The sequence below is a fragment of the Chionomys nivalis genome, chromosome 16 (assembly GCF_950005125.1).
Source record: "Chionomys nivalis chromosome 16, mChiNiv1.1, whole genome shotgun sequence".
In the NCBI taxonomy this organism is placed as follows: Eukaryota; Metazoa; Chordata; class Mammalia; order Rodentia; family Cricetidae; genus Chionomys; species Chionomys nivalis.
The window spans coordinates 9527717-9599805 of NC_080101.1; the positions used below are offsets into that span (position 1 = coordinate 9527717).

General features: G+C 41.4%; 1 protein-coding gene across 2 annotated transcripts; it reads right to left on the reverse strand.

Annotated features, from left to right (window-relative positions):
* Positions 1-15061: 15061 nt before the first annotated feature.
* On the reverse strand, positions 15062-45442 carry Ubxn2b (UBX domain protein 2B). Of its 2 annotated transcripts, none has more exons than XM_057791126.1 (8): positions 45210-45442; positions 41889-41992; positions 35899-36049; positions 34440-34523; positions 33459-33568; positions 23957-24094; positions 20199-20360; positions 15062-18621 (listed from the first exon to the last, which is right to left on the reverse strand). In XM_057791126.1, exons 1-8 carry the CDS (start codon positions 45321-45323, stop codon positions 18459-18461), a joined length of 1026 nt encoding a protein of 341 aa, XP_057647109.1. In that variant the 5' UTR covers positions 45324-45442; the 3' UTR covers positions 15062-18458. The 2 variants fall into 2 exon arrangements, with proteins under 2 accessions (XP_057647109.1, XP_057647110.1); XM_057791127.1 differs by lacking the exon at positions 45210-45442 and adding an exon at positions 44941-45066.
* Between the last annotated feature and the right edge of the window lie 26647 nt (positions 45443-72089).

The window sequence follows — 72089 nt, forward strand, 5'->3', positions numbered from 1 at the left end:
TGACTGAAATGTTAATCTCTACTTTTGAATTGCTAAAGAAAGAAGTAGGAATTACTTTGGCTGTATTATTTATTTTCTATTAAAATTGGTTCTTGATCAGAATTAATTTCCTTAGATGAGTTTGGATATTAGTTACTTTTTTTAGTGCTATGGTAAAATAGCATAACCAAAATCAACTCATAGAAGAAAAAATTACTTTGAATTACAGTTTGAGAGGAGGAGTCCTGATGGCAGGGGAGAGATGACAGTGGGTAGCTAGAGCAGAAGGCTGAGAATCCACATCTGCACCACACACAGGAAGCAGAATGAGAGAAGGATGTGGGGTATGGCTATAAAACCTTAAATCCTGTCACAGATAGTAACATCTCCTCCAAGAAGATACCTTCTAAAGGTTCCATAACCTCTCCAAACAGCACCCCGAGGGACCAAGGTTCACATACACAATCCTATAAAGAGCATTGCTCGCTCAAGCCATAAATTTGTTAAACAAAACAATTTTTGTATTTTTTTTAGTGAAAACTGGAGAAATCTGAAATAAATTGCAATGGAATATGGAGAAATATCTATGATTAATAAGAGAATAGTGAGGCAGAGAGAGACACAACTATGCAAGTTCCAGAGCTCAGTTATTTGGAAACAAAGCCAATTAGATGTCAGTTACTCCCAAAGACTAAGTTTTTCTTTAACAGAAGAAGGAGTTTATTCAGGGATTATGGTTACAGAGAGATAAGAGTCTCATAACAGGGGGACAAGTGGCAGGCATGGTGACATAAGAACAGATATTTTAAAAAACATTGTTATTTCATATATTACACTCTAACTGCAATTTCCCCTCCTTCCCCTCCCCCAATCTCTCCCCCAACTTCCCTTCTCCCACAGACCCAGCCCCTCTGTCTTCCTCACATAAGCACAGGCCTCCCACGGACACCCACAAACATGGCGGAGCAAGCTACAATAAGACCACCACAATAAGGCTGGACAGGCAACCTAGTAGAAGGATCACACAAGTAGGCAAAAGAGTCAGAGAGATCCCCGGCTCCCACTGTCAGGAATCCCACAAGAACACCAAACTACTCATCTAGAATATGCAGAGGACATAGGTCAGACCTCTACAGGCTCCCTGATTTCTATAAGTCCCCAGGTCAGTTGAATTCTGTGTGCTGTATTCTTGTGGTGTCCCTGACGCCTCTGATTCCTCTGACCTAGAAATAAACTCAAGACAGGGTTTCTCTGTAGCTTTGGAGCCTGTGTTGGAATCTGCTCTGTAGACCAGGCTAGCCTTGAACTCACAGAGATCGCCCTGCCTCTGCCTCTCGAGTGCTGGGATTGAAGACATGCACCTGGCTGAGAAGACCAGATCTTAACTGCACCACACATTACTGAAATATTTGAAGATTAAAGATAACAATAATTTCAGATTTGATAATAATCATTTTAAAGACGTTGCTATGGCTGTTTCTGACAATGCATGACAGGAGTGGAACCCTAGTGCCCAACCTGGAGTGCTGAGCGACTCATGTGCTTATCCACAGCACCTTCAGGGAAAACTGGAGTTTATCCATTCCAGGCACCTCAATACCCAGAAGGCATTGAGGAGCAAGAGAAAGAAAAGGTGAAGATGTCAGAGAGTCATGGAAGTGCAAGGGTGTATTACATATTTATATTTAAGAAGTCAAGAGCCAGGGGGTTATGAAGTCAGTGAGAAAAAAATATAGTATCTTAAGGAGTTACAAAGTGGAAAAGTGTTAGGGATCATTGAATTTTTCATGCTTATGAGAAATGTATACTTATATAATAGGAATTATGTCATAGGGATATTTAATATCACAAACAGATAAAGGATAATTTGCCAGTTTGCAGAGAGGGAGAGAGAAAAGGAACACAAGAACCAAAAGTGAAAATAAAAATGGAATAAACGGAAACTTTAGAATATGAAGGAACAAATTAGCAGAAGCAATAACAGGGGAACGTAGATGAGTAGATGAGTTCAGGGGCAGCGTGCCAGTGGAACAGGCCAGCAGTCACTAGTTCTTACTTCTTAGAAGGCTTACCTTTCTGCAAGGTGGGACAGTAAGACAAGGTACCAAAGGGTCTGCATGTCCTGCAGAGGTCTCCAGCTAGTAAAGGAGCTACAGTAGGTATCAGGGCCATGCCTGTGTCCAAAGCTTAGACTCTACTATTGCTATTTTGTATTAATAGAAGTTAACTTTTTTTGCTTGTTTTTTTTTGTTTTTGTTTTTGTTGTTTTTTTCTTTTTGTTATATTGTCCTTCAGAGCTCATCCATTTAAGTCTGGGCAGATGAACTCATCTTCCTGTCACATCCTGCCCTGTAATAACCGTCCTATTGTTACATTGAGCTCATGTTCTTTATCCCCACACATATAACATGTGCAGTGTTTGTCTTTGGCTTATTTCCCTTAGCATAGCATCTCCCAGTTTTGACCAAGTTATCACCAGTGCCAAGGGATTTTCTTTCTAAAGGCTAATAGTCCATCTCACATGTACATCAGCTTATGGTCGTCTCTCGTAGGACACTTAGGTTTATCCTCCATCTCAGCCATTAGAAACATACTGTATTAAATGCAGGGATTACAATAAGGTACTGCCCTATTTCCTTTAGCCACATACTGGGTAATGGCAGCTGAGGAGCCCCAGCACTCTTTTCTACAATGGCTGAACGAAACAACAGTGTTGATAGTCTCCTTCTGAAGAAAAGGAAATTGGAACCTAAGAGTTAAGGACAGTAGTTAATCTTGGTTATTAACTTCACCAGGATGAGATATCCAGGAAACTGGCAAAGCAGTCCTGAGAGTGTCTGTGAGAGGATTTACAGACAACTGCTGTGTGGGTTAGTGAAGTGACCCGCCCTAAAGGCACCAGCCAATAAGCTTCTAGAAGGCTGGATGGAATAGATAGGCACTTAATTCTTCCCAAGTGGGCCTAGTTTCTCTCCTGCCACTGCCCACAGACGTCCGTCTAGAGTTATCCTTTGAAAGTAGACTTACACTGACTCCGCAGGAGGCTTCCAGACTTTCAGACTGGTCTATGGCTGCATCCCTGGCTTCTCTTGTTCTGAGAATTCCTGATGCCCTGAGTGAGCATCTACCTACTAGGTTCACGGGCTTTCCAGGCCAAGGAAAACACCAGTAGTACTATTCAGCTTATGATTTTATAAACCAATTTAATAATCATAGTGTGTCTGTGCACACTGTGTTAGACCCGTTTCTCTGGAGGACACTAATAGTTGGTGGTATGAGGAATCGAGGATGTTTGACTCCTGTGCCAATCCCCACTGATTATGCAGTTCTGCCACTCAAGTCTGCTACTGGACTTGGTGATCACAAATTTGCATCATTATCTAGTTTTGAGAGATGCAGATCAAAGTAGTGAAAATTGATGGCTATAAGAGAACCAAGAACTGAAATCCAGGAAACAGAATACAGACAAACTGGAAGCGATCTAATAGGACTTTTAAAAAGAAAAGAATACGACATTTTATGACAGTTCATTTAAATGGATAACGCGGAGATTGAACACAGAGAGGCAGTTACATGGTTTCCAGGGAGAATGATCTGCAAGCAATTCACTCAAGTGATGTTCGCACTGAAAAGAGCCCAGGGCATACGGCCGTGACACAGTGATGTTTTTATAAATTATTCTTACATTACTGACATGTTCATCACATCATTAGGGAGAACAAAGACAACACAGGTCACAGACAGCATTGCTAAACGATTCTGTGGCTGGGTTCATCCTAGGAACTAACAAGCACTTTTGATCCCATCTGTATAACACAGCAGCTAAGGCAATGAGACCGATGAAATCCTTTCTTAGTGTCGGCACACCCCCTGGTGGAGAAAGTAAGCAACCACATACCCGTAATGCTTTTCTCTCAGCAGTGCCTCAACAAGGGCCTGGAATACAGGACCTTGGTCCTAAGGAGTAGCTGCCAGATGATGTTGAAAACTGCGACCATTGCCTCACTCGCTGTCACCTCACGTCACCCTCTCCTACACATATTGGTAGTAGAAATGCAGTTTTTGTCACATGTCCCGTGTTGTCATTCTCTGAAAAAGAGAAACAAAAAATAGTCTGTCTTAAAAAACTCTGTGTGTGTGTGTGTGGTGTGTTTCATATGTGTGTGTTGGCATGCCTGATGTGGAGATCAGAGGACAAACTCAATGTTGGTCCCATCTTGCTAGCGCCTGGTTCTCTTTGTTGCTCATGGCTATGTTGTCCAGGCTAGCTGGCCCATGAGCTTCAGGAATTCTCCATCTTGGCTATCTGCTCTCGTCAGAGGAGTTCCAAGATCAGACACAAGAGACCTTGCTCGTGTATAAGTAGGTTTTGGAGATCTTAACTCCTCATAGTTGTGTGGCAAGCACTTGACCAACTGAGCTATCTTTACCACCTAGGTCTTCTTTTCAACTCCTCAATCACAACTTTTTTTGATATAAAGAAATTGCAACGTTAGAAAGAAAAGAACCAAAACTAATAAACACTGAGGGAAATACAACAAAAACTTGAAAAGACCAGAATAACACACACAAATGAACAGAACCAAATTACAGCGAATCAGCAGTTATCATATTTGCTCAAACAGTACTATAACATACAAAATGAAAGTTTGGCATTTTTACTAGGTAGACTATAGACTAGTCCTAAGAAATCAAAGCCAAGCACGGGAGCACACACCTGTCATCCTAGAAGTAGAGGCTAGTCTGGGCTATTAACATTTCAAAAAGAAAAAGATGGGGGCTCTGAACACAAGGCTTGGCACTTCGGTGTGCAAAGGACCTCAAAGGAAGCTGGAAGGTCCAAGAAGCATGTTCAAGCTAAGTAGCTGGCTCCTGACCCACCTGTCCTCCAGATGTGTCATTGGACCTCCCACAGGGCAGAGAAACCTGCTTGCTCTTTGGGCTGAGGAGGAAAACTTGATTGGGGGAGGGGGAGGGAATGGGAGGTGGTGGCGGGGAAGAGGCAGAAATCTTTAATAATTAAATAAATTAATTAATAATTAAAAAAAAGACTGGAATTCTTCTTCCTCAAGATGGGTGATAAAATTTGAAGTCTTCTCAGAAGCAAGTCAGAAAGCATAGTCTCTGCCTTCTTTCATCTGGTTCCAGAGGGGCACTTGCATTTACAGAGAGAGGCACCTGAACCCTTAGTCCTGACTGAGGGGCGCTGGCTACACAGGGAGAGCCAACTGAACCCTTAGGCCTGGCTGAGGGGCTCTGGCTACACAGGGAGAGTCACCTGACTCCTCAGACCTGGCTGAGGGGCGCTGGCTACACAGGGAGAGCCACCTGACTCCTCAAGCCTTGCTGAACTTCCTGCTTCTGGTGTGATCATTTGTCCAGACCTGTTAGCACAGCTGTCCACTCCTCCTGGAACCAAAGCACAAGGCTCTCTGTGAGAGACTGGGTCTTTGCAATTACAAGCTTCTGTTATATAAAACTTCCAGGAAGCACGGTCTGTCTTTGCTTCAGGAGTCAGCTATGAGCCTTGTGTTGGGGCTATCTCATCTTTCCACCTCCAAACTGTAGAGCAAAAGAATAGAACCCACACTCAGGATGGGGCGATGGCTGGCATCTCACTTAGTGCTTCTGGACGTCAGTTAGCTTTCCTCCCATGACAACTTTAGGGGTATTTATCCCTCTAACCTTTCAGGGTTCTTAGAAAGGCTATATGAAATAATGTATAGAGACGAGATTTTAAGTTACTATTATTTGAAGATACATCTCCAATTAAAAATTAGATGCTCTTTGTGCTTTTAGCATCAACTGATTTGCATGACTGAGCCATTCAGAAGGTACTTACTGGTAATCTCCAGAGACTCACCCAGGTAACACATAACAGCTGGACTGGCTCCAGTGTGAGTCTAATTTTATATGTGGAACTGTTCTTGACAGAGGGCTTTGTGACCCTTAGTGAATGGCATATCAGAGTCGTGCCCCTGCCTTGTTCCTGTTGTGACCCTTAGTGAATGGCACATAGAGCCATGCCCCTGCCTTGTTCCTGTGGCAGGCACAGCTCTGCCCACACCTGGCTCCGTCCTTTACTCATTTCAGGATGGAGAACTTACTGTTCCAAGCAGAGTTTCCGGGAATCTAAAAGCCTAGGGAAGCCAGATTTAGAAGTATATAAAGAGCTTGTGATACAGTTCGGTGACAACACATAGTCAACATATACTAGGTTTAATTCCCAGTTCTGAAAAGAACAGGGCATGCAGAATGCTTATAATAGGCAGGAAAAAGGGTTAGTGGAACTGAAAGTTTCTAAGCTGAGATTTAAAGAGTTATATGATCAAAATAAAGCACCCCAACTTCCACATCAATGGGGGTTGGGTGTTTAGGTATGTACAGAGTAAAGGCGGGCATCTGATATTATTTGCAGTATAAAGAATGAACATACTACCCCACAAGTTTAAAAGTCACTAAGTAAAACTTAGCTTTGAAGAATTGTTCACAAAAGTGAAGTTGGGACTTATTTGCACACATGAAATAAAAATTCATAAACTAACAGACTTGTAGGAATGTAAACATCTCTCATCATTGTTACCGAGAGATTAACATGGGTTCTCTCAACTCAAACATTAATTTAGGAGAAGCAAAACCCAATCTGACTTGTCTGGTAGTCTCCTACAACTGAGTGCAAGTCCAGTGACCTTGGAGCAAGCGCTCACTGAGGAGGCACAGGCCCTACCTGGTTCTGCATTAGCACACTGCCATTTTCATTAGACCCAAAGGAGATTACAACAAAAATAGAAACAAAAAGAGATCCTGGTGTCTGTGGCTATAGCTGTGTTAAAATTGATTTATTTCAAGGACTGTAGAGAGAATATTTCTTGCATTTAGGAGCTTTAGTGCTAGTTTCTTTTTTTTAATCAAATATACTTAAAATGTATGCCTATAAATAAAAAGGAACCCATGGAGATTATTAATCTACATTGGGATATCAAAGCAGACTTGTGCATCATCTTTCTCCAAATAATTCCAGGAACACCGAAGTGTGTGCCTGTTTGCAGAGTTCACTATCTGGTTATAAAGGGTACTTGGAAATGAGTTAACTCCAGGTCATTTCTGCTGCCTCTGCTTGCGTGGGAGCTTGCGCAATGGAGAGAATTTAGAGAACAAAAACAGTACCTAGTGAGTGTGAGAAGACTCTGTAAGCGCAGCCAGTTAAGAGTGGAGCCAAAGTCAATTGCTCCTCAAGCTGGATTATCCAAGAGGACTGGGTTCCACCTGATTAAGCTTCTACTATCGTCCGATTTTCTGCAGCTTTTTAATTTAAAACATTATTACATATATGTTAATGCACATTCAATCCACTACACTTAAATTTTCTTAACCCCTCTTTCGTATTTCAGGGGAGTCAATGGTTACGTGAAATTAAGAAAAGAAAGTGAATAGGTATTATTACCTTAGCACTGAGGTCTGTATGGAGATATAAACTTACAAGGATCAGACGACATGCCAGTGACTAGTGCCCCTTTGGTGGCTTTTGAGTAAACAAATACAAGCCATTAAACAGGCTGAGGAATTTCCACCAGAGCTGGCTGCAGAGAGCAGAGCTCAGTTTACGAACAGAAGGTTTTAAATAACAGATCACCAGGGAGAACAAAGACAAGGAAGTAGAGACAAGGAATCCACCGAACCTCCAAGTATCACATTCCTGTACCCTTGAAGGAGAATGCGCTGTACAGACCATCTCCCTCCGTCCCTTGTGTATCTCAGGTCAGAGTTACTCTTAGACACAAGGCCTTTTCCAGATGAGGGGTTGACAGGATCTTCCTTATCTCCACATTTCTGGAATCATAGCACACACCGACTGGGACTAAGAAATACTCAGGCTGCCCATGAAGGCATTCGCTAGGTGTTTCCACCCACTACCATGGAGGACTATTGGGAACTGTACTTAAACCATTGTATAAACACAGCTAGTCCTGGAAATGAACCAAGATGGCATTTCCAGCATCTTTTTTCCTTTCAAAACCTAATAAAACTACAAACATAGGCTATTACTGGTATCAGTTCTTGGTAGATTCTGAATCTGTTTAGAAACATAAGTGCATCATTCTTCCAGTGTCCAGAGACTCACTGATTACTACTCAGCCATTTGGAGCCGCTCTTGTGTGAGGTACTGTCATAGGATCTAGGGATCTAGTGGGTAGAAGTCCCTGCACCCTCTGAAATGCTGGGGAATGACAGCAGAGTTAGCAGATGAGAACAGAAGTTAAGTTACTAGATTATTGTGAACAGCTCCTGTAAACAGGGTAAGCGGGCTATGGAGACAGGGATGGAAAGCTGAGGCATGAAAGGAGGATTCTCAGAGGAAAATATTTATTAAGTAAGCTGAAGCCAGGACAAGCCGTACAATACAATGACATTAACTGTAACATGCCTGTAGAGAACCCTGATCTCAGCAAGCCCTCAATAACTGATAAACCGAAACATCTCTAAGATGTGTACTCCTCACTGAAAATGAATGGTATCATTCTTAATATTAAAGAATATAAGATCAGATTAGCTTGAGTTGCTATAGAGTACTTATGTGCATGATATTTCAAACACCACCATTTCACTGTATTGGTTGTGAAGGGGTATTCCTAGATTCAGTATTATTATGCATTTTTATAAACATGAAAACACTGTAGCTGCATACAAATTTATTATATGAATAAAGATACCTTATGCCATAGGATGTTGAATTTAGCATGAATCTACGGAAAACATTTAAGAATTGCTTCTCTCACAACTGTCAGCTTCAGCAAGAATTCAAGCCACTGAAAGCAGCTTGTCCACTTGCTCTCAACCATGTTCACAACATGATGTTCAAGTCAACCATTTCCTGAAAATCTGTCTACATTTGCCACTTTTTAACTACATAGATTGTCATAGAACACTAAAAATGAGTCATTCTAAATCCTAAAATAAAAGTGGCAAAGTTAGCCGGGCGGTGGTGGCGCACGCCTTTAATCCCAGCACTCGGGAGGCAGAGGCAGGCGGATCTCTGTGAGTTCAAGACCAGCCTGGTCTACAGAGCTAGTTCCAGGACAGGCTCCAAAGCCACAGGGAAACCCTGTCTCGAAAAACGAAAAAAAAAAAAAAAAGTGGCAAAGTTAGCAAGGGAATAAGTCTTTGTCATAGAGGTAAAAATCAAAAGTGAAATGAGGAAGATGATGCTAAATATGAAAACCACACCAAGGAACCTTTTGTAATACGAGTGCTAAAAGATATGTCTGAATGTACACTATATGGAGAAGGAGATTACAAACCAAAGTCAGAGGCACAAAATCAAAAGGGCATTTAGTAGTCTTTTTGAATGCTCCAGTACCAGAAACACCAGCAGGCCAATGCAAACCGCAGGGAGAAAGGGAGGATGGCAGAGATGGTTTAACAAGGGGCAGGTGCCACCCACTGCTGGAGGAATTCCTAGTGCCAGTAGCCTTTAAGTTACCTGCCCACTTGGGCACGGCCTTTTATACTATAAATGTCTATGTAAAGCATGCATCTGGCCTCTCTTCCAGCTGCTGAATTCAGTTGCTGTTCCTCAATCGAGCAGAGGACTGTGATCTGTGAGTCTACCCCTAAATAAATAACCCTTTACTACACTCAATTCTGAGCTAGTGTGGGATTTCTTTTTAGCATCCGTCTTCATCTGGCGCACTTGTGGATCCAAACTCCACACCTGCCAGATGGACCACAGTTCAGAAAGTCTCTCACCCCTGCCTGCTTGACTTGCTTTTACCTATTAAACGTTTTTTGTTTGTTTGTTTTTTGTTTTTTGTAAAACCCTCACCATAGCAAAGCTAAGTGCATGTGGTAACTTGAAAATTTCCCAAGCTCGTGCAACCCTTCCATCCCACTGCTGCGGTTCAGTTTGTGTTACCTGCTCATGAGTTCTGGGCCTCTTGCCTCATGTATAGAATTGATTTAATTACTTTTAATTGGTCAAGAAAAGCATATTTCTCAGTATTTAACCAGCACCAGGGTGAAAAACCAAAGTGGTGCTGGACTGTACCTGCTTATTATATTAAGCATATTACAGGTATACCACACAATACTACAGGTCAGACAGTTATAGAAAGATCAAATCGAACTATAAAGGATGTGTTAAACAAACAGAAAGGGATGGAAAATACCCCCAGAAATAGATTACATAATGCTTTATTAACCTTGAATTTTCTTAGTGCTGAGAAAGGGACAACAGCAGCAGAGAGACATTGGATAACAGAAAAGTCTTCTGAATTAAATCAGCCAGTGTATTTCAAGGATGTCTTGACCTCACAATGGAAGCCAGGAGATGTGCTACGTTGGTGAAGGGGTTTTGCTCTTGTTTCTACAGAAGAAAAGTTATGGATACCATCAAAATTAATAAAGATTCAGTTTGAAAAAGAGAAATCTCTTGAGAAAGAGAAATGATGGATCATCCACAGAGTTGACAACCAATCAGGTGGTAAGGAAGCCTCATAAGGGTGGGGGCAGGGTTCTGTTCTCGTCTTTGCAGGAAAAATACTCATCTTCAAAAAGTCAAGAGACCCTAGACATCTAGATGCCTAAAGAGGAAAAGATAACTATCCAGATAGGATCACCAAGCAAAGACAATGATCACTTATGAGGACATGAATCTCTGAACATAAACTAGAATAATAATCATGACTCACTTAAAAATCAAAGCTGGCTTTGGAGTTGGACAATGGCTCTGTCCTCTAAATCCAAGCATGTTGTTAAAAGAAAAATTTAGAGTTTCTGTCTCATGTTAGGAGCCATCTGATATGGGACAGAAAGAATTTAGAAAAAAATTACTTTTCTTCAAACCTATGTTTGTCTCTATCATACTTTTCATTGAATATATGTCTGTATAAATAATGTTTAAGTCTTCCATAATGAACAATGAATTTTCCTGCAATAATCTTTGAAGTTTCCAGGAAGAAGACAGGGCCCCACAATAACAACTCCACCTGGTTGATAGAACATTATGACTATAAGACTAGTTTTGAGTACCAGCTGCTCAAGATGATTCCAACTTAGTGTGCTGAAATTGTGCACCTTTTCACAGTGTTCTGGCCAGAACTCCAAATAGGAACCTCAGAAAAACCCTACCAAATACTCAGAGACTATTTGCAATTATACCAGACAGTAATCTTGAAACATAATCATCATTTTACTTTCAAAGGATCCCATAGAAAGAACATCACCCCATGACAGCTGGAAGTATTTCTAGAAGATGACGTCCCCTCTCCCAACAAAGTTTGTACTCAGTTAGGGACATAATTTAGGGGTTAATTATAATTGTTATAGGATTGGGGGTTGGGGGAAATTATTTAAGCTCAGGGGTCTCTTAAAAAAGGGGGGGAGAGGGGCTGGAGAGATGGCTCAGTGGTTAAGAGCATTGCCTGCTCTTCCAAAGGTCCTGAGTTCAATTCCCAGCAACCACATGGTGGCTCACAACCATCTGTAATGAGGTCTGGTGCCCTCTTCTGGCCTGCAGGCATACATGTAGACAGAATATTGTATACATAATAAATAAATAAATAAATAAATAAATAAATAAATATTTTTAAAAAAAAGGGGGGGGGAAATGGATGGGATAATAGATTAGCATGAGCTTACTCACAATAATAATAATAGTGAATACTTCTGAGCTATTATTTATAGGCAATTTACATTGGTATCGATACAAATTTAAATTATATTGAGTATGTTCCTATTTTCATCTATAGTATTTGTATACCTAGGCAAAGTTATTTTGTTATATTGTATGCATGCATTTTTCTACCTCTGCTTAAGACATTTTATATATTGATACAATTTTAGAATATATTTATCATATTGTAATATACATTTCTACCTCTGATCAAGATACTTATACATTGTTTACATTTTGAGGTCATTGTCCTCATTTGCTGCACAGCTGTTCAAAGATTGTTTAATATTCTAATATGAAGTCTTAGTCTTTAATTTATATAGGTATTAAGAATTATAGGTCAATAGTCATCCATGTTTGTCATACTTATAGTTAGACTAATCAAGTTATTCATATACATAGGGATTGTATTCTGCATAGATAAGTAATCTTCAACCACTTCAAAGAGCTTTAGAATATGGCATTTAAATAACTTAGGGTTCTGTCGATGTGAGACAGGATTGTTCCTGGCAGCATCCACCTATTCCCAAGAGAATGTTGAACACCGAAGACACTCCACTTGGAGCTTGTTTTCTTCTTGGCAAAACTGGCCTTTGAGCAAGGAACTTCCTATGCATTGGCCACTGACAAAATGCATGATGTTTGGACAGGACAAGCAGGATACAAAAAAAGACTGTCAAATCTTGCCAAGACAGGGTAAGACAGTTTTGAAAATTTTCCTACCTCTTAAAATGGTCTGTCAGTTACTCTAGACTTAGCCAAAGTTGGTTGCTTCAATGTTGCAAATGAGACTTTGAGTGATTGCCCAGGTAGCCAGTTGTCTCTGTCATTTGTTGCACATTTTGGAAGTTGCTTGATTGCACTTCCTGTTTATTCAAGTAATATTTCCCTTCTCAGATCTTTGATGGGGTTGAAGACTAGATAGTTGTAGTTATTTTCCTCTCATGACTTGGCCAAGTTATTTATAATACAAGACTTAAACTCCTCAGGATAGGATAATTATTGAAACATTTATCACGTTTCTTGCTTGATATTGTTTATGCTGGTTGTAATTCTTATTTTTATAACTGATACCTGTTCTTATTGTATATAATTTTGTATTAGACTTAGAACTCTTCTTTAAACAAAAGGGGGAGGTGCTGTAGGAATTCCTATAGCCAGCAGCCTTTAAGTTACCTGCCCACTTGGGTGTGGCCCCTTCTACTATATATGCCGATGTAAAATGTACCATCGCCTTCTCTTCTGGCTTTGGGATTTGGTTGCTGTTCCCTGCTCGAGCAGAGGACTGTGATTTGTGAGTCTACTCCTAAATAAATAACCCTTTATTATATTCAATTCTGAGCTAGTGTGAGATTTCTTTTTAGCATTAGTCTTTAACCCACCTTTAATCTCTTGGCCCTTTTTTGTGCTGCTTATTAGCATACAATCCTTAGCTTGCCAACAGAAAAAAGGATTGTGCTGCTGAAAAAAGGATTCTGTGCAAGGTCTTTAAGTCCACCCTACTGAATTACTAGTCATTTATTTGATCTTGCAATAAAAGGGAGTGTCATCTATCACACAATCAGTGGTGACTGCTAGCTTTCTTTCTGATGTTCTTCCTGTTAGGAGCTCCCTCTGAAGTCAACTGCAGCATTCAAGGAACTCTTTAGGTAGTTGTAGAGTCCTGAGTCTTCCTGCTTTCTTAGAAAAACATTTATCTAAAGGAAAAGAGGTCATTAAGTTTGAACTGTCTGAAGAGGACTCTCCCCATGGCCTCTACGTCACGGCCCTGTGGTCTTTAAGAGGGAAAACTGCGAAGCTACATGTTATTATGTGTAAGTCACATGGTCATTGTTCCGGGCTATATAAACACATGCATGCACACACACATGCACTTGCACACAGACTTGTGAACACACATTTACATATACAGCAGTTCTTTTATAAACTCTTTAATTGAAATTCAAGGAAACACTAAATATTTTACAGATTATAAAAATTTCTTCAACTTTTGGCACTACTGGCCAAAGATGTATGTATCAACACGGATACAAACTCTTACAGGGAAAACTGAATGCATCTTAATATAATACACTTTATGAGAATATTTTCAGAAATACACAGGGGCAAACAGTCAGGGGGTACCTGAATCTGTTTGTGTATTAGAATAAAAACAGAAACAAGCATGGAAAACTCAGGTGACAATGCCTTACCTCAGGCCCTTCTCTGCCCCCAAACAAGGGGCAATTAAGCCATACGAAAACTCAAGTTCAAAGCAACCCAGTAAACCACTGAAACCAAGCTGCACATAAAGGCTAATTTTAAAAAACATATTCAACGAGTTTGAATGAAAACGTTATTTGTAAGCAGATACTGCAAACTATTTTTTATTACATCATCATTTAAAACAGCCGTGCCCAGACAGTGGTCTGACCACTCAGTGTGCCATCTTGCTTTATGCTGATGATGCATTTAAAATGTTAGAGTCCCTCTGAAGTTGGCTGACAGCTGCATGGCTGGGGCAAACTGAGGGGCCACTGGCAGGGGTACCAGGATTTATTCCTACTACATGTATTGGCTTTTTGGGAACCCTTTCTGTTTGCATGGATACCTTGCTCAGTCTAGATATAGTAGGGAAGGTCTCGGACCTTCCACAAGGCAATGTGCCTTATCCTCCCTGAGGATTAGATGGGGGTGGGCTGAGAGGGTATGTGGAAGAAATGGGAGGGGTGAGAGTAGGAACTTGGATTGGTATTTTTTAAAAAATCTAATAAATAAAAAATAAAAATAAATAAAATGTTACTGTACTATAATACAAACAGATTCTCAATAAAGCCTGTAATACCTGTGAAAGGACTGGTCATCCTCATGTGGGCCTTCACTTCTTGTCCTAACAGACACCTCTGTCTTTTGGACAGAAAGAACACAAAAATGGCAGTCATTTTTTTTTTTTTGCATTTGTAGGTACTTAATAAAACTGATTAAAAAAACTACAAGAAAAATTCAAATTATTTTACAAGGTTTGGACATTTTTTTTTCCTGTTTCAATACAGGTAATGCCCTATTATTTACAATGACTATGGTACTATTAGTCTGTGTGTGTGTGCGCGTGCGCGCGCGGGCGTGTGTGTGTGTGTTTGGGACACACACACGCACGCACGTACATTCTAGTTCGCAAGCCCATGTGTATGCTTAGAGGCCTGAAGTTGACAGTGTTCACCCTGTTCTTTATTGAAGGGGGGCTCTTCCTTAACCTGGTGCTATCCCATTCAGTTAGTCTAATTAGCCCTGTGGTGCAGAGATCACCTCTGCCTGTGAGATGCTGAGACTAGAGGAGGCCACCATGCCTGCCAGGCTTTCCATGGGTCTGGGCGCGAGGTCTCTTCACTCCTGCTCTATTGATCCCATCCCGCCCACCCTGATTTGCTCCACGTGAAAGTTTATCTGCTTTTGTTTGTTTTAGGAAAGTCTCACACTGTAACCCAGGCTGGCCCCTAGGTCACGGTGGTCTCTCCTTAGCTATGAAGTGGTGGTATCAGGTATTATCAGGTATAATCTTTTGAATTACAGCTGTTACCCACATTGTGTTTAACAAAGCCAAAGGAGCAGGGCTGGCCTGTATTGTTAGGGAAAATCTTTTTTCTCTACGTGATTGAGAAAAGTTCTGCATAGAAATGTTGTAGCCAAGCCGGGCATGCCTTTAATACCAGCACTTGGGAGGCAGAGGCAAGCGGATCTCTGTGAGTTCGAGACCAGCCTGGTCTACAAGAGCTAGTTCCAGGACAGGCTCCAAAACCACAGAGAAACCAAAAAAAAAAAAAAAAAAAAAAAAAAAAAAAAAAAGAAATGTTGTAGCCACAGTCTCAGTACTTGAAGTCTTCTCTGGTCACTCTGACCCTTTAATCCCAGCACTCAGGAAGCAGCGGCAGGCGGATTCCTGTGAGTTTAAGGCCAGCATGGTCTACAATCATTAGAGTGCCAGACCAGCCAGGAATATACAGTGAGACCCTGTCTTAAAAACAAAACAAAACAAACAACAAAACAAAACTCCCCAGCTCGCTTCCTTGCAATAACCAGAGACTTCTAGGTCCCTTACAACATATTCTAGTCAACCAGGAGGTGGCAACAATCCCAGTTTTGGATTACATACAGCCTCAGTGCAGAGGCTAAGGCAGTTTTGAGGATGGTGACAGAAGAGCCCAGTCTGCTTTATTCAGACTGTTAGCAGAACAGGCTAGTGCTGGAGAGAGCTTAGAAGGAGCTCAGACTTGGTAGAGAAAACCTACGTCCCCAGAGAATGTCTAGGCGGCTGAGCAGTCTTTAGAAAAGGTGATGTTAAAGGCTCTGCTGCTGAGGGATCAGAGCAGGAGGAAGCACTATTGGATACTCAAGCTTAGCCGAATTGTACAGTCATGTGCAAAGCAGGGCTGGACATGAGGAGCTTGAGACTAAGCTGGAATTCAAGAAAATTTTAACCTGCTTTCTTCTTTCTGGGTGAAGTAAAGTTTGATAGGAAATAGAAACACTGTGTGAAAAGGTGATACATAAAGAGAAACCAGGGCTGTGAAGCTCTCAGCCTACCTCATGACAGACACTTAAGAAGAAAGGTAATTTACAAATGACATCACCTTCAGGAAAGCCTGAAGCAGAAAAACGAGGGTGTGAGTGCACAACCCTCAGATAACACAAAGGGCTGGGATGGCTCAGTAGCTAAAGTACTTACCATGCTGGCTAGGTAGGATGGGCGCCCACAATCCAGTACTCAGAAGGTGGAGACAGCCTAGCCAGCAGCTGCTGTGGTGAGCTCTGGGTTTAACTAAGATCTGCCTCAATGAATAAGGCGGAAAAAGTCTGAGGAAGACTCCCAACGTCAATTCAGGCTTCTCCCAGACACACATCCAAATGTGCACACAAGCAGCACACCACACATGTAACGAAATGGTTTGCATATTCAGTCACACAAAAGGCTCTCAAGGGTATGACGCAGTTCTGCTTTCTCTGAAGAACTAAAAATTAGAGATGGGATTATTTCTGTTATAGAAAGATGCTTGGAAGAGCTTCCTGTTTAATGGAGCCAATCTCCATGACACACAGGCGATCCGTGAGTTTTTTCACAGATCACTGCTATTGTAAAATGAAAACCACACAGTACAATATAAAAAGAAAAAACAAGCTGTGTGTCTTCTGCGAAAGGAAGGTGATGTAGACAGTCCAAACTCAAAGGACTAAGTTACAAGAGCCATGTGTTAATGGTGGTGTTTCTTGGTAACAGTGGCTCTGCTTTTCACTGTTGCCTGCCTTTTACACATCAATGTTTATAGCTTATTCTATAGCTGACCTGACATTTATTTGTGAATAGATAGTTCATTTTTAGTGTCATAGGCAGAGATGAATCTCCACTTAATTTAGGTCATCTTAACAAGATTTGGGACTTTTGAAACCAATGAAATGCAGGTGAGTGAGTCAAAGTGATACACTGAGATTTCTGAGCACCTGTGGATGAATGGGGTGAGTTTATTTGGTAGATGAATCTCTGAGACAATGTGGGCCGTGGTAAGCAACTATATCAACTCCCCCACTCCCAAGAAGGTGTAACTGAAGTGGAAAAGAGCAGCCCTGAAGGATGATTAAGGTCACTATAAAGCTAACTCTAGGCAACGAGCATGGGTTCACCTGTGCATCCTGTCTTGTCTTTATGTCCTCGAAAGCAGAGCACACTGTAGTTACAGAAGGCTCAGGGAGGTGAAGTGCTGGCTGTCAGAGGAGTTTGAGCACCACGGGTAAGGAACACAGGTGGCCTCTGGAGGCTCAGCAGCCAGGCAATGATTCTCTGGAGTCTCCGTGCAGTCCCACTGACACCTTAATTCTAGCGCAGAGAAACTCGTTTTCAATATCCGATCTACATACTTTTAAGATAATAAATCTCTGCTACTTCAGTCACGAGCTCTGTATTTTCTTACATCAGCAACCGAAAAGTACACAGCCATGTTACTAAGGTCGGAATGGTGTCTGAGGGAAGCAAGCTTTCCCGCTGTCCGATACTGCCCACATCACTCAAGACGTGCCTGGACAAGGGAAACACTAACATCTTGCTGGCAGTTTTTGCTCCAGCCTCTCAGACTGAGTTCACATGCTGAAGAACACATTCTGTGTTACACACTGACAATAATGTTTCTAGTGTAACAGATCCCTGTTAAAATACTGGATGAAAGTGAATGTGATCAAGGCATGCTGGATGGGACTGCAATGTTTTTGACTTTAGAGTTCTGTTTATCCCATCTTCTCAAGAGTGGAGCGGATGACCTTTACAGCTACTAAAATTTAGTTGTAATTTTATAAAATACAAGGGCAAAATATACTTTGTGATACTAACATAGTTCAAACAATATGTAAAAATTGACAATATGCAAAATCTTAATTACTTTATGATCAAACAATTTCAAACTCAGAGCAGACACTGGTATATATTACAGAAAAGGGATCCTTACTGGTTACTGGTCATTGCTGCATTAAAAAACTTGATTTACCAAAAGAGGTTCTTTCCACTTCTGAAAACATTATTACATTAACACTGAACATGTAATAAATTGTTGACCTTGATGTTTATAGCTATCAACCACTATAAGCCTGACCTGCAACTAAAAGTTCAAACATTCAAAAATTCAAAGATCTATTCGTGGTTTAAATTTATCTAGACAAATACTGGAAGACAGATCAACAGCAAAAACAGGACTTATCTGGATAATAAAAATAATTTGGTTGTTTTTATGCTGGAAATATTTTACCAATATGTACAACATTACCTATTCCTACATGGGTTGGAACAATACTATTTTAGCTGTTGGAGTATCACAGTATTAAGAATATCTGCTTCTTGTAGTGTCTGACTTTCATCTGTTAGCTCTTTACTCGGAAACGAAGTCACAAGAATAAAGTCTGTTGTTGCAAACTCAGGACGTGACTGTATTATGAAGTCTCGGACATCCAGGACCCTGAAGGAATAAGTAAAACGTTCATTGTAGCAAGGGCACATTTCCATGTAAACTTTTAGCTAAAATCATCATCACAAAAAATTGTATAATCCCAACTTTTGTTTAAAGGCGCTATAATATAACTTTATCTAATTATTTTGATGGGAAAGTTCATCAGGTTATAAAAGAAAAATAATAATTTTGGAGTATACATTTGTAATAAAACAAAAACAATCTTTAAGTGAATTATGTATAAAATAAGGATTAGCAATATTGTTATATTAAAAGAAATCAAGTCTGATTGTTTTCAAAATAAAAACTGCTGGTAACCTATGCATCTAAGCCATCTGTGTGGACAGTGAGCAGGATAAGTCTAACACTATGAAAGACACACACATGTGCACACACACACACACATTCATACATATAAAAGTTAGGTGTGGTGGTACAAGCCTGTAATTCCATTTCTTGTATGGCTAAGTCAATATCACTAACTGAGGCTAGCCTAAGCTACATAGTCACACAGTAAAATCCTATCATTAAAAATAGTAACAAAGAATTTAAAAATTATTCTCGCATATACTTAGTAACTTAACTAAGACCATAAGTACATGTAGGGCCCACAGGTCTACCCCTCCCACCAGGGTTCATACTGAGGATTGCTTGCAGTTTCTAGCCAAGCTTCTTGTTGCAGTTTCCGGCTAAACATCCTGTTTGTTCCTGTGCTCCCTCTGCCCCCACTGGTGGTTAGCTTAGGGGTTTTGTTTACTTTTGAGCCTGGTAATTTCCCACCTGCCTTGGGGGGATTTCCATTGTGCTGCAGCTAGGTATATAAGGTTTTTTTTCTAAGCTTGAATAGACGGCATTTGGCATTCTCTCCTCACGAATGACCCGTGTCTCTTTTATGTTCCTTTAATCTCCAGGCCCTTGCCCGGCTCACACAGTACAGTAGCGCCAACTGTACCGCAGAGAGTAATGCAGGCATTACAAGTGCACATCAGGGTCTTATAACCAGTGAACAATGAAAGCACTATTATGTGCAGGGAAAATATTTATATTCAAGTGAGCATTAAAGAGAATGAGACAGCCTATTAGAGAATACTGTACCAACAACACAAATGACTTACACCATGCATTTACAAGATGGGGTTGCTAAACAGAAAGTTCTGATTAGAATTTCATAAACTTATTGCTTGTTTGAGATATACCTTATTATGTAGCTCAGATTTACTTCAAACTTGTACTTGCTTTGAGTTTCCAAACAGTGGAAACAGGTGTGTACCACCATCCTAGGCTATAATGACTAATATGTTAACAGAAAGTCCCAATAGATTCTTACTATCTTGAGTCTGAGTCCACTTGATGCAGTTTTAGTTACAATGCAAAACTACAGCTAATATATCTGGAGTTGTCTAACTTGGACTAATAGGATAATTTACCACGCATATCACCATCAATTTCATCTAGTTATAGGTCGTCACCATCCTTTTAACTATTCTTCTGTCAAAAGCTTACTGTGAAAGCGTAAAGAACATGGGCAGTTTCCTGTGATGAGCAACAGTAGATGAACAGAAGACCCTGGCTGGGGAGCAGCTCACCGGTGGGTGCTGTTGAATCGCTGGATCAGACGACTTCCATCTGCCAACCTAATCTGAACTTTTGTGGTGGGCACAGAATCATCAATAAGAACAGCTGCATTAAGTATTGATTTGTCCTCTTCTTCTGGAGAAGAAGGAGTACTGACAATTTCAGGTGTAAGGCTAAGAAAGAAGAATGTAAGAATCAGAACACACACTGAGGACACAGGACACACTGAAGGTGGCCGAGCCTCAGCTCTGCAGTCACTTGTGCCATGACTCCTCTGAGGACTTCCCTACCAAGACCACAGCTTCCTTCCAGTTTTCTCTACTTCTTTTGGCCTCTTTAATTCTACTTAATCCCAGATATCTCAGAAGCCTAGCTGTACTTTCTCCAACTCCATCTCTGAACTTTCCTTACACTGTTTAGCACACAGTTCAGGGACAAATGAGAAACCAGAGACTTAATGTCAGCATGCCCAAGGGTATAAAGAAAATAGACTTCAAATCCCAACTATGTTCTAACTAGATACACTGGAGGAAGAACATCAACCTTCTATATATTACAGTATAATTCTGTAAGACTGTATTCTTAATGCATTTACTATCCCATGAAGTATCCTTCAGGATGATGCCTAGGACAAAGAACTCAAAAGTTAATTTTGCTTACATAATCAGAACTGAACTGATACTTTAAAACACTGTTAAGGCAATTTTAAAAACATTTGACTTAAGTAGATACTGCTTTGTAAAAGAGAAATAGCTCCAAGCTATTAGTGAGAAATAAATTCATTACCCAGATGTCCTTTCTCCTCACCAGTGGCCATGCACAGACATGATCCATAGCATGGCACACTCACCTCACCCACCTGCCCCGTGACCCTGAGTCAGCCATCCCCACTGGCCTACATCCTTGTTTGGTGAGAGAATACCGCTCTGTTGTACAGATTAACCCCGTCAGGTACAAGGGTTCTTCAAGTGAGGTTGCTACACTACTTGAAGAAGGGACCTACTGAGAAAGGAGAAAGCTGCTGCATAATGGTGTTTCTATCATCTAGTATCTTCTAGGAAAAATTCTGAGCAGGCAGGCAAGCTTCTTCTGAAATAGAAAGTTAGTATATAGCGGGAAGGGAGCCTCAGTAGAAAGCACCTGAATGTGTCTCCTTGTAAGAACATGTGTGTGGAAATGAGTTATTGACAAACTGGAATGGATGGAGTAGGTGTGGCAGCCATATCAATGGAAAAGCTGAGCCAGAGGTCGACCAGAACGCCGTCCCATGCCAAGTTTGTTACTGGTGAACAGGCACTGTGGTTTTATTGCTACATTCAATGTTCACTTTCAAAGTCACTCTCCCTTCTTTGAAGGCAGTGTCTCACTCTGTAGCTCAGATTGGCCTGGGACTGATCCTGCTGCTATGGTCTCATGATTGCTGGGACAACATCAGTGCACAGCAAAGCTCCCCCTGAGTCGACCATCACACTACAGTGAGTTTTTAAACAAGATTTTTCTGTGTACAAGTGTTTTGCCTACATTTATATATATGCATAATGAGCATGCCTTGTGCCTGTGGAGGCCAGAGAAGGCATCATGTCCTTTGAATCTGGAGTAAGAGATGGCTGTACTCTGCCCCAAATGGATACTGGGAACCGAACCAGGTCCCTCTGTAAGAGTAGCACGAACTCTCAACCACTGAGTCATCTCTGCAGCCAGCTACATTTTCATAGACTCTTTATATTTTAAGGTTAATTAAAAACTTTTTAAAGAGAGAAACCAAGAGATACAAAAAGACTTTTAAGAAAGCAAAAAGAAAGGATCTGAGCTGAGCTTTCCTTAAACAGTTGGAAACTCACAGGAACGAACCAGGAATCTGAAAGTATCATGAAAACCATCATGAGAAACTCTCTGAGTCAAGCAAGGAAATGTGCTTAAGCATGCGATGTGGGAATAGACGAGGGGTTGAGGGAAGGGAGCAGGGAGCGCCTGGGATCAGCCCCATGGGATCCAGCCTGCTCCGCAAGGCTGCACGAGAAAGAAGATCCAGAGGCTGGAGCACTGAATGAGAAACAGGACTAGCAGGAAAGAGAAGGCAGGTCAGAGGGGCTGCTGCGCATCAGACAGGAGCATCCCTGAGGACTAGGGACCAACTCGAACCGACCTCAGATTCAGTGCTGCATGACCGAGTGGCATGCAGAATCTTCTCCACCCGGCAGCACGCAGACGGACACAGATTATCTATCCCAGCTGCATCACTTATCATCATACAGTTGAAAACCCTCGGCCAGGGTCACGTCTGGTTCTCCCTGACAGCAGAAGACAATCGGCTCAACTCCTGCTCAACTCAGGGTATGCTACCATTTGTAAACATACAGCTGCCATCCATGACTTCCTTATTTCTATTTACTTGTATATCACAAGAAAACTTGGCCAACTTCTGCCTGTACGCTCTTCGTAATTAGACTACTGCCAGTGGACAAAACTGGATTATTTTCCTTTTTGTACTTCAGTAGCTGACTGGAGCTCTTAGGAAATGAGAACTGTTAAGCTGCTGTCTTAATAGTTTTTTAGTTTCTTTCTTTCCTTTTTAATTAAGTTTTGGTTTCAGGGATCAAACCTTAATATAGTTCTTGATGTAAATGTCCAGTGTAAAATGTTATGTGCAATTCTTCGCTTTAGAACTGTATTATTTGATTAAATATGTGTTTATGTATACTGAGTCACATCACATTAACACACTAGTGGTAATTTTCTGTACATTAAAACTGAACAATTTCTATTTCCACTTTGAAGCAAGGTCAACCTCTCGTAGCCCAGGCTAGCAACAGAGTGAGTATACGCCTGAGACTGGCTGCAGACTGGGTAGAAGGTGGAGGGTGACCCTCTATCTCCTTAGTGCTAGGATTAGAGGTGTGGCCCAGCAGGCCAGGTTTGTGGTGCTGGAGCCGGAACCCAAGGGCTGCCTCCAAAGCACAGAGAACTGAGGCACACTCTCCTGCTGCAGCATCTCAGAGTTTATTTACGACAGACACACCACTAAAGTTGGGGGGTGATATGGTCATTGCTTTCTTCAGTCAGCAACACTTGCCAGGTTCTCTTTTGAAGCTGTGTGACTGGAAGCAGAAATGAAAGAACACACCCACAAAGAACAGAAAAACGCCTAGAACCAAATCTGGACAAGAGGGGCTCCTAGGAGAGGGAGGAGGGCAGTGTGTGCAGGGGATATGCTTAAAGCACTATAGACTTACATGAAAGCGGCAAAAACACACCAGGAGAACATGGCACAGTAGGGAAAGGTACGCACCCAGAGTGCTTGGGTTGGAACTTGGTTCTAGTCATTCTCTAGCTCAAGCATACCTTGGGCAAATTACTGTTATTTTAAAATAGAGTAATAAGTATCCATATGTTATAGGGCTGCTTTTAAAAATAGATTTATTTTCATTTCTAATTCTATGCATGTTAGTCTATATGGCAATGTGGGCATATGTGCAGGTACCAATGGTTACCTAGAGCTGGACTTTTACGGTAGCTGCAAGCTGCATGGATGGGTGTGGGGAACCAAACTCGGATCCTCTGCAAGAGCAGTGTGTATATCAAATGAGCTCATGGGTGTAAGGAGGACTGATTGCTACTAACATTATTAGCCAAGTTGTACACCTAATTCCAGCAGGAAAGTCTTTATAGCTTGTATTTCAAATTTTACTTCACAAGTCATTTTGATTTCTTATTTTCAACAAAATGTCATTTGAGCAAAAAAGTATTTTTCTCACTAGAGGAATTTTACCTTCCAAGTTTTTGTCCTTCTCCACTAAAAGCCTTGAAGCGCAATCTGGGTTTTATGTACTCTTGGTCTTGATGATCCTCCATATCCAGATTCACTTGGCTGCCATGGACCAGTCTCTGAAGCTCCAGGGGAATCTCTCTTAAAAGGAGGGAGAGAAAGTTTTAGTTAAGATTGTTAAAAAAACACACTCACTACTCCACTGAGATGACTGCAATTAAATCACGAGCTACATGCTAACAAAAATTTCCATGGTGATTGAGGGCCACGTAACTACTCTTTCTTCAGGTTATCTTATACTTTGAAAACTTTTATACTTTACTTTAAACATATGAGTGTTTTGTCTCTCTGTATGTACATGTACCATGTGCATGCCTGGTGCCCCTGGAGGATGAGGCCCCTGGGACTGGAGTTTCAGATGGCTGTGGATGCTGGTTCCCTGGGAAAGCAGCCAGTGTGGAGCCATCTCTTCTAGCTGGTCACGCTGCTCTTTAGTGACTCCTAGACAGCAATGTTTTGGGTATCACAACAATCTTGGAGTACATTTAGAAAGGCAGATTATAAGACAGCAATTGATACTTAAATTAGCAGAAGAAAATTCTTATATAGCTTAAAAGTTAATTTAAATATTTTTGAATATTTTTGGTTGTTTCTTTGAAATAGGGTCTCGCACTGTGGCTCAGGCTAGCCTGGAATTCTGTATATACATCAGGCTAACTGCAAACTCACAGCAATCCTCCTGTTTTAGACTCTCAAGTACTGGGAGTCTGCACATATTTATTTTAATGTCCCTGGGGGAAGTTGTGGAAACTGATGCTGAGGTATTTCTGAGTGTCAGGTAACTGGTGAGCATTGCCATGTTTAGCATGAGGGGCAGGGGCTGTGAGACACAGCATGGTGAAGTCAGCTTTTTTCCTTTTTTTAAATTAAAAATTGTTTTAGGTCACACACAAACAACAAACAAACAACAAAAACAAACAACAACAACAAAACCAGGTGAGTGACCCGTCTGCCAGCTAAACTGCCCCACTTCCTAGATTCTGTTCCCAAAGAGCCATCCCACAGTCCATGCCCGCCCAGCTCATCCCCTGCTCCTCTTCCAGGCCCAACCCCAGCAGACTTCTGCTCAGGCACAGGACACACCAGTCAGAACAGAGACCCCTGCTGCAACAAAAGCCAAGCTAGCCAAGAAGGCCTGTCCCCAACTTAGACTCCCTACTAGATCAGAGGTTACGCCAGCCACAAGAAATCCAGGTCACAATGACAGAAAAAAAACGCAAAGCAAAAGCAGAAGCCAGAAAATAAAACACCCATCTGACACAGACAAACATGGAAATCAGCACCTAGACCTATAATTACCCCAAACCCAGATGCCTAAATAGCCAAAGCAACACGGCACCATCAGAGCGCAGCTATCCAAAATGACTTTAAAAACAAATTTATGAAGATGATAGAGGTCCTTAAAAGAAAATTAAAAACATCCCTTAGAGAAATAAGAGGGAAAGACAACAAAAAATTGAAGAAAATCAATAAATCCCTTAAAGAATGCAAAAAAAAAAAAAAAAACCCAAAAGGTAAAGGAAACTATTCAAGACCTGAAAACAGAAATGAAAGCAATAAAACACAAATGAAGGGAATTCTGGAAATGGAAAAAATGGGTGAATGAAAAGGAACTACAAACACAAGCATAACTAAGAGAATACAAGAGAAGCTCAGGGGCAGGAGATATGGTAGAAAAAAATAGATTCATCAATCAAAGAAAATGTTATATCTAAAATACTAACACCAAACATCCAGGAAATCTGGGACAATCTGAAAAGACCAAATCCAAAAATAATAGAAATAGAAAAAAAAAAAAAAAAGAATCCCAGCTTGAAAACCTAGAAGATATATTTAACAAAATCATAGAAGAAAATTTTCCTAAGGAAGGACATGCTTATAAAAGTACAAGAAGCTTAAAGAACACAAAATAATTTGGGCCGGAAAAAAGTCCCATTGCCATATAAAAATCAAAACACTAAATATACAGAATAAAGAAAGAATATTAAAAGCTGCAAAGGAAAAAGACCAACTAACATATGAAGGCAGACCTACTGGAATTACACCTGATTTCTCAATGGAGACTCTGAAAGCCAGAAAAGCCTGAATTGATGACTCTAAGAGACCAGGAATGGCAGCCCAGACTACTATATCCAGCTAAACTTTCAATCACCATAGATAAACCAAAATATTTCATGACAAAGTCAAATTTAAACAATACCTATCCACAAATCCATCCCTACAGAAGGTACTAGAAGGAAAACTCCAACTCGATGAAGTTAACAACAACCACAAAAATACAGGCAATAGGGCTGGAGAGATGGCTCAGTGGTTAAGAGCATTGCCTGCTCTTCCAAAGGTCCTGAGTTCAATTCCTGGCAACCACATGGTGGCTCACAACCATCTGTAATGAGGTCTGGTGCCCTCTTCTGGCCTGCAGACATACACACAGACAGAATATTGTATACATAACAAATAAATAAATATTAAAAAAAAAACACACACACACAGGCAATAATCTTACATCAGCAAACCCCCAAAACAGGGAAACACACACACACACACACACACACACACACACACACTACTACTACTACTATTACCACTACTACCACCACCAACAACAATAAAATAACACAAATTAACAATCATTGGACATTAATATCTCTCAATATCAATGGACTCAATATCCCAATAAAAGACACAAGCTAACAGAATGGATATGAAAACAGGATCCATCCTGCTGCTGCATACAAGAAACACACCTTGGAACAAGGGGTTGGAATAAAAGATTTTCCAAACAAATGGACCAAGGAAGCAAGATGGTGTAGCTATCCTATTATCTAATAAAATAAATTTGAAATCAGAGTTAATCAAAAGAGATGGAGAGGGATTATTTCATACTTATCAAAGTATCCCCCAAGAAGATGCTTCAATTAATTATATCTATGTCCCAAACATAAGGGCACCTATATTTGTAAAAGAAACATTATGGGGGCTGGAGAGATGGCTCAGAGGTTAAGAGCATTGCCTGCTCTTCCAAAGATCCTGAGTTCAATTCCCAGCAACCACATGGTGGTTCACAACCATCTGTGATGGGGTCTGGTGCCCTCTTCTGGCCTTCAGGCACACACACAGACAGAATATTGTATACATAATAAATAAATAAATATATATAAAAAAAAGAAACATTATGAAAGCTTACATCACACATGGAACATCACACATTAATTATGGGAGACTTCAATATCCCACTCTCACAAATGGATAGGACATCCAGATGGAAAACTAAACAGAGAAATAATGGATCCAACAGAAATTATGATTCAAATGGACCAAACAGATATCTAGAGAACGTTTCACCCAAACACAAAAGAATATACCTTCTCAGCACCTCACAGAACATTCTCCAAAATGTGCCACATACTAGGTCACAAAGCAAGTCTCAAAGGATACAAGAAAATTGAAATAACACCCTGTACTCAATCAGACCACCAGGGATTAAAGCTGGATATCAACAGCAACAGAAACAACAGAAAGCCTACAATCGCAAGGAAACTGAAAAGCTCCTTATGAACAACTATTGTGTGAAGGCAGAAATAAAGAAAGAAATGAAAGACTTCCTAGAATTCACTGAAAATGAATCGTAACAAACCCAAGCTTATGGACACAGGGAAAACAGCGCTAAGAGGACAGCACACAGTACTAAGCGCCTATATAAAGAAACTGCAGAGATCTCATACTAGCAACTTAACAGCACACCTGAAAGCTCTAGAACAAAAACAAGCAGACATACCCAAGAGTAGACTACATGAAATAAACTCAGGGCTGAAATCAATAAAATAAAAACAAAAAGGACAAGACAAGGTTGTTCACTTTCTCAACATCTGTTCAATACAGTACTTAAAGTTTTAGCTAGAGCAATAAGACAACTAAAGGAGATTGTAGGGATGCAAATTGGAGAAGTCAGAGTATCATTACTCACAGATGTTTTGAAAGAACATATCAATTCTACCCCAAATTTTCTATCAAGGAACTGCTACAGCTGATCAACACTTTAGTGAAGTGACTGGATACAAGATTAACTTAAAAAAAAAAAAAAAACAGTAGCCCTCTGATATACAAATGTCAAATGGACTGAGAAGGAAATCAGGGAAACAACACCCTTTACAATAGTCACAAATAACATAAAGTATCTTGGGGTAACTCTAACCAAGCCAGTGAAAGACCTGACTTTCAAAAAAACTTCAAGTCTTTAAAGAAAGAAGTTGAAGAAGATATCAGTAGATGGAAAGATCTCCCATGCTCACGGATTGGTAGGATTAACACAGTAAAAATGACCATTTTACCAAAAGCAATCTACAGATTCAATGCAATCCCCATTAAAATCCCAACACAATTCTTTACAGACCTTAAAAGAACAATACTCAGTTTCATAAGGGGGAAAACAGGATAGGTAAAACTATCCTATACAATAAATAAACTTCTAAAGGTATCACCATCCCTGATTTCAAACTGTACTACAGAGCAGTAGTAATAAAAACAACAACATGGCCTGGATTAAAGCAGACATGTTGACCAACTGTCTGAATGAATGGTCCAGACATAAATCCACATAGCTATGCACATCTGATTTTTGATAAAGACAGAAATATACAATGGAAAAAACATGCATCTTCAACAAATGGTGCTAGTCTAACTGAATATTGGCATGTACAAAAGGCAAACAGATCCACATCTATCACCCTGCATAAAACTCTAGTCCAAGTGGATCAAAGACCTCATTTAAATCCAGATACATTGAATCTGATAGAAGAGAAAAAGGGGATTAGTCTTGAATGCACTGGCACAAGAGACTCTCTGAGCAGAACAGAAACAGGACAGGCACTAAGATCAATAATTGATAAATGGGATCTCCTGAAACTGAAAAACTTCTGTAAGGCAAAAGACACTGTCAATAGAAAAACAAAACAAAACAACAACAAAAAAAATGGCAGCCCACAGAATGGGAAAAGATCTTCAAGCCCCATATCTGACAGAGGGCTAATATCCAAAATATAAAAAGAACTCAATGAAAGGTTTCTGTACCCTCATATTAAGCCTCTCTGCTGATCAAACCAAGCCGGATTAATAATTAAAAGTCCAGGTTTAATGAATGTAATGCTCCTGGCCCCAAGAGAGAAGGGGAACTGCACGGAACTGGAAAACTACATGGTCTCTCCTTAGGAGGTCCTCTAAATACCCTACATGCGTGGTTCCAGAGGAGCCACTGTTTCGAGGGCTTTCTGAGACTGGGCAAAGATTAGAACCGGAGTAGGGGTGGGACGGGAGACTGGAGTTGGGGGCTGGTGAAGCAGAGCTCATCCAAACACTCAAGAAACTAAATAGGGCTGGAGAGATGGCTCAGTGGTTAAGAGCACTGCTTGCTCTTCCAAAGTTCCTGAGTTCAATTCCCAGCAACCACATGGTGGTTCATAACCACCTGTAATGAGATCTGGTGCCCTCTTCTGGCGTGCAGGCAAACATGCAGGCAGACGGCTGTATACTTAATGAATAAAAAACAAAACAACAACAACAAAAAAAAACAACTAAATAATCCAATTAAAAGATCTAAACAGAGAAGTCTCAACAGAGGAAACTCAAATGGCCAAGAAACAAAGAAATGTTCAACATCCTTAGCCATCAGGAAAATGCAAATCAAAATAATTTTGAGATTATCTTATATCTATCAGATGGCTAAGATAAAAAACACAAGAAACAGCTCATGCTGTTGAGGATCTGGAGCAAGATGAACTCCCCCACTGCTGGTAGAGTGCGAACTTGTACAGCCTCTTTGGAAATCACTATAATGGTTTCTCAGAAAATTGGGAACGGATCTACCTCAAGACCCAGTCCTACCACTCCTGGGCATGTACCCAAGGAATGCTCTATTCTACCTCAAGGACACTTGTTCAACTGTGTTCACAGCAGCTTTGTTTATAAAAGCCAGAAACTAGAAACTACCTAGATGCCTCCATCCAAAGAATGAAGAAAGAGGCTGTGGTACATTTATATACAATGGAGTATTACTCATCTGTTCCAAGTTCTATCCTGATGGAACAGAATGAGAAGCATGGTATGCACTCACTTACAAGTGTACACTGGCTGTAAAATAAAAGATAATGATGCTACAATCCAGAGACCCAGGGAGTCTAAGTAACAAGGAGGGCTCAAGAGGGGATACAAGGATCTCCCTGGAAAGGGAAAATAGAATAGATTTTGCTGGTAGATGGGGGACAGGTGGGAGTTGGGAACAGGAGTGATTACGAGGGGTGGGGGAATACTAGGAGAAATGACTGGAATTAGGGAACATTTTGGGAATAAGGTGGAAACCTAGTGAAATGGAAATTCCATGCAATCCACGAGAGTAACCCTAGTAATGGGGGACCTGGAGCTTGAACTGGCCATCTTCTGTTACCAGGTAAGGCCTCAAGTGGAGGGATTGGGACACCAACCCAGTCACCAAACTTCTAGCCTAGAGCTTGTCCTGCCTGCAGAGTGTTCTAGGACCAGAGCCAGCACAACTGTCATCAAACAAACCAGAGGGGCATCACCTAGCAACCAAATGGAGGCAGATGCAAAGACCCACAGCCAAAATTAGTCATAGTTTGGGGAGTCCTTTGGAGGAGGGGAAGGAAGGATAGGAGGAACCAGAAGGGTCAGGGACACCAAAAGAACATGGCCCACAGAATCAAGTGACCAGTATAACCAGTACTCATGGTGTCTCACTGAGATCAGGGAGCCTGTAGGGGTCTGGTCTAGGTCCCCTGCATATGTACTATGGCTGAGAAGCTTGGTATCCTTGTGAGACTCCTAACAGGGGACAGGGGCAGGAGCTGACTGTTTCACCTGCTCTTGGGACCCTTTTCCTCCTGCTGGGTTGCCCTGCCCAGCCTTGATGCTATGGTAAGTGCCTGGTCTTATGGTAGCATATTACGCCATGTTTGGTTGATGTCCCATGGACCTGCTTTTTTCTAAGGAGAGATTGTGGGGATGTGGATTTGGGGCAGAGGGGAGATGAGGAGAGGAGACTGGGGGAAGGAAAGGGAGGAAAAACTGTGGTTTGGGTGTAATATGTAAGAGAAGAATAATAAAAAAAAATGCTTTAGGTTAGTACAGAAAGTAACAGATTTCATTATGGCATCTGCATACACACGCCACTGTAGTTTGTTCTTACTGTTGTTCTATGCCCTTCACTTCTTTACTGAAAACAGGCTGTCTCCCTTCTACTTCCTTCCCACATGTACTGATCAATCTCTTTTTTATCTACTTTATGATCTCTTCTTCCCTTCTCATGATCCCCTTTCTATTCATGATCTATGTACTCATATATAGATACATGCATTTATATATCTATGCATATATTAAATCTAGATGATGTATATTAGAGAAAACACATGGTATTTGAGCCTGGCTGGTATTGCCTAACATTATTTCCAATTCATAGAAATGTATTATGTATCTTTATGTTTTCTTAACCCATTCATCAGTTGATGAATATCTAGGCTGGTTCAGTCCCTGAGCTATTGTGAACAGTGCTTTATACACACAGATGTAAGTAACTCCATGGTATGTTGCTTTAGAGTTCTTTAGGAAATTATTCAGGAATCCTAAATGTCAAATGGTAGGCAGATTTCTGTCTTTGGAGAACCTTCCATACAGATTTCCTTGGAGGCCATACAGGTTTACAGTTCCACCAACAGTGAGGAAGGGTCATTCTTCATATCTCTGCACTGCAAAGAGGTCTTTATCTACACAAGGACTTGCCATCGATACACAGAATCACCGTCCCTGGCTACAACCATTTGCTTTGAACTCCATCCTGGAGGCAGTCAGATACTGATAAAGGTATCTCTTATTATCAGGTAACTGGTGAGCAGCAGATGCTTCAGTGTCAAGGGACTGCATGGCTACAGGAGACGACTGGTCTACCCTGAGGACAGTATCACAGTTAACACAGAGTTAGAGCGTTCAGAGACTGTGGACTGCATGGCTACAGGAGACTGGTCCACCCCGAGGACAGCATCACAGTTAACACAGAGTCAGAGCGTGCAGAACTGACATGGGGAACAACTCTCTTCTTCAAGATGTCTTGGCCTACTTCTAGCATACAAGTAACCAAAAATCAACTAAGCATTTTTGGAGGATTTTATATTTTTATTTCTGAAGATCCCTTGCATTTCCAAGAATGTACCTCCCATATTAATTCCTTGAATGAAATGTGATTTATAGTAATTAGGCTGACAATGCCACATACTTCATCTATGGTAATTTTATGTTACATTTGCATAGAAAGTGTACAAATTAGGAATATATAATTTGAAATATAAACTTATATTAAAGAAATAATGTAAATATCACTGATAGGCATTTTTTACTTATAAAAATTACTTTCCTGTATTTAGTATACATAAGGTAAAATACATCAACTTTTGGAGAAATGATGTGTATAAGCAGATTTTATACTACCAAACAGTTGTTCTTATAGGACAACAAAGACAGTGTTACTAAATCTTTCAAGAAAGAGTTAATGGATCTCAGCTAGTCAGAACCTCTAACAGATATTCTCAGAAAGGAGACTTTGCTCATTACTGTTCTTGATGATATGGTGTGGGATATTTGCCAAAGAGAGCTGCAGACAGAGAGGAATGCGCCCACGAGAGAGAAGTATGCTGCAGTCAACAAAGCCGAAGGATTCACGTTTGAAAACTCAGTCCCTGGTTGGTAGGACTTTTGGGGAGGATCAGAGTGTGTGGCTTTGGAGGAGATGTGTCACTGGAGATGGGCTCAGAGGTTTAAAGCTCACGCCATTCCCAGATGTTAAGTTCTCAGCTACTGTTTGAGGGCTACGCAGGCCTGCCCACAGCCATGCTTTCAGTCCTCATGATCACGGACTCACCCCGAGACTGTATACCACCATTAAATGCTTTCTTTTATAAGTTGCCTTGGTCTTGGTGTTTTGTCATGGCACTTTGCCAAGAGTAAGCAGGACAGAGACTGAACGGATAGGTAGATAGATGCTATTCAATTCATTAAGGCATTTCTTCTTGGAGCAAAGCCCATAATGTCATCATATTTAAAAGAGGTACAATCACCCAATGTCCTTTCTCTACAAAGATCCATCTCCCCAAAGTCACTTATGTAATACGTCACAATAACTAATTCTTGAAAGCTAGTAGTGTATACAGAATAGTAAAAAAAGAAACAGGGCCTGGGAAGAGGAGCTACTTGGTCAGATAACTGCCACACAAGCATGCCACCTGAGCTACCTGGGGAGTTCTAGGCAAGGGAAAGAATACCACTGAGACCGACCTACGACCTCCACATCCATGTGTATACATGCATATGCAGTCACAGGAACATGCATGCACATACTCAAAACAGTTCCATTCCACATAATAAAGAGAACAAGAATAATTCATCTTACCCTCTCTTAACAGATTCCAAAAACTGAGCATTTGTTGGGTCACTGTAAGGTCTCAATTCTCCATCATCTAAACTGAAACCATTGCTCCACAGCTTCAGTAAAATCTGAACCTTTTGGAGACGGGAAAAGAAAAAGAATTTATCTCCAAACAATATTAGATTTCAATGTTATATCTCCTAACTTACTATCTGATTAATTTATCTTAAAATACAGAGGTATTTGTTTTAGTCAAGGCTAAACATGTGTGTCCACCATGTGTTTACTTAGTAGGTTTATTTTTAGCTTAGAACTCTGATAATAGCTGCAAACATCAAAGTCTCCCGGGTGGCACCTGGCTGCTGAGCAATCACTCAGAGTTCACGAGGGAGCACAGCAGCAGGAAGACAGACTCCACGTGGCACCTGTGACTCGGACCCCTCTTCGAGCCCCAAATATCTTTAATTCCACCACTTACAATTCAAGCCAAGGGGCAAGGGAATCCTTCCAAGAAACTGTTAATGTCTAAAATAAATTTATAATTTTAATATTTTCAAAGGCAACAGAAATAATGATTTCAAATGTTTTTATAATTTAATTCATGCTGTATTATAAATGCATACAATTTCTAAGAAGAAATTGTAAGAATTATATATTCTGCCTGGCGGTGGTGGTGCACGTCTTTAATCCCAGCATTCAAGAGGCAGAGGCAGGTGGATCTCGAGTTTGAGGTCAGTGTGGTCTACAGAGTGAGTTCCAGGACATCCAGAGCTACACAGAGAAACCCTGTCTCAAAAACAAAACAAAACAAAAGAAACAAACAAAAAAGTTATACATTCCAATGTAGCAGTAGAAATATTGCTAATAAAAGCACACAGGTTCTTTAACTCCTGCTTCAAAAACTAGTAAGAGATATCTGTATTTATAGTGCCAACTATTAATTCAAGAAGGAGAAAAAACAGGATCAACTAGGTGAATGCTTAACATTTTGATGACTGTACCTACATCTTGCAGCTGATTTTCTCCATAGATATACTCTGACCGCTTACAGAAGGAACTGCCCAATCTGTATCCTCCACCTGTAAATGACTGAACACAGGATAAGTGGGTTAAGAATTCACTATGGCTTACAGTCAGAATGTTATTTGGATACTTGATATTTCAAAACTAGACAAGAAATTATTGGTCAGATTCATAGTGACTAGGAAAATACATTGGAATGAAGCCCTTAAGTTACAAGCAAGTGTATGTGAGAAGTTAAATGTCTTTTCGTATAAACATTAGTAACTCGAAATGTGAAATAACTTAGTTTGATCCCCAGAAGCCACACGGTAGAAGGAGAACAGACTCCTGCAAAGTGTCCTCTGACCTCCACATGTGGGTTGTGGATTTGTGTGTACACGACTACACAAACAAAATAAATGTTACAAATTGTTAAAGAATTTTGTGTGTATTTTATAGGCTTTAAAATTTTTTTGTTTTAACTGAAATAGAAATTACATCGTTTTCTCCCTTCTAGCCCCTCCCACATCCCCCCTCCAAGTTGAGAGCCTCTTTTTTCTTATTGTTACATACATACATGTATGTAAATACATATCTCATTATTGTTACATAATACATGTATGTAAATACATGTTTTTATTGGTGGTGTGTATATAGTTTCTAGGCTGACCACTCTGCATTGGATAACCAACAAGGTGTCATCCCTGGGAGAGGGTAATCCTCCTTCTCCCAGCAGTCAAGGGTTGCCTGTAGTTCTTAGGGGTGTGACCACATGCGATCTCCCCCTCCCTTGAAACTGCCATTGTTCCAGTCTTGGTTATGCAGCCACTTCTAGGGGACTTTTACAGCTGACTTCCTGGTATTCTGGCTCTTACAACCTCCCTGCCCCCTCTTCCACAATATTCCCTGAGCCACAAAAGCAGGAGCCGGGATGCAGATGTATCTGTTGTGGCTGAGTTTCACCATGACCTGTTGATTTCTGCACTGCGTCCATGTGTCGTTTCCTGGGATGACCTCCATCTTAAGCTGTTTTGTTAGCTACCGGAAGTTAGCTATAGTCACAATTTGATCTTACCTGTATCAAGTAGGCTATGATCACACTTTTGATATTGCTGTACTGAACACATAGTCCTCAGGGAGGATACTGTGGGCAGAAATGGCTATTCTTTTAATTACCATTTGCATGACAAATGTGCTTTAGATTACAACCTTACTTTGTTCCACATATGAAATCAATTCCATACTTTGCTTACAGAATTGGAGAATGTGGAAATGTTAAAATGACTTCAAGGCTTAACAGGAGGAAGTTTCCCAGCTGCTGCCAAATAAAGCCTAACACTGAAGTTTCATGGAGGAGTCATTCTCAACCATGGGGCCAGAAAGATCAGAAAAGCATCACCATGACACATGACCAAGTACCTCACACCTTCCCAGAAACAGGACAGTCACAGACAGCACTGACCTTAGCTTTGTCGTCACTTGAAGATCTTGTGGCTTCACTTAGAGGGACAGCCCCATGCTCCCTTGCCTCTCTGAAAAGGTCATTCACAATGTTCCCAGGTGGAGGCTGAGCTATATGTACTCCACCACACTCCTGGTCACCTGAATAAAGCCTTTAAAAATCACAGCTCATGAATAAAAACTCAGAACAGACACAAACCACTCTAAAATAAGAAGCTACACAGCCACAGGAAATAACTTTTCTTTATAAAGCAGTACATTGAGCTCTTCAGGATATCTAACTGTACAACGGAACAGGGCAAACAGAAAACAGGGAGAGTCTGTATCCCTTCTGGGTTTGTGGAGCCTGACATTTCAGCACCAGCACAGTGACTGGGGTCCTGGTTTCCCACCTTGACCCTGGTTGACTGCTTAAAGATTCTTCTCCTGTTGGGGGGGCACTGGCAACAGGTGGAGGCTATTCTTGCCCCACATGGCTACACAAAGGTTTATTCTTCAGAAAGACCTAGTGCGTTACAATTCCCGGTGTAAATAACTTCATACATTCCCTTTGTACTAACTAAGATTTGCCCTGACTCTAATTTCAGAAAGGCTACAAAACACACATTTTCATTCACCTAAGATTATCCTAATCTTTCTCAAGGAGATAAGAAAATTTAACAATGAAGTAACACATAGAAACTTCCAGTATAAGGTGACAGAGTTCACTTTTTATTTCCCCACTTCTACTCCAGTTCCCACTAACTCACAGAGCAACGGCGGAAACCACAACAGCCCTGTACAGGGAACAGAGGCTCCCTTCAAGGTTTTCTCCTAAACTGGCAATCAAGTTACAGAGGAAGCGGCAGTTGGACATAGGTGTGTACACCAGCAGAACCCCACTACTGCTGTGGGGAGGGGCACCACCCCATCAGTGCCACTGAGTCCACTAGAACCCACAGAGTCTTCCCAGGCTGGCACTGCATACCTGTGGTGTGGGGGTGGGTACAGCACACACAAAGAAAGTCTGCCTGTCTCTGAAATAAGTGAGGGACCACATAGCACACGGCCTCAGGAACTGTGACAAACAAAGCCAGCACAGCTTCCTGCCATGTTTGTCCCCAAGTATAGCTTCTTTCCTCCCTGTCTCATGTCAACAAGCTGGCAGAGTGAATGACCCTGCCTCTTTGCCTTGTGACAAAGGCCTGGGAAAACTGGTCACAGGAAAAGATTTAGTGGTTATGGCCTTCCCTGAGATCATGCAGCCTCACTGATATTTATAGTCAGAGCTGCAAGCCGTCTGGAACTGACTGTGTGTTGCATAAGGGAAAGAGAGGCCAATGCTAATTTCTTCCCTTAGACAATATGAAATGCCCTCTCCTCGTTGCTCTGCAGTGGCATCTTTGTCGGAGCCAAACAGCCGTCTCCAAGGGTGGGAGATTCAGTGTCCCAGTTTTGACTCACTGGTCAGACTCTTAGGCCTCTGCAGCTTTGGAAAAAGTCTTCATATCGAGTACTTTGTGTCCTAAGCTCGAAGGGTGCTCCATGAATTCTCTAGTCGTTCTCTGTGGAGACAGAGGACCAAGGGTACCACAACTGGAGCAGTGACAACACTGTCCACTTTCATTTTCTCACTTCACATGGGAACTTCGTCTTTCCATGACTTTCTTGAGAGGCACCATTTGCCCCACTGTGCAGTTTCATGGGGTTCCAACCATGCTTTGGTTTTACTAAATTTCTTTTCTTCCCTTTTCCACAATAAGATGTTGATGCCCTTGCCTTCTGTTCTCCTCTTATTTGAAACTCATTTGATCAAAAAAGTATTTATCCACTCCCATTGCAACTTCCGATAAATGACTCAAAGGTAATATTTTACCTCCCTTTGAAAACATCTTTTCTTCCATTCTCTTGCCATGCAGCACAAGCTGTGGTCCTCCTGCCTGAGCCACACAAGTGCTGGTATTGCAAGCATACACGATCATGCCTAGCTCTCTCTTTGGCCGGTTGCCTGGGGCAGGAGTGAGACAGCCTCTGTACACGAGGCTGGCTTTGAACTTGTACACAGCTAACGTTGACCTTCAGCCCCTACCTGCCCAGTGTCGGGAGTAAAGCCATATGACACCACGCCTGGCCCTTATTGACATTTAAACTTTGTAAAGACCTTAAAAAATAAAGCGCCTACTGAGTAATCCTGCATGAATGAAGTCCACCAGTTCTAAGGCCAACCAAGTTCCATGATGCAAGCCTCTCGTCAGCAAGCACAGATCAACCACAGCTCCCCAAACTCTCTTTCCTACTCGTGCCCTGTATTCTGTGCCAGTAAGTTTCTATAACCAAGTTTTAGAAAACACTAGTGCAATTCCATCCTCTCCCTCATTCCAGTGTAACCACCTACTGTTGTCTTTTCCCTTAGGGTACCCAAATTGGGCTGCCTCTTCTTCTTCCATTGTTTTAACTTGACATTGATTTTTCTAAAAAAAATATGCTTTTTTCTATTTCCCCCAAAAGATTAACAGTTAATATTATCAAAGGGCAAATATATTTTCAAACAATTCTTATAACTAAGTGATCCCCATTTTCCAGATGAGAAAACAGGCTAGAGGTGGTTAATGAAGAGACCCCTACCCCAATACACATGGGGGCTGAGCTCTTGCACTCCAGCTCCTTTTCACTGAATGAACTTTTTGCACACAAGCATTTCAGTGACTTGAATGAATGTGGCAGAATAATGGAGCCAACTGCAAATGAACATCTAAGTCGCCTCACTCAAAATACACTAGGGAGTCAAGCGCTTAACTCACAACAGGGCCTTCCTAAGTGTAGACTTGTGTGACAGAAAGGTCACATACCCGTGAGGGTCACCCTGGCTGCACTTCCACTAATCTGTAATGTTCCGCAGCCTCTCCTTCTGTCCTCTCCTGTCCTTTCTTCACGTTTCCTTCTACGCCTCTCTGCCCCCGACCCCTGGGGCTCACTTGGATTTTAGTAACTGTTAAAGGTCCAAGCTAGGCATATCACAGCGTCCATCTCATTTAATTCTCAAGACAATGCTACGTAAGTGATGACCTGGAGAGGACGCGTCCTAAGTTCTGCTGCTGGCATACAGCCTTGCATGAGCGAATTTGTTAAAGCTGTCAAACTGCCCTGAAAGTTGGTCTAAAGATTACACACTTCCTATAAGCTAAAGGCATAGACCACATTATGTCTAATATTTTTGATAATGAAACTATATTCGTGTTATATTTAGCTTCTACTGACCAAGAGCAAATTGGGTGATGGAAGGGTTTATTACATCATACAGGTTATCATTACTGAGGGGAGCGATGGCAGGAGCCTAGAGGTGGAAACCGAAGCAGAGACATGGAGAAATGCTACTCACTAGATTGCTCTCCACGCTTTGCTCAACATACGTTCTTATACCTAGGACCACCTGCCCACAGTCATGCCTGTAGACCAGTCAGACAGAGGCAATCTCTCACCGGGGAGTGCTCTTCCCAGGAGACTCTAGCTTGTGTCAAGCTGACAGAAACTAACCAGTGCAGCTGGCTTAAAAAGCCAGGGGGCCAGGTGTGGTGGTGCTAGCAATCTCTGGAAATCTCAGCCTTGGGAGGCTGAGGCAGGGGGATTGTGGGTAGCATGACTAACAGTGAGTTCCAGGCCTGACTAGGCTGCATATGATACCCTGAAAACCACAAGAAGTGACAGGGAGCGTACAATCACTTTGATTTCTAACACCGCCCTAGGAGGACAGACAGTGAGCAGGGCAAACGTTCTCACTGAAGGTGAAGCAGGGAGCTGTGAACTGCTGCATGAAGTGAAAACTACCGGTATCATGCGCAGAAAAGACTGCCGATGATCTCTGTGCGCATGTACCTGAATTGATTAAACAGCCTCTGAAAATTTAAAGAAATTTATCCTTTTGAGTGGTAAACGGTTCTTGAGGTCAGCATTACTGGTTGGAGGGTACAGCTCAGCGGTAGGAGTACATGGTTAATGTGTGTGCCATATCGAGTTTAGTCCATGACACCCCCAAATGAACAAAGAGCACTACCAAATCAAACTAACAACAAATTCTTTTCTGATTGCATAAGTAAATGCATCCAATGGGGGGAAAGAAAGAGTTCTAGGGATTGAACCCAAGGCCTTGCACATGCTAGGCAAAACTCTACCATTGAGTCACATCCACAGATCTTAGTATTTTCAGGTTGCTCAAAATGGCCTGCACCTCTTGGCAGCCTAGGACAACCTTAGCTCATGATCACAGCTCATGAAACGCAAGGAAAATATCTACATGTCAGTCTTACAAAAACTCAAATCAGGTTTACTGCACTAAGAGCAAAGTTAAGTTCTCATGCGCTCAAGTTAGGGAATCTAAGGCTGAACAATGAACTACTGAGTGAGGAAAACTTAGGTAGAATCACATTAAATACTTTAAAAATAGGAGGGGGATATATACATTAAGGAGGTAATTAAAATATTACACACATCTATATATACTCATATATCTAACAATAAGAGCTAAGTCAAAGGATAGTATATTCAAACCAGGCCGAGATACCAACCTGCTGATTATAAGGACAGACTGTACCTGACAATGGAGTGGTGTGGTGGTCAGCTCCTTAACCAACTGAGCATATCACCAAGAGTGGGGAAACTTGTAACTATATGGCTCCTGATGTGATATAATAAAAAGCAGACAGTATCACTTATCTATACTCTTGACAAAAATGTTTAACAAGAATCTAATTATGAGGAAACAGGGATCTAGAATGTAGGATATTTTGAGACATCTGGTGTATACTTTTTAAAACAGTGAATGTAATAAATTTTAAAATATGGAGGTGAGCTAAATACAGGTAGAGAGAGAGAGAGAGAGAGAGAGAGAGAAAGAGAGAGAGAGAGAGAGCGCGAGAGAGCACATTTCTACATTTAAAACTCAACACAGGAAAGTCAAATGCAATGAGTAGTCTCTAGCTGGGTCCCCAAATCCCCAAAGTGGCTGCAGACATCATGGTGCCACTGTTAATTTGTAAGCTACACTTTATTTGGATTCTATACGTTCTTCTTAGGGGTACACAATGAAACGTCTAGAAGCAGGTGTCAAGAATGCTGTCGTTTGCTTTCAGATAGCTGCGTGAAAAGGGAGTGAGTGCATGTGTGAGTGAGAGCAGGGCTATATGAGTACACATTAACCCAGGTGAAGAAAGGGAAAGGCTCAGTCTTCATTCACCTGACTAACCTTCACACTTTCTATGGGCCTCAACATTTGTAAAGGAAAACACAGGAGAAAGAATAAGGACTTTTCTTATCATTCAAGTACAGGAAGATGTATCATTTTTGTCTCCCCTTCAAAAAAATATGTGAAGTGAAAAAACATAGTGTCCAGTGAATTTTTCTACTTCTGATGAAATTATACTTTTTGAGAATGAGAGGTAATAAGAAAATTCAAGCTTGCTCTCTAATGTAATACTAAAAAAACCAATAAAAATATTCACACTATAATAAATGTGATTCTTATCTTCTAAGCCTCTAGTCTGTTCTTTCTGTCATCCAGAGATTGTAAAAACAACAAATGCATCCGAGGAAATCATGTCAGACAAGGCATCGCAGTACAGAAGCACACACAGAGACTTCACAACTGACAGATTCGTCAGTGGGGACCAGGGACTTGCAGAGCCCCCGTGGGTGGTGGTGAGAGCCCTGCTGGCCCTCAGCGGACAAGGCTGCACATGAGTGCTGTTGAGAGGAGAGTCTGGACATGCCATCGAGCTCAATGAGCATCAGGACAAAAATATTAGAGCTCCAGGATTCAAGACAGAATCCATGTGGGGCTTAGGATAACAGCAGGCACCACGGGATTTCTTCAGAAGCTTTTTTCACTGACTATAAAAATTTTAGAATAGTACCTCCATATTTATTTTTAAAAAATTAACTTAGAAAATCCTCAAAGTGACTTAAAATCGGCTCAGTGCGCTAAGCTACTACAGGTAGCTGTCGGGAAGCAACACTCACCGTTGTGGCAGTGTCCGTGGGCTCTTAAAGACGGGAGCTGCAGATCTGGCAGGCCTGGAAGACTTGCATTTCACTTCCTCTTCGTACAGTCCTGCCAAGGCCAACTACACACAACAACAGGCTTGTTATCCAGCTAGCGATGGAAATACACTTGTAGACAGCTGAGGAACACCCATTAGTTTGGAACTGGGCATTAACAATTTCCCACTAAAAAATGAAGGCTGTTGCCTCAAAAGATGTTGCCTTTCCAAAAGAAACTAACTTGTGAGGTTTCATAGTATTCAATTAATTAAACTGCCTATGCCAGAGAAAATTTGTTACAATAATTCTTTTAATTAACTATTCAACAGTTTCAAAAACTGAGTTTGGCAAGACACTGTTTTCCCCTCTGGACCTGTGTAACTTTCCTCCAGGCTCTCAAGGCTTTCTGAAGACAGTTCATGCTATAGTTAATTTCTCTAAATCAATCTCACAATATAATTTTGCTTAGTAGTTTTCAAAATCCAGGAACATGAAACAAGTTCAAAAGTATCGCCTAAAAGTCTATCAGACATAAATTTCATCAAGTTCAGGGGAAAGCTGAAAAATAAGACAATGAATTAAATATAGGTTTCAACCACTTATAAAGCAATACTGCAAAATCACACACTGCAGATACATAGCTGCTTACTTTCGAAATAAAGTAAAAATATATTTGTCCTTGAAATTTAGAATGTAAAATGTTAATGTAATTATTACAGAGTTCTTTCCTCCCTCTCCTTCTGCTGTTTTGAGTAACAAATTAAATTTTTTTCATTCAGGCATGGTGTCACACCCCTTTATCTTAGCACTTGGGAGGCAGAAGCAGGAAGATGTCCGTGAGTTTGAGGCCAGCCTGGTGTCCACTGTGAGTTCCAGGATAGTCAGGGCTGTGTAGAGAGACCCTGTCTCAAAAAAACAGGCAGAACAAAAGAAATTTCCTTAATGTTCCTAGTGGGTATTCAATCCGTGTGATTATAATCTTTGGGCCCTACTCACTCTACAATCAAACAAGCCCTTTCCCCCACCAGGTAACTATCTCTGTGTATTTTTTCCTCAGAAGGAAAAGAAGAATAAATAACTGAGGCCAAATCATCCAGTGCTTATTTTTTTTTCCAGGCTGGGAACTGAAGCCAGGCAGAGCCTCATGCATATGAGACAAGCACCCTAACACTCAGGTACATCCCCTGGCCAATAGGTTCTGTGCACCTTTGGCCAAACACATTTAAAATACACACTCAGGGCACCTAGAGGCTCTCCCCCCCATTTCCTAACTGTTTTTATTCCTCCTTCTTCCAGTCTCTCACAGATGATGCAGCAACTCGTGAATTTCTGAAAAGGCAATTTCCCTAGAAATGCTAATGAATGGCTCTGACCTCTTAAGAACTGAATTAAAAGTTCTTACATAGATCATAATTCTTTTGATATTAAAATATAATTCCATCATCTGTCCCTTTCCTTCTCCTTCCCATGTTCACACAACCCCTTGTTCTCTCTCAGCTGGATCCAAACCTTAACTAAGGCACTAGTTACTGTGTAAGTCTGATGGATCACTGAACATCGTTGAGTTTAGTTTTTACGCCTTTAAATGCCTAACGAAATTTTTGTCAAGATCAATTGAAAGATTAGTGTACGTAAAGCACAGGCACAAATACCCATCACTACAAGGTCTTAGTTTTAAACTGTACCTGTCTTCACTGTCCCCCAGCAGACGTCTCCTTTGCGTCTCTTTGTCACCTTTACTATCCCTACTTAACAAAGTTAGAGTCATTAGGGAGGAGGGGGGCCTTAATGATTGATGGGGGAGGGTCCAGTGCATTGTGGGTAGTGCCATCCCTGGACTGGGGGGTCCTGGGTTCTCTAAGAAAGCAGGCTGGGCAAGCCACAGGGAGCAAGCAGGTAAGCAGCATCCTCCAAGGCTTATCTCCAGGTCCCTGCCCTGCTTGAGTTCCTAGCCTGACTGCCTTTTGAGGATGAACAGTGATGTGGGAGCCTAAGTCAAATAAACCCTCCTCCCCCCACCCCCCCGCCCCCAACGTTGCTTTCAGGTCGCGGTGGTGTTTCATCTCTGCGATAGTGACACTGACTAAGACAATTAGTTAAGTGGTTTCAGGGTCACCTTTAGCGAACCAATGCTCAATCAATACCATTGTAACTTTACATCGGTTTGGTCTATTAAGGCTAGCTTACAAGCTTGTTTCAAGTCTGTGGTCTTTCAAAATACTTAATACCATACCACAGTATCCTGTACTACTTATGGATTTGATAGTCTATTTATCTCCAAATTCCCCAAAGTTATAACAGCAAGTAGTCAGTTGTGTTTGGTTGAAGATGAAGACCAGCTACTAAAAGTGCTCTGCCAAGGTTGGAGAATTCAGGCTCATTTATTCTTAACCATAACCCCTTACACATGTTTAATTGCTGAGTGTTATCAATGATCTCACGAGGAGACAGAAAAATGCCCCCAAATGAGCAAGTTAGTGTTAGCATCTGATAAAGTAGCATTTAGTGGACAAGTGTTCAGCTGACTAACGTCGGCATAGTAACATTATCGAGTTTTATTTCTGTTACATTGTTTCATGGACTACCTCTTACAAGTGGGCTGCAACCACAGCCTGAACTGTTTTAAGCTCTCTCCTGTAAAAACGCCAAGCTTTTTGATAAGGAAAAAAAAAAAAGAAGAAGAAAAACAGCCTTTAATGTGTAAGTCTTTAAATCCCAAAGAGCATCCAAGAGAACGAATCAACACGCGTTATTTTTAAATTATTTTTCAAGCGATGGCCATAGGAACTCTCCAGCAGGCAGGTAACATCAGTCGGGAGGCACCCAGACCGCCCCGCAAAATGACATTGCCCACAGCTGCCCGGTGCGCCGCGCGCCCTGGGTTCCACGCCCACCACCCCGTCGCGCGCCTCCCTGAGAGACCCCAGCCATCATTCTCCTCCTCTGACAGGGTCCGGGCAAGGCTCAGGCGAGGTACCCAGTGGTTCTGTCCCGCGCCTCCCGCCCGCCGCCGCGCTCCCGGCCTCCGCACCTGTAGGTCCCGCGCACTCGGGGGCCGGGGCCTCGAGGACCCCCTCTCCGGCTCCTCGGGCTCCGCGCGCCCTCCCTCCGCCATCTTCCACCAGCTCTCCGCGCCCGCCCGCCCCGGACTCGCGACTTCCGGGGCTGGTTACTTAGCGACCGCAGGAGGGGGCGGAGCCACTCGGCGACCACCCTCTCGGGAGTGGGCGGAGTTGAGTTGCGTAAGGTTGGTCCTCGCTCCTTTTCCCCACCGGTCCTCACGACCCTCCAGCCTTTTACCTTCTGCACCTTGTGTGCAGTCACTCGGCGACTCCCTGGGAGATACTGTATAGGTCGTCCCAGAGTGCAGCCTTGACTTGCAGGTCCACGCAACTCAACAGATGAACGTTGCATCTTCACCTTTTAAGTCTTGGTCCAATCGTTCGTTTTCCCTTATCAAGGATCGGATGGTACATCCGTCCCTCCGCATCCGTTTTGAAGAAGAGAAACGCATTAAAGCTTTTGGCAGTGAAAATGGATACTCTTAAACCACCCCAGCCAGGATTGATTTAACCCTTTCCTGTCTTATCCAAGGCACTTAGACCTCCCAAAGATTGCCAAGGTAGAAAAAGAAGTCCAGACCTTTATGTAACCTGAAAGCTTGTGAGGGAAAGAAAGACGAAAATAGATAACAAAATAAATTTGTAATAAGCTTTGCAAAGAGTATTAAGCGAGGCCTGTATGTGAATTGAGAATATTCCATTGGTACCAACTGTGTGCACCAGGCTGGGTGCCAGCCTACAGTATGCTGCCTTGATGTGGTCTTTAAAAAAACAGCAAATTTGACCAGCTAAAAAAGGTGAAACTGAGAGGTTTGTACAGTGTGCTGCCTCAACCCCAAACCCACTTCTTTCTCCTCCAAACTGCTGCTTTTTCGTTCTGTTCCTTATGGTATCACCTAACTTATATTGGATATTAGTCATCTGGAGGTCACTGAGGCTATTCATGGGTGAGGTCAAATTTCCCAGTGCTGGTGTAGGCTGCAGCAGTTAAGCCTAGAAGAAGGGGTCTTGAATTAGTCGTTGTGGCCAACAGCAGAAATTTCAGGGTTTTTCCCACCTGAACTGTAGCTCCAGGCGGTGTTCTCAGCAGTGTGCTGATCAGGAAGAAGGTGTAGAGTTGATAGCTTCCCATGCAAGGTATCCAGGCAGCATGAAGGAGACAAACAGGTCTCAGTCAGAAGACGAGGTCTTAAGAATGTATAGGACTTGTGTGGAGAAGGGTGACTGCATGTAGCTTGAATGGGGGACCAAAGTATGGTGATATCTTGTTTGTACAAGTAAAGCTTACCTGCCGATCAGAGGGTGGAACTAGCTACTAGCTGACCATAGAGGTCTGGAGGTCTGTACAGACATACAGGAAATGATATGGCTGTGCAGAGAGAGAGGAAGTGATAAAGCAGGAGGAAGTTGAGTAGGTGACAGTGGTTTGGCTCCTTTGTCTCTCTGCCTCTCAGCATTTTACCCTGTATCTGACTCTGGACTTTTATTGTTAAGGCCTCTTAGAATTCCTGCTACATATTAGTGCCCAACTTAAAGGCAGTAATTCACAAAAACGCCACAGGCAAAGGCATAAGCAGGAGCTGAACGTGGGAGCTCCTGAACCTCCCGGATAGACTTTTTCCCCCCAAGCCTCTGACATTTTGCTATATGATTCAAATGTAGATACTTTAGAAAGAATGTTTGAAGAAATAAGGGAAATTTTGTCTTCTTGGGGATCGCAAACTGCTTCTGAAAAAAAAGGAGATTCTATTAATTATTTAGTCTATAAAATAGGTATACAAAATTTAGATCACAAAAGGTACAAATTAGGAGAGATCAATAGCAGACTCTTAATGACTTTCAAAGATTGCTAGGAGACATTTCCTATCTATGACTCACTATTGAGATAAAACATGATGAACCGATTAATTTAAAATTAAAACTTTAGATGGTGACAAGAGCTTAAATAGGCCTAGGAAATTATCAGCTGCAGCTGACAGAGAATTGGCTTTGGTAGAAGACAAATTACAGATTGCACATGTGTATCCTGTGGATCCAAAGCTTAACTGCTTTCTAGTCATATTTCTCCCTGTACCTGTAATGGTCTGTCCTGTTTCTTTAAGATAACCCCCCCACTCTCCCCACTGCTGAGGCAGGGAGATCTTCCTTCCTCTTCCAGTCTGACCTCCTTGCTGTCTGTCTCTGTGGCTCCTCTCCTCTCCCCCTTCTTCCCTCTCTCTCCCTCTCTGCTCTTCTCTCTTCTCCCCTTTCCCCTTCCCATCCATAACCCACTAAATAAATATCCAACCTCACTCTGCATGGCATACCTATCCATTCTGGTCTTTCACCTGCCACGTGGCTCCCTACCTGGGATGCAAATAAACCAGGAAAGGCAGGTTACAAATCAGAAAATTTAAAGTGGATCTAAGCTCTCATGATTTTGTCCAAAAGTCAGAATTATGTTATTCTCATGCTACTAATAGATTTTATGGAAACTTTCAACATAGTTAATGTTTTGCAATATGCAGAAAGAATTGTTTTGCATATTGAAACTGCTGAATTTATACTAGAGTATACATAATAAACTTTATTATTTATTTAATTACAAGAAATTATCAGGAATAGGAATCATCCCATATATATAACACACATTTGATTTCATACAGTTCTTCCAGGCCCTCTAGCACAAGGTAATGAATAAATTAATCAATTATTAATTGGAAACATGCTGGAGGCCTCAGAATTTCATTAAAAAATCATGTCAATAGCAAAGGTTTAAATAAAAGATGTTTTCATCATGTGGCAACAAGCCAAGGAAATTGTAAGGAAATGTTTTACTTGTTCTTTAAACAAAATACCACTACCTATGGGAAGTAACCCAAAGGGTACTCAAAGCAATGAAATCTGGCAAATAGATGTGTTCTGTTTTGTAGAATTTGGAAGACTAAAATATGTGCACCACACTATTGATACCTGTTCAGATTTTCAATGGGCAGCACTTTGAGTTCAGAAAATGCTGATTAGGTAATCACACATTTGCTAGAAGTTATGGCCACCATGTGTATTCCTGTACATGCTCCAGCATATGTCTCTAAGAAATTGAAACAGTTTTTGCTTATTATAATATAAAACATATTATAGGTATGCCACACAATTCTATAGGTCAGGCAGTTATTGAGAGATCAAATTGAACTCTAAAGGATATGTTAAATGAGCAGAAAGGGATGACAAAGACCACCATAAATGACTTGATAATGCCTTATTAACTTTGAATTTTCTAAATACTAATGAGAAAGGAACAACAACTGCAGAAACACACTGTATAGTAGGAAAAATACGGAATTAAATCAGCTGACATACATTAAACATTACTGTCCTTAGAATGTAATCCAGGACAAGGGTTATGTTGGGGTTTTGCTTTTGTTTTCACAGGAGAAGAAAAGCTACCTCTAAATTTCAGGGATTGAATTCTAGCTCTGCCTCCAAAGGGGAAAAGATGCCAATCTCTCACTCTACCTTTTGTTGGTTTCTGTCTGGTGTTTGGATGCTAGGGAACAGTTGAGGGTTTGAGAAATAGTCGTTTTTTTCCTACAGAATTTGGAACCCCTTCGTTTGCCTAGGATTTCTCTTAGGTTCCAGTCACCGTCAGTCCCAGACTCTCTACATCTGAATCCCGAGCTCACCAAGCATGCTGCTTTATCTCAGGCTCCTTCTCATGTGCAAGTCTGAGTGAGGGGAGCTGTTGCGTGGGACGCCAGTGAGTTAGATCTACCCAGTGCGTTCCCTTCCCTTGGGCTTCTGTTCCTCCAGATGCCCCTCTGCATATGGCTGTTCTTTGGTCCTGAGTTTCTAACTGTGGTTAGGAGATTGGTGTTGTGTAACCTCTTCTGATGTCACTGGATCTTCCAATTCAAATTTACCAATCCTGTTCGCTTTTGAATTTATGTTCATGAATAATAGTAGCCCACCTTTATGCTTTCTTATTTTGTTTTAGTTTTAATACCAGGTTTATTCTGGCTTTGTTAGATATGTGGGGAAAAAACTTCTCGTTTTTTTTAATCCCTAGAAAATATTAAGTTATATTTTCTTTTTTGTTGTAGTTTTTGGTTCAAATTTTTTAACAGATTATTTTTATCTTATGTGTGTGTGTGTGTGTGTGTGTGTGTGATTTGCCTGAATACATCCATCTGTATGTACTCTGTGTGTGACTTGCCTGAATATATCCATCTGTATGTACTCTGTGTGCCTCTGGAGGCATGAAGAGCGTGCGATCCTGTGGAAGTGGAGGTACAGACTGCTGTGAGTCACCTTGAGAGCGGATAATGATAGATCCCAGGTCCCCGAGAGGAGTGTGCTGTCTTAACCACTAAATCTCTCCCATCACCTTATATTATGTTTTCATTATTTTTCCCTTAAATATGGAACTAGAATTTATTGGAAAATGTGTTCAAGCCTAGATTTTTCCCTGTGGGGGAGGGAAATTGAAATTATAGACGTTTATTTAATAGTTATAAATTTATTTGAATTATCTGGTTTTAGGTAAAGTTTTTCTTCTCCTTTTAAATTTATATTTTGTTGACCTTAAATTCTATGTTAGTGAGTTCTCTATCATCATAATAAATACCCACGATAAAAGCAAAAATAAGCAAAAAAATAAAAAGACTTAGGTGGGTGAGATAGCTCAGCAGTGGATAAAATCATTTGCTGCTAATCCTGAGAAGCTGAGTTTTATCCTCAGGACCCACACAGTGGAACAATAGAACCAGCTCCTACAAATTATCCTCTGACATCCAGAGGGGCTCAGTGACAAGTACCCCATTCCCACAGAAATAAATCAATGCACGTGATCTCACGGTTTTGGAGATTTATAACCTGTGACTATTTGGACATTGTTGCTTTGGGCTGTGGCAGCACATCATAGCTGAAGAACGCAGTGGAACAGTGAGGTCAGGAGGCAAATGAGAACAAGGGCAGGGGCCTTCGTTTCAGGTCCCTTCCTGTTACCTGTTCCATATTTCTGATCAGCACCGCCTGGAGCAATAAGCCTTTTAACACATGGGCTTTTAGAGTCATCCAGATACAAATTGTATTAAGTGGGCAGCCTGCTTTATGATCATATGTTTACATGTATGACAAAGAATTGCTTCAAACTAAATTTGTTTATGATTTGTTATCAATAGAATGATTTGTATACCTATTTTATCTACCTGTTTCCTGAATCATGTTAATATTCTGCAGACAAAAGGGTTATGAGCAGAAAACATTGAAGTTGCCCGAGAATAGCACATACCGTGGTCTAAGATCACTGATGTCTTCCCTGTCAGGCTGGTGTCCGCAGGCAGAACTGTTGTCAGTGGTTTCAGAGTTGTGTGGGCGTTGAGCCAATCCTGTACAGGGACTTTGCATCACCTCTTTTGGTTGTTTCGGAGGCATACCCCCTTATATCTTACTTTTCAGGTCAGCTGTGCAATGTATCACCTTCTTTGTCTTTGGTAGGAAAGTGTTTAGACCCAGAAAAGTGAGAAGTAAGAAGTAAAGGAAGGCTACCAGCAACTACAATGTGAGCTATAGTAGTGTATTGCTGCTCATTGTTTGGTTGGAAGTGGTACCCCAGCCCCTGACACCCCTTTATTCAAGGCGTCTGGGACATTTGGTTGGAAGTGTCATTCCCCCCCCCCTCGTCCCCTTGGCATCAATTCTAAAAAGTTCTGGGTGAACCTTCCACCCCAAGTCCCCTCCCTCCCCTAGGAGTTGCCACAGTCCAGACTCCACCTCCAAATGGTGTCCCCCTCCCCAGAGAGGGTCAAGACCACTCCCACAGGCTGTTTAAGCTGATTCCCAGAGACAGGACACGTGGTCTTTCTGGTTCTCCTTCCACCCCACTCTCTGTGGTTTCTCAGGGCCACCTGGGAGCTGTGGGAGTGCTGGCATGCATTAAAGCTGGGCTTTGTCTAATTCAGTTTGATTTGGTCTGATTTGGATTATTGCATCTGGGGAGAGGGTTGTCGGATGGAAAACACTTTACACTCCCCTCTGTCTAAACATAGAGCCAATGAGGAATCCATGGGCAGTTGAAAAGCTCTCTGGAAGCTAGTTAGGCAAAAGGTGGTAAGGAAAGGATTTTAGGTTCACACGACACTGGGCAGAATGGTCCAGAAAGGTCTGTTTTAGAAGACAGTCCTATCTATGGGGTTCCTGCCCTGCCTTTTCGTCAGGTTCTGCCATCTTCCAAACCTACACACTGTCCCCTTACCTCAGAACTTCTCTCTGGCATCCCCAGGGTAGACTGAGGTTGGACTGCCGTTCTGAAGTTTTCAGCTTTAGGGAAGTAGTGTGGTTTTTAAGGCACAAGCCTTGAACCTCTGCCAGTGGTCACCACATTCTGTGATTTTGCTCTGAGAAAGATTGGGAACAGTTCCCTGCTGGGTCACTTCCACTTTCCTCAGTGGTATTTGAGCGCCACTGATTTACAGATGACCCAGTGTAGGAACGGGGCATTTGATACGGTGATACTGGTCTTCTCTAGACTCGGGCTGTTATAGCAAGTTCCTCCCGGGCTGTATTACCAGCTGCCACAACAAAGCACCACACACGCAGGCTTAAATCACTGATGCTTACTGTCTCATAGTTATAGAAACAGGAAAGCCAAGATGGCCTGCGGGCTCTGGCAAGGGCTATCTTTTTAATTTTTAATGGCTGTTTTCTTGCTGGGTCCTCACACTGTGGGATTGGGGAAGAGATGAGCGTGCTATTCCGGTGCCTGTTTTAATAAGGATACCAATGCTGTGAACAGGATAGAATTGCCTCCCAAATCTCTACTTCCTAATGTTATCTTAGGGAGTAGAGCTACATATTTTAAACCTATGAGTCAGCAGTACAACCCATAGCGGCTCCCTAGATCCCGTGGGATATACAATTCAGATGTCATTTTCAATATTAGGACCCACAGATTCTCTCTACTGAATATTGGCAAGCTCTCAGACTGACAGTGTGCACTGTAGTACCCCTGTTCGTTTTCATTCTGGTATCTACCATGCGAGAATGTCCCAGGGTGAGGGTGGGATTTCTCTCTCACTAACTCTCAAGTCTAGGTTCCCCATCTGTTAGTGTTGAATCCCATAGCATGAGTAATAAAAACCCAAAGACAGAAATTGGGGCTTAGCCTGAAAACCAGAAAAGCAAAGCAGCAAAGCCGCTAGAGAAGTCTTACCTCTCCCAAGGATGGGCAACTGCAGGCTAAGTGGACTAAGCAGTTCAAGCCTCTTTCCCCTCCCATTTTATATTCCCTCTAGTGCTGGGATTATGACTCCCTAGTGCTGGGATCAAAGGTGTGAGCTGCCACCACCTGGATTTGTTTCAGCATTGATCTTGTGTAGCCCAGAGTGGCCTTGAACTCACAGAGATTCACCAGCCTCTGTCTCCCAAATCCTGGGATTAAGGGTGTGTGCCACCACTGTCAGACCTCTAGTGGCTTAGCTCTGCCCTTCTGATCTTTAGGCAAGGTTTATTCATTAAAATAGAAATAAAATATCACTATAGAATCCAAAATGTCCTCTATAAGTTTATGCATTTGAACACTTAGTCTCCAACTGCTTGCATCGTGAATAGAGCTGGATCCTCTAGCTTATCAGGCATAGCTACCTGATGGAGGCCGGCAGGACTGTGTCCTAAACTGCTCCTCTTCTTTGCTTCCTGATTTGCTAAAATGTGAACAATTCATATCTCAAACTCCTCTTTCCTGCCACCATGTCTTCCCCACCCACAAGGAGCAATTTCTCCCGAGACTATAAACTACAGAGTCCTTCACCAAGTTGCTTCTATCAGTCCTTCCTTCCTTTCCTTCCTTCCTTCCTTCCTTCCTTCCTTTTTTTTAGACAAGAAAACTAAGTAATGTACCATCTCTTGTTAACAGAATAAACATTTAAGAACAGTAATTGACAAGTTATATTTGGGACTTTCCATTCCACCCCATGCTATTACTAGCCAGTTATTATCTTTTGAAGTGGCCCAGAAAAGCCTTGAACAGCTGGCCTTCACTGGGTTTCCATCTCAGCTTATGGGCATGTGCCATTGTGCCTGGCTCGGCTATTTTTTTTATATTTAATCGCAGAACTTGGTAGGCAGAGGCAGGAGGATCTCAGTGAGTTTGAGGCCCGCCTGGTCTACCAAGGGAATTCCAGGACAGCTAGGACTGTTACACAAAGGAACCCTGTCTCAAAAAAAAAAAAAAAAAAAGTAAAATTTGTGCAGTGTGACACATGTCCACAAGAGGGCCCACCAACACCAGCACACAGCCTTCAGCTCTAATGGGAGGCTCCAGACTCAGCACTGGACTCCTAATCTTTACACACGGACTCTCCAGGAACACAGTGTTATATCTAAGTATACAGTAAGAAGACCAACTGTCTTCCTGTGATCACCGGTATATGGAGAACTGTAAAGACCAGCTGTGATCATCGTTGTATAGAGGACTGTAAAGCTAAATCTGATTAACAAAATGATCAGCTGCTAACCATAAAATGTGTGGGGTTTATCCATCTCATAACACCTTTATGCTAAAAAAGCAGTTTGAAAGCATCCAGAATAACTGCATTTTTATTCCATTTACTGATTTAGTGAAAAATGTTAATCAGTCATTTCTCAAGTCTTTGTTCCCAGGAACCTTTGTTTTCCCCTGCTCTCCCCTCAGGCCCTCTCTTCTTCCTCTCTTTCTTCCTTTCTGCTTAAGACAAGCAAGCCCTCAGCCACAATCAGGGTGATGAGTCTTCTGCCTCTGCTTTGCATCTACAATAAAAACCTCAACCTCTTAGGAACAGTCATTTCCTCCTTTTACTTCTTGTTTTTTGTTCAATAGATGGTTGCTTCCTATGAGCAGTCATTGTAAAGCAAGTCTCTTTAAATCAATCGATAGTAAATAGTTACACTGAAACACAGTTTATCTTTATCAGCAAGGAGCATCTGCCTTTTTCTAGGAGTCCTAGCAGATCTAAAAAATGAAGCCTGAGGCCTGATTCAAATGAACTATCAAGGTTAACTGCAGCCTCCCGGAAGGAGCTGGTACCCACGCTGCTGTTAAAGTATACAGTTAGCCAGTCAATATCATCAGAGATCTGAGAAGGATACATTATAGCAGGAAGTGTAATCCAAGTGGCCTAAACTCAGGAAAGTGAGGACTTGCTGTAGCCGGGTGGTTACTCTAGGCTGCCACCATCTTGCTGACTTTCTTGGGGGCAGAAGCAGTTGTCTTCAGCTGTCGAGCAGGATCTTGATCCTCAGCTACCACACTCGACAGCATCAGCCTTTGCCTGTCAGACCCAGAAGGTCTGAGAGATTTTCCTGTGGAGAAGGAAAACTGACCTCACCTTGATGAGGCGAGTAGGGCAGTCAGCCAACAGTGTACACGGGCTGGGCAGAACCCTGGTGGCAGGGGAGGTAGGGGGCAATTTTCCCAGTGGTTAACGTCCCCATAATCCACATGTCATAGTTGGTGCCCCATTATCTTCTTTGGAGACTTTAAGTTTGCTTCTAGGATCTGGCATTTTTGTCTATAGTAGCAAGATATTTTATTAGGCTTTTTTTTTTTTTTTTTTTGAGAGGTTTCTCTATGTAGCTCTGGCTTTCCTGGAACTTGATTTGTAGAACAGGCTGAATTTAGAGATCTCCTGCCCTGCCTGCTGAGTGCTGGGATTAAAGGTGTGCACCACTGTTGCCCTGGTTACTAAGCATCTTAAAAACCATATTCATCAGATCTCTGAAGATTTTGAAGGCCATCTATGAAGTAGACCTGATTTTAAATAAACTTTACTTGTTTTAGCTACTTGCTTTAGGTTTAACCTTGAAAACATTTAGGAAGCTAAATAAAGCTTGTCATTAAATGAATTCTATGACAGTTTACAAATTAGGAGCTTTTATAAAATTAAGAACTTTACATCTTTATCTCTGTTAAGTTTGAGCCTTAAAAGTTTGAGTTCAAGATTTAATTGAAGATCCTTCAGCATTAAAATAAAACTTTAAACCATAAATAAAGTTCATAGAGAGCCCGGGGACTTTACACAGCCATAAATACAGTCCGCAATAGACTGGAAACTTTACCTCTCATAGTGCTCTACTACAGAAGGTCACAGGGTTTTTTATGACGCGATTTATCCAAATATCAAAAGCTTAACAAAGTTAGCAAGACAGAAAGACTAGACATGTATCTTCAGGTCAGTTACTGTCAACCTCAGTAGTACTTAGGACTTTAAAGACCTTATTTATCAAAAATTCCTTATTCAAATCTACATTGCTTCCTGTTTAAATTTTCTAGGAGCCAGGTGCTGAGCAGTTAGCAAAGACCTAAGTGGTTAGACATACGTCACTAAGTCAGTTTTTAACCTGAGTTATCTTTATAACCCGAGCTTATCTTTATAACTTAGGAATTTATAAACCTTACAAAATTTCATATTAATTTAAGATATTTTGGAGACGTCGCTGTCTCCTTAGTCTAAAAAGCAGAGACCATGACAAACCAAGGGCTCAGTGGGACTGAGAAGTTTTATGCCATCTGGTCAACTTAAGACAGTAATGAAGTCACATGGTATGTATGCTTTAACCTTAATAAAGATGGCTGATAACTGCTGTTCAAAATCCCCTCCCCCTTTTTAGTGAGTCTTCTTTAAAATAAGAGTTGAATCTAAGCTACTTATACAGTATATTTTAAACAAGATTTGAAATACACACACATGCATGTGAGCATACATACACACACACATACATACATACATACATATTAGCAAATTAGGATTATCCATGTATGGGTTTTAAACTATAAGCCTTTTAGTATAACTTTTAAGCCAGATTTTTGTTACAGATTTTATAAATGTTTAAACCATACTCAATGAACTTCTAAATCCTGAGATTAAGATAGAGTTCATAACATAGTTTTAAGAGATTTTCTGAGAGCAGAGCAAAGGAAAATCAGAGAGAAAAGATTTTTAAAAGTGATAATTAGAAAAGCCTTAGAGATAAGAGACTTATTGAAGTGGTGATAAGTTTAGACACTAGAGATTTGGGATCATTTGCTTGTGCAGCGGCACAAGAGAGAATCTAAAAATCGTGTACCAATCTTTGATTTTTGATCTGTATGGAGGCCAAGTTGTTTGTAGTAACAGAGTGAGGCTTTAATAAAATCTGAGCCTGAGGAGGAAGACAGAAAGGGTTGCAGAACGGAATATCTCCAGGGAGAGGGCTTCTGTAAGCTCCTAGAGAGAGCTGAGAGAGTGTGTAGGTGTCCCCAGTGGCTAAGGGAAGTTCTGGGACCACAGGAGGAGGCTGAGAGGAGGGCTTAAGGACGAGATAGTGCAGGTGGCTCCAAAGGGAAGGAGATGAAACTTCAGAAGGGAGCTGAGAGCAGATGCTGAGGGACTGCAGGCGGCGCCCTAGAGATCATGTAGTGGCCCAGGTAGGCTTTGAGAAGCTAGACTGCTGGTAGCTCCTGGCGGGAGAAGACAAGGAAAGAGTCACAGGAGGTGACAGGTGGGACTACAGGAAGTCCAGCTGCTTCTGTGGGGAGGGTTGAGAAAGCTCCAGGCAGGAGCCAAACCGAGGTGGCTGAAATGTCTTTGTGTCAAGAATTTCTGCTTGGGACATCCCCAAGTGGAATGAGAAATTTATCAGAAAGAAATGTTTCGAATCACAGACAAGAGGCATTCTTACTCACGTGATAAGGGGGCCCAGAAAGACCAGAGGAGCTTTCTGGCACATGGTTGTGGTTTTTGTAGTATTAGTAAATGAAGTCGGTAGCTCCAGTGTGATACATGGGCATGTTAGGCTCCAGGAACCGGGGAGACTGAGAGAGGAGGAGAGATGAACTTCAGAGTTCGGATTGAAATTTGTTGGGGGGCAGAAGCCAGCAGAAACAACGGATCTGTCACTACTTTAAGAGAGCAGCTCACTGCGGAGCCACTGAGTTCCTAGGGAGGGAACTGATTCATGCTCCTCCCAGGTTTCAGCACCAGATGAATGAAAAAAAAAATAAATAAATAAAAGGAGGATATGGTGGCCTGCTCCTAAGGCATTGAGAATTTATTATAGATATAAGGAAGGACAGAGGCAGAGGCATCTGGAAGGGTCCAAAGTAAGTCAAACCATGAGAGGAGAAGATGGAGAGAGAGAAAGAGAGAGAAAGAGGGAGAGAGAGAGAGAGAGAGAGAGAGAGAGAGAGAGAGCGAGAGAGAGAGAGCACTAACGAGCAGGAGACCAAGAAGCTAAAGAGCTGGTAGCCCTAATGGTTGAGGTTATATAGGAATCAGAAGCTGGGGGAAGGGAAGCCCCCAGTCCAGTCACTGGGTTGGAGAGTTCGGGGTAGCTGGTGGGGTATGCCTGCCAGGATGTCTCTGTAAAGGTGCTAGCGAGGGACTAGCAGCGACAGCTCTACTTTGCTATGTTAATAGCCACCCCAGGTTTGAGACCTAACACTTATGTTTTGTGGTAAATGATTGGGAAACAAAAAGTTTGAAGATTAATTTTGAGGATCTAAAGAAATTAACTAAGGTATATAAATGCAAATTGTAAAGAACGGAGGATGTGAACGCTTAAGTAAGTTGTGAGGGTCTAAGAAGGTGTTTCAAGGTAATATAAAAAGATGTTTCAGATTTTTCCCCCTCTCTATGCTATTGTTATGCTAAGACAGAGTTTTAACAGAAAGGAGTTCTATCTGATCTAGCCCTGGGAAAGCACAGACTACATCATAGTTCCAAACTCAAAATACAAAATCTTCTTTGATTGTCTTCTAAGTATAGACTTAAAAATGCCTCTCATTATGCTAAAAACGTCTCTAAATGTAAAAAAATTCTTGTAAGCGTCAAGGAGTTATGAGACTTGGATCGAGTGCTCTCAGGTCGAGCACTCCCGATTAGTAGGCCTGTCAACCAAGAGCCCAAGTTTCCCCACTACTGCCTGTTTCTGAGGGTGGGTTCTTTCTCCATTTCCGCTGGTCTTGGGACTACCCCAGCCATCTACCAGGACCGCAGACCTAGAAGTTTCCAGTGTACACCCAAGATAAAAATTTTCCCGTAAGCTCTTTAACTCTGCCTTCTGTCCCAGCGGATTTCCGATCGCCTGAAGACTGCAAACTGCTCCAAACATGCCAACCCTAGATGTTTCTGACTCATTTTCCGGCGTGAGCTTCTGTGTTCCAAAATGGTCCAAAACGGCTAGCTCCAGGTGGCGCAGCCTCCCAGGCTGCTCCAGAGCAGCAGGCACTTCCCAAAGTCCCAGGTGGTTCTAAAGATCTGAGATAGCGGGCCAAACATCAGGCCTACCCCTATCTCTCTCTCCCAAGCCTTGGCCAGCATTCCAGCCTTCCTGCCTCCCCTCTCCTCAACAACACCCCTATTTCACCTAGAAGTACTTACCACCCCTTTGCCAACAACAAAAGGCTGACTGAGATGCCTATTAACATATTGAAGAGGATGCTGTCCCCAGCTTCTCTCAGGGTCCCTATTACCTATTATGGAGTTATCCTGGATGGCATACCCTGCCCCCTACTCCACACTCTCCAGCCCAGGGACTAGGCTGGGTTTTCTTTCCCCCAGCTTCTCTGATTCCTTATATAACCCAGCCATTTAGCTACAAGGGTCTTTTGCCTCTTGGCGGTGCCACTTTTGGTTTCTACTCTCCTGGTCTCTTGGCTTCTGACTCTCCCCTTTCCCCTTCCATCCTCTGGAATCATGGTTCCTGTCTCTTCCTGTGCTTCCCTTGATACCTATAGTAAGAATCTCAACCCCTTAGGAGCAGTTACGTCTTCCCTCCCTCTCTCTGTCTCTCTCTGTGTCTCTCTCTCTGTCTCTCTTCATTCACAGGGATCCTTTCTGCTTGCAAAAGCAGGCTTTGAAGCTGAAAGAATACTTCTCAAAGCCTGCCATCAAAGTCTGAATAAATAAATAAATAAATAAATAAATAAATAAATGTCATCTTTGAATGAATTCTCAACGCTTCCACAAAGATGCCTCACACTTGGCTAACTTTTCTTCTTGTCTCTTAGTGAAATTCCTGACCTTTGAAATGGGGTGAGAATGGTTTAAGCCCCTTGCTATTTGATTTTAGCTGAGGAAAAAGCAGATTGAAGGTAATGTGCTCTAATGTCATTTCTGTACACGTTTCTTCTCTTTTTATACTAAGGAAGACTAGAAACCTTTTCTGCTGTGTCTCTTAGGCTTTCCCCTTCATTTCTTCCCAGGTTTTGAATTACTATGATCCAGAAAGGGTTGTTGCCTTTTGTTTTTCTGTCTTAGTTGGGGTTCTATTGCTGACCAAAACCAACTCGGAGAGTGTGGTAGTTTGAATGTAGTTGGTTACCAGGGTCTCACAGGAAGTGGCGCTACTAGGAGATGTGGCTTTGTCAGAGTGGGCATAACCTTGTTGGAGGAAGTGTGCCACTGTAGGGTTGGACTTTGAGGTTTTATATGCTCAGGATACAGCCCAGTTTCTCAGTCTCTGTTGCCTGCAAGATGTAGGCTTCTCAGCACCACATCTTCCTGCATGCTGCCATGCTCCCTGCCATGATGGTAACAGACATGTAACTGACTCTGAAACTGTAAATGAGTCACCCCAATTAAATGTTCCTTTTATAAGGGTTGCCACGATTATGGTGTCTCTTCACAGCAACAGAAATCCTAACTGAGACAGAAATTGGTATCAGGGACTGGGGTATTGTTGTGGTAGCTCTGACCATTGTTTTGTTTGGAGGAACTTGGACTTTGTTACTTGGGGATAAGTACAGTGGATGCTTTTAGCACTGCCTAATGGCCCATACCAGGGGGAGCATGGAAGATGGAGGTGATAAGAGTTATTCGAACTGTTGAGGGCTCACTCAAGAGGTTTCAGAAGAGAATTTTTAGTATGTTGTTACCTAGAAATCATTCTGGTGATATTCTTGTGACGAAAGTGGCTGCCTTTTGCCCTAGTCTGAAGAGTCTGCTGTTCTACTGGAAGCTTAATCCCAGCCCCTGGCATCCATATACTTACAGAGTCTGGGATGTTCTGGTGGTAGCTCCATCCCAACCCCCTTTCCCCATCTCTCTCTAAAACCTGCCACATCTCAGAAAGCCTGTCAAATAATGACCCCTCCCCCAGAGATGCTCAAGTCTACTCCCACAGGGTATTTAAATTGCTCCCCAGAAAACAGATGTGTGGTTTTCTGGTCTTCCTTTCCTGTCTCTTCTCTAGGGGCTTGGAAAACCATCCAGGAACATTTTATCCATTAAACCTGGGCTTTTTCTAATTTGGTTTGATTTGGTCTGATTTGAATTGCTGCATCATTGGAGAGGCTTATCAGTGTGCACGAACTTCTCATCTGCCTGAGACTGAAGGGAAGAGTTTTGGATTAATTCCATTGGCAGAGGAAATCTCAAAATAGCCAAATGTAGACACTGTCATGTGGTTACTATTGTCCATGCTTATAAAGATTTATAATGAAAAGGAGCAAGCTGAGCAGGGTAAATGACAAAATGTAAGTCTGAGGAGAAAAAGAGCACCAGGAGGTAGAATGGAGCTAAGTCCCGTGTTCAAGGAAACAGATAGATTAATAAATGGAATAAAAGGAGCGGTAACCTCAGGGTAAGACCCCACCCAGCTACCTTTCTAACTTGTGAAAAAGAACTAAAGCTTACAGTCACTAGCGCTTGGGAGGCAGAGGCAGGTGAATCTCTGAATTGAGACCAGCTTGATGTAGAGAGCAAGTGCCAGGACGGTGTGCTGCCCTCAGACCAATTTTATGGAAAATGTGATTCCCACCTCTCAGATGATTCTTATTTGAGTCAAGTTGACAAAAACTAATGAAACAAACAAACAAAACAAAACCAAGCGGCACATCTCCTCTAGCCATCAGCAAAGCACCTGGAGAGTGCCTCCACCAGGCCTGACCCCTGAGAGCCAGGGCCTCAGACAGGCCAGTGATAGGAATGTTCCAACATTTTTCCAAAGTCTCAATTGGGAATTACATGGAGCCATCTTATACATGATTTCTTACATAACAACATCATATATTACAAAGTGTATTGATTGCTGGAGATGTAACACAGTGGTAGGACATTTGCCTAGCATGCACAATGTCTTGGGGTTCAATTCTCAGTACTCCCCTGCAAAGCAAAATGAAATAAAAAGCAAAGTAAAACAAGCAAATAAAGGCTGCAAAATATTCTGCACAGTGTTGTTGCTTAGTTTTCCTACAATTTATTTTACCTGACTATTATAATATATTGTTTCCAAATATTTATTATGCTATTGCAAATAGTACTGCCTTGAATATGTCTGAAAAAAAAATGGATAGAACAGATTCTCAAAGTGGAAATCCTGGGTCAAAGGCTAAGGGGTGTATCTTTGTGATTGAAACTTTCAAACTACTAGTCAACTTCAGCACCAATCAGCCATCTCACAGTTTATAAAGCACCTGCTCTCGCATCATCTCCACCAGTTCTTAAATTGTCAGTCAGAGAGTTGGAAATGCCACCTGGGTTGTTTCTTTTATTATGGGTGAGAAAATAATAAGGAGAGGATGAGGAACATAGACTGCTCGTACTGAATAATTCAGCCAACTCACCTTTAGGAGAAAACACGAGGACTCAGTAGAAACTCAGGTCTAAATTATCCCAAAATAAAAACGAGAGGATGAGGGAGGCAGGAAAACCCGTCACCGTGAGAAGTGATGTCATGCGGAACCCATATCCGTTGTTAAACTGGGCATTGACATCCAACATGGAGTCCGCATGCTTGAAGGGCATGCGCTGCTGCACAGAGGTCTGACTGGAGAACCGAGGGGCCTAGAGGAGTCTTAGATGAAATCAGTCAGTCGTGACATCGGTGTACAAAATTAGCAGTACAATCTGCGGGAACAATCGGGCCCTGCCTAAGCTTTGTGTGTCTGTTTCCTTACGCACAGACAGAAAGCGGTGAGGACATTGGCACCTTGGAAAAGTGGGCATCAACCGTGTCTGGTGTTAATGAGTTTGCTCCTGTTGAGGGTTTCTAAAATGAAAACCTCCTGATTCTGATCGTCCAGCAGGTGGTGACATCCCAACACCCAAAGTTTACTCTGAAACTTGGACAGGATTTCCCCTCAGAATTCAGCTTAGAAATGTTCTTTTCCAGTGTAGTAAAAATTTATGTTATAGAATAATGCATGCTCATAAAATTTATGACAATGCATCTCATACACTCACTTTGGATATCAATTGTTGAATTCTTCTTTCACTATCTTTACAAATTGAAATTCTAATCCGGCTAAGAGCCCCAGGTGATTTGACTTCCAATTTGTAGCACTCCCCTTAACTCAGTTTTATGGACACTCTGGTTTTAGGGAAGTGGCTCATATGGTTTAGGAGGAATGATAGATGCAATTTGTTGTTCTTACCTATTCTTCCCTCCAGTCTGGATGTTCTAAGCAAGTGCTCAGCTGTTGCCCTATGCAGTCCAACCTCTGAAACTTAAAAAAAGAAGAAGAAAAAAAACTGTGGAGAAATAAAGGAGAGCCAACATGTTAGAAAGTCAGCCTTACTAAATGTATAATTATGTAATAGAAAATGCAAAGGTATACACAAAAGGCATTCAGTTTAAAAAGCTGCAAACTTTTACAATTTTCTTAAAGACCAATTACATACATCCACAAGTAGAAAGTGTGACAGACAACTAAATGCTGTATACAGTCTAGTGAAAAAAAGCCTAGTCTTACGCTCCTCACTACATTAATGGATTTTATTTATTTTGAGAAATCAAAATATAATAAAAACACAAAAGGAAAAATAAAGGAAGATACTCATAATTATAGAGGATAAATATAGGGAAAATGAAAAATAATATTTAAGTTAGGCGTAGACTAAATGTGCATACTCGGTCAGAACTTTAAGGCTATCTATTTTACACAACTTACAAAAGAATACGGGAACTCTGTAAAGCAGCCAGCAAGCACAAAAGCTTTGATAGCAGCCGTACCTGCTCTCACTTCTCAAATACTTTCCAAAGCTTTCCTTCACGTTAGGTGGTAACTGTCGAGAGATGGTAAAGGTGATCATGGACATAAAAGCAAATGGATTATTATTATAACGGTGCTTCACTCCCAGGTATACAATGTCAGTCTTGCTTATGCCCTATAAAACCCCAATGCCAACATAAACTCCTTACAGAAAATGGCGCTTCCCGGAAGTTCCACAACCAAACGATGATTATTTTTAAATGACTAACATGAAAAGCCCCAAGTCAAGTTATATAGTGCTACTTAGAACAAAAGATTCTTCAAAATTATGCTTTATTTTATTTCTGTTATAAATGAGAAGTTGCTTACAGAGAGGGGCTACGTATCATTTCCTTGGCGAGACATGGCATCTGTCTGTGAAAGTTTGAAATAGGACAGGCAGTAATCTGAGTTGATTTAAGAGGTGTTATATAAAGTAGAGATGGGGGATGAGCTCAGAACTTTCAAAGAAGGAAGGAGTAAATCCATCCTATCCAAACAGTCCCTCTCTAAGTAATGAAACCTAAGGCTCGAATAGAGTAGCATCAAAAGTCTTGTAATCCAGTCTCAGAAGTGGGATAGATTAGATAATGAGGGATAGTTATATAATTATGACTGACTTAAGCAAAATTGAAAGGTGAAGTGAGCCCAAGAAAACCGGTCTACTTTAGCCAAGAGTAAAAAGATTTGTGGGCAATAGCATTCCTTCTGTCTCGTGTTCACAGCACGCCTTGGTGTGGCCATGTGACTCTGGTCCTCTGAGCTGCCTTAGAGATCTCATGAGCCTTCTCTCTCCCAGGCTTCAGGCTTCCTAGGTTTTTGCTTGTTTGTTTGTTTTTGTTTTCGTTTTGTGAGGCAGAGTTTCTCTGTATAGCTTTATAGCTCTGGTGCCCGTTCTAGAACTAGCTATTGTAGACCAGGCTGGCCTCGAACTCACAGAGATCTGCCTGCCTCTGCCTCCCGGGTGCTGAGATTAAAGGTGTGCACCACCACCACCAGACCCTAAGTTTGTTTTATAGCCACCAGTGTAGCTTCTAAATACATGTTCTAGGATTTTACTTTCTGTTTACCAAAATTAAGTTTTACCTAGTTGAAAACATATGAAATGCTGTTTCTTTACTGTTTATTTTATTAATTGTTTCATTGTTTGTGAGTGTGTGTGTGTGTGTGTGTGTATGTGTTGTGGGGTCTGGAGTTTGAACTTTGGGCTTGTTCGTTAGGCAAGTATCCTACCACTGTATTAATACTGTCTTCCTCCAGCATATATTCATGTTTAAGAATGTTGGCATATGAACAGTTTTTAAAGGCTATGTTATTATCTCATTTTATATGAAATACTGTCTTGGATTTCTTATCATTTTTGTACTAGGTTTCCAATTTTTTAGCCCTAATTATCTACTTAGTACCTTTACATGTATTATTTGGGAAATATGGAAATGGAAATATCTAGTGGGGAAAAGATAAATGTGGCCAGTGACCGTCATACATAATATGTTTTCCTAAAACTCAGTGAGCTGTGCAGAGTTGAGAAGCATTGTCTACAAAAGAAAACTATAATTGAATTTTCTTAGAATTTAAACTTTTTCTCTATGAATGGTACTGTTAGGGAATGAGAAGTTAAAGAAAATTTAGAAAATAATCCTTGCAAAATACATTACCAAGCATGTGGGTAATGGAATGACCTAAAGGACATAAGAACTCTCAGCCCCAGTAGCGCGTCTGGAGCTTTGCTTCCCACCATGGCAATAATGGACTAAACCTCAATGAAATATTTTTTTATAAGAGTTGTATTCATGGAGTCTTTTTTTGCAGCAATAGAAACCCTATATAAGACAAACACTTTCAGATAGATGGTGCCCATTTATTTTCCCTTTTCTGTCTTTTCTGATGAGAACTGGCTGTTCTGCTCCTTTGCCCCTTTCTTGAGTGGACTTGTTTTTTGGTGTTTATATTTTAGTGCAATTTCTTCTCAGATCCTAACATTAGTTACTATCTCATTGACAGTTGCAGTAGCTTGTTCCCTTTTCAGGAGACTGTCTCCCCATCCTGAGGACTGTTTCCTCTGTTATTGAGAAGCTTTTTAATTTTATGAATCTCCTTCACCAGAGCTTGGGATTATTTCCTGCCACTAGAATCACTTCAAGGAAGTTATTAGCTATGCCTAAAGCTTGAAATGCTTTCCTCTAACAGTTTCAGAGATTTGGATCTTACGTCGAAGATTTTGGGTTGTTGTCTATATCCTTTAATGTTTTGATATATGCTCCTTCTATACCCAATTTATTTAGGGCTGTTACTATAGAAAATGTTGTTCTTTGCTAATATTATTTGATTTCTGTCCTTAAGTGCATTTGTGTGTTGTTAGGTAGGTATAGGTAGAGGTAGAAGTAGGTACAGATAGAAGTGTGTCAAATCATTCTTGTATATGGTTATAGTATATGATTTTTTTTTTTTTGATTTTTCGAGACAGGATTTCTCCGTAGCTTTTGGTTCCTGTCCTGGAACTAGCTCTTGTAGACCAGGCTGGCCTCGAACTCACAGAGATCCGCCTGTCTCTGCCTCCCGAGTGCTGGGATTAAAGGCGTGCGCCACCACTGCCCGGCTAGTATATCTTAATGTGTTCTTGAATTTGTTTTGTAATAGTTTCATTAAGAATTTCTCTCTAGCATAGAAGCAGTATTTCTCATAAGCCTTTATGTTCTCAATTCCATTTCTCTGTACACTGAAGAAAAACCATGGTTTTATACAGAAATTCCTACTTGTATCCAAATTTCTCTTTAATAATTTTGATAGGTAATATCAAGAAGCTTGTAGTAATTAAATTCTTCTGCTGAATCATATATGCTTATAAAGTTGCTAACACCACAAAATTCATTAAGTCATTAAGAAACCTGCAATAAATACGAATAAAAATTTGGTGACATCTGTCCAAGACTGGGTTAGAAATGTATGTAATTGCCTTGACAACATGCTTATATTAGAAAAAAAATGTATTTTTAAAAAAACCTCACCCTTTAACTTTATTTATTTATTTGTTTAGCTTAAGTTTCACTGCATTTTAAGGACGATTATCTCTAATTACAAATACACGCTCTGTCATCACAAATCCAATAATTTTCCTGTCAGAAGTTCTTCCTACCAGGAGATGTTTGCAGAAACCAAGAAAACACCACCTCCCCCATTGCTCTTCTATGCTAGAGAGAAAAGAGAAAAAATAAAATTATGCATAAGCCTGAATAGAATATAAAAAAGAATTTCTGTATTTATACCCATCTTGGAAATTTGTTTATGGTTTTATTTAAGATATTCTTGTTTGGTAATGCTGACCTTTTATAACAAGTTTGGCAGTGCTCCCTTCCTTTTCTTTGTGGAACAATTTGAGAAACATAGCTGTGAGAGTTTCTTTGGAGGTTTGGTAGAACTTGGCAGTGAATTCATCTTCTCAATGGGTCACAAACCAAAATGAAAATACTGGCCGGCAGCCTGGCTGGAAGTATAGGTGGGACAGCTGCATGAGAGAGGCTGGAATGAGGAAGCGTAGAGTCAGAGGAGGCACCAGCAGATGCAGAAGAAGCAGGATGTGTAGAAAATGAGGTAACAAGCCGCGAGTCACGTGGTAGAGGGTAGATAAGACACATGGGTTAATTTAGAAATGTAAGAGTTAACATGGTGGCTCACAACCATCTGTAATGAGGTCTGGTGCCCTCTTTGGCATTCAGCCATATACGCAAGCAGAACACTGTATATGCAATAAATAAATAAATCTTTAAAAAAATGTAAGAGTTAGATAATAATATTGGCTAATAATATTGGCTGATAATATCATATAATAATATTGGCTGAGCATTTATAATTAATATTTGAATTATTATTGTCAGTTATTTGGAAACTGGAAAAGTCTGCTTACAGAGAAGAATGCATATTTCATGGCTAATAGATGAAATATTCTGTAAACAACTAATAAGTCCACCCTCTTTGTATGAATTATCTTTTACATTTCTTTATCGACTCCTAAGGTGGTTGACCTATGTATGGATGACACTGGGTGTTGAAGTCACTCATTCATATATGGATGCTTCTATACTTTTATGTTTATTAGTGTTTGTTTATGAATCTAGGAGCCCCAAACATTGGTACATATGTATTTACACTTACTATATCCACCATAGCTCTTTTAGTTGGAAAGATATTTTACATTTAAGGTGATTATTAAGAAAAGTTTGTTAATTATCATACTGATGGAGGTGGGTCTTGTATCTTATCTGTTGCTTTCATTGGTTAACTAATAAAGAAAACTGCCTTAGCCCATTTGATAGGCCAGCCCTTAGGTGGGTGGAGTAAATAGACAGAATGCTGGGAGAAAGAAGCCGAGTAAGGAGTCGCCATGATTCTCCCTCTCCAGACAGACGCAGGTTAAGATCTTCCCTGGTAAGACAGCTCATGGTGCTACATAGAATATTAGAAATGGGTTAGATCAATATGTAAGAGCTAGCCAATAAGAGGCTGGAACTAATGGGCCAGGCGGTGTTTAAAAGAATACAGTTTCCGTGTAATTATTTCGAGTAAAGCTAGCCGGGTGGTGGTGGGAAGCAGCTCCGCCGCTCCTATTACAACATCATACTATTATTGGCTGATTTTTTTTGTTAGATGGATGATTATTCTTTTTTATTAATTCATTTTGTTCCTTGACATTTTCATACATCTTTAAAATGTGTCATAAATACTCCCCCCCACACCGGTTGGTCCTCCCATGCTTATCAATCGTTTTCCCACATTCATGTATTTTTGTTTTGGTTTGTGACCCATTGAGTTTAATTAGGCTGTCTGTATGACCATGGGTTTGAAGCTAGTCATTGGAGTTTGGTTGGCTCACTCTTTGGTGCACACCTGAAGATAGTGACGCCTTTCCCGGCCTCTCTCAGTAGCCAGTAGTTCAGTAGGAAGAGGTAGGACCTTAGAAGTGTCTCCCCTGTGGGTAACTGACGGCTGACAGAGTCAGTCTTGTGTGCACATTTGCTGTGGGTTAGAGACTGCAGTGGCTGTGTCCGGCCTAGAAACCAGTCCCCTTCCCCCTGATAGTGCAGTCTTCCTGTCCCTTGCCTGCAGTGTTCTCGGCACTAAGAAGGGGGTGGGAAAACGTCTTGTTTTGGATTAAGCATACAAGTGCCACTTACAACACTTTGAGCAGCTGTGAGTCTCTGCACGCCCAACAATTCACTGCATGGATTAAGTTTCCCACAGACGTCTAGAAGGAAATATGCTGCTCTGTCCATGTAACTGATGTTTGTCCTCTTCTGTCTTGTTTGTATCAGGGAGTCTCCAGGCCTCCTGTGCTGGGTATGATGGAGTCCTCAGCTCTCTTTAGCTCACCAATTTCTGTTTTTAAATGAATGAAAAAGAGGAAAAGTTTGGTTACTAACAAAAAAAAAATCAACAAACCAAATATCAAGGGTAACATAAAAAGAAAGCTATTCCTTTCTATAGCATAGTCTTTGGGGCTCCAGAGATAAATCCTTACGGACGGTTCCTTACTAAATCTCTTCTCTTTGCTGTCTTAAGATGCCCACACCAACTCATTACATAGAGTCTGTGCCCAAGAATATTAATCTAAACCTACTGTCTACCTTTTGATCATAGAAGTCCCTAGCATAGAATTTTATAGCTGAACTACAGTTTCTTTTATTATTTGGGCACATACGTATATATACCAGGCTTGGTTTTGGTTTCTTGGGTGGTATCGTTTTGGAACACAAATTCCTTAGCCCTGTTTTGCCCGATCACAGATACTGCTAGTTGCCACCTGAAAGGAAGCCCGAGAAAGCCACAAACAGTGTGCATTTGCTTCGCAGTGTTTTGCCATTTTCTGTTTTGCACAATTGTACTTTTTAGGGATGTTTTTCTCCTCACAGCAAGGCAGAGGAAGTTCAAAAATACACCCATAAATGCACTTCTCAGAAAATGTTTTGGTGTATAGGATCACTGATTGGAAGCAGACGGCTCTAAGGACTTCAAGCCCATCCTGATTAGATGTCTGTCTTTCCTGTATGGCTTAAACAGCCATATATTAATGTGAATTTGAAGCCATTGGCTCCAGCTAATGGTTTTACATTGTTGGAAACTGCTCGCTCGGTAGCAACTTGCATTTGTCATTTGTTTTTCGAGGTTGCTGAATAAATGGAAGGTCAGAAAGCCAAAGAAAAATTTAGCTTATGTAGCTCTGACTGATAGAAATTACTCAACCCAGTGGTATTAGTGAGAATATACCAGTAGGAAATATGAAATACCAAGGATGTTGGAGCATGTAATTCCCAGCAGATGGAAATTTTACGGGGTCAGATCACAACCCCAGGGACATTCCAAGAGGGTTTATAAAGCTGGAGAGATGCTGTTCAGTGATATTTACAAAGTGAAGATCTATTTGCCCGAAAAGGATTGATGTGATTATTTAGCAAGGTCTTTGACATTCTAACAACAACAACAAAAAGTCACAGCTTTGTAACAAATAGACTTTTCTACGCCTGTTTTCTCAGGCAATTCTGCAACTTCATTGAAATTGACAGCTTGTTCTTAGTACAAAGTATGAATTAAATTATGGTAAATTATATTAATATTTTTTTGAGATCTACTCCAGGCTTTAAAAAATAGCTGTTCTGTTTGGCATACTATTGTGCTTGTGTGTTCCAAATGGAGCTTCATATGTCCCAAATGAAGCAGGATCATTTATTATTTAGTAATTTATTCTTTTTAAAATAAAAAAATTATTCTTTTTTTTTTGTAACTTATTCAGAGAAGAGAGAACGGCCTTCCTTTCTGCTTCAGAAGTCTTAGGAAGCACTGGACAGCTGACTTGATCTTGGATCTGCAGTTGTGCCAGATCACTGGGTAGGTGGTACAAAGTCTGGGCTGTGAACAGAGCAAAACCTTAACAGGGAATATTGTAATCATCCCATGATCCAAATTCTCTACTTCCTCTTCATTCTGCAATTCAGGGCCACTCCCTCAGGGGATTCTTAGCCAAGCTTTCATTACACAAAAGAGGCAGAAGGGCTGAGATTCACCGAAATGAATTCATTTTTGTCCATCAGCCTGGTTTTGTCACTTAGGAGAGCTATAAAAAGTCAGAATCCCATAAGGCTGCATTTTGTCTCCTCCAGGATCTTTGGCATCTGCGCAGATCATCCGAGCCAGCTCAGCTTAGCCATGGTTATTCACAATAGGAGGAGAGGAGCATTTTCCCTGGAGCTCGGGGTGAGGCACAGGGTCAAAGTAGCTCTAGCTTCTAAGAGGGACGCGACTTTCTGTGCAACGTCACTGGCTATGGGTACGGCAGTAATAAAGTTAGATACTGCCCACAGTTAGGCAAGTTGGTTCAACAGTGCTCACTGGGGTGGTTAGTAGAGGCAGCCTTGTGCCAGGTGCTAGGTGATCAGTTCAGCAGGGCTCCTCTCCTCCAGAGCTCAGAGTCCAGCAAGGGACAGCTGAAAGAGAGCATCATCTCATAGAGCAGGGTGTGACTCTTCTGACATCTTTGGTTAGACTTCACCCTCCAGAGCTCTTCTTTGCAAAGCTTATAGTAATTTATATTTAAAAAAAGTGATTCTGGGTATTGAACTGAGGGTCCCTCATATACTAAACAAGTACTTTGTGAGGGAGCTATATTCAGGCCCTCCTGTTTGCTTATCCATCCAAAATTGAATGTGCAAATGAGCAATTTTAATGAGTACACAACTAAAGATAGATGTTTATAAATATACAGATAATCATGTAATTGTATATATGTAGACACACAATTTGGAAAACTAAATGGCTCCTATGCTTAAAAGAATATGTTCAAAAGCTGGGCATGGTGGCACATGCCTTTAATTCCAGCACTTGGAAGGCAGAGACAGAGGGGTCTCTCAGTTCAAGGCCAGCCTGTACAGAAAGAAAAAAAAAATTCCAGGACAGCTAGAAGGTACGCCAAGAAATCCTGTCTTGAAAAACCAAAAACCAAAACAAACCGAAACAAACAAAATCCAAAACACATGAAAAGCAAACAAGCAAACAAACAAAAGGTGCATGTTCAACTTCAGTAACTTGTAGAAAATACAAATAAAACCAGAATCAGAAGTCCTCTTTCAATTAGTGTATAGGCATGAATGATATGAAATGCTTGCACCACATTTACGTTACATGTCTGAAACAAAAACCACATGGAAAACTAGGAAAATGGAACAAAATTTACATACCAAAGATGCACTACCTTTGGTGGGGAGCAATGGTATACGGAGTCTACTGATTATTAGAGACTGCTATTGACACTGTGTTATTCCGTTCAGGTGCACTTCTCCCTAGGTATTTCTCGTAGTTTACAAATAGTTGTTTATATTTTTCCTACATTCAACATCGAGTATGTAAATGGCCACTTAGCTGAGGGCTGGGAGACGGTTTTATTGTGAAGTGACTTGAAAGTGTGGGGACCTGAGCTCAGATTCCCAGAATCCACGTGTCCTAGAAACCCCAAGATCAAAAGTAATTGGAGGAGGGTTTTGTTTTGGCTACACTCGCAGGTGACAGTTTATCACTGGAGGAGTCAGGGCAGGAACCTGGGGGCAGGAACTGAAGCAGGGAGCCTCGAAGTGTGATGTTTAATAGCTTGCTTCCAGTCCCAGACCCACATTGAGCTACCTTTCTTATGTGGCTCAGAATCATCTGGCAAGCATGACTCTGCCCACAGTGAGAAAATGCCCTTCACACTTCTCCACAGGCCTGTCCACTGGAGACAACTCCTTGGTTGATGCTCTCTTTCCTTATATATTCTAGTTTGTGTCAAGTTGACAAAAGCTAACTAGTACTCCATGATAAAACCAGTCACAGTGAGATGTATGGACCCATGTCTGTGCGAACATAAACACACACACACACACATACACACATATATACACACACGCACATACAGACAAACACACACACACACAAACACGCTCACACACACACAAGTGTAGTGCAGATAATAAAAACCCAGAGACAGATATTGGGGTTCAACCTGAAGATGAGAAACACAAAGCAGCCAAGCCACTAGAGAGCTCTGACCTCTAAGAAACCCTCAGACTGAAAAGAGAGCCAGTTCCTGACTCATCTTGGCTTATATTCCTCTCTAGTGCTGGGATTAAACGT

Excerpts from the sequence above, each read along its gene's own strand:
- Ubxn2b (XM_057791126.1), bottom strand. The coding sequence starts at position 45,323 with ATGCAACGTTCATCTGTTGAGTTGCGTGGACCTGCAAGTCAAGGCTGC. Across the intron at positions 36,050-41,888 it reads CCACGGACACTGCCACAACG|GCTTTATTCAGGTGACCAGG; the intron begins GTGAGTGTTGCT and ends TGATTTTTAAAG. Across the intron at positions 20,361-23,956 it reads GAAGGACAAAAACTTGGAAG|CCTTACACCTGAAATTGTCA; the intron begins GTAAAATTCCTC and ends CTTCTTTCTTAG.